The 60,948-nt window shown below is 44.8% G+C and overlaps 1 protein-coding gene across 1 annotated transcript; it reads right to left on the reverse strand.

The window, feature by feature from the left end:
* Positions 1 to 14,302: 14,302 nt before the first annotated feature.
* Positions 14,303 to 50,627, reverse strand: ITGB3 (integrin subunit beta 3). Its single transcript, XM_063080355.1, has 15 exons — positions 50,564 to 50,627; positions 48,991 to 49,076; positions 41,118 to 41,313; positions 38,361 to 38,613; positions 36,801 to 36,963; positions 36,014 to 36,175; positions 34,282 to 34,377; positions 33,768 to 33,857; positions 33,035 to 33,169; positions 29,001 to 29,430; positions 21,400 to 21,622; positions 20,362 to 20,462; positions 17,615 to 17,734; positions 15,328 to 15,494; positions 14,303 to 14,368 (listed from the first exon to the last, which is right to left on the reverse strand). The coding sequence occupies exons 1-15, from the start codon at positions 50,625 to 50,627 to the stop codon at positions 14,303 to 14,305; spliced, it is 2,352 nt and encodes a 783-aa protein (XP_062936425.1).
* Between the last annotated feature and the right edge of the window lie 10,321 nt (positions 50,628 to 60,948).

Raw genomic sequence — 60,948 nt, forward strand, 5'->3', positions numbered from 1 at the left:
TAGCAGTGAACAAAATAGAAAACAAAAAACAACCACCGTCCCCTCATTGAGCTTGCATTCTAATCAGGGAGAGAGATGATAAAGTAGAAAAATAAGTAAAATATATTTATGTTATTGATTATAAGTACTAAAAGAAAAAAAAGTAAAGCAGGGGAGGGAAATTTGAAGTGTGGTATAGGGAGAGAGATGCAGGGAACAGAAAGGATGGAGAAGGAAGGCCTTACTGAGAAGGAGATTTTTGCATACAGACCAGAAAGAACTGAAGGAGGAAGCCAATGAATGAATATCTTAGAGAGGAGCATTTCAACCAGAAACAAAAGCAAGTACAAAGGACCTGAGGCAAGAGACAGCCTGAATGTTCCCTCTTGGAACATCCCATAAGACTGAAGCATAGAGAGCAACGGGAAAGGAGGTAAGGAGATCGGTGAGGTTAAGGGAGGGAGCAGATCGTGCAGGGCCCCTAGATGACAGTATGAACTTTGGCTTGTACTCTGAAGGGGTGGGAAGCATCCAAGATTTGAGCAGAAGGTTTGCACGATCTGAAGTCCTTCCTGAAAGGATCTCTTCCTGAAAGAAGCAATCCTCTGTCTGCTGTGAGGAGGAAAATCAAGTGGGTCTGGGTTCCTGGATGCCAAGTGAAGTAAGCACTTCAAAAGAAGAGCGAGTTTCACCTGTGGCAGTTAGGTCAAGTAAGGTAAGTACTGAATGGCTCATTAGGTTTTGCAACACCCACAACCTTGACAGGAGCCACTTGGTGGTATGGGAAGGAGACATTGTCCTTGGAGTGAGTACAAGAGAGAATGGGGGGAAGAAATTGGAGGCAGCCAGTAGAGTAGACTCTTTCAAGAAGCCATGCTGTAAAGGGAAAGAGAAATACGGTGGTTAGCTGTGGGGCAAATGGGGTCATGAGGGTTTAAGATGAGAAAACTAAGGGCATCTTCACTGAAGGGTGACTCTGATATCCCTTCATTAAGTGCTTCTCTTTCCTCTCATACCACACTTCCCTCAGAAGCCGTCCCACTCACTCCCTTTTCCCCTCTCAAGTGCACTGCAAACGTCCCACAGCAACTGCACACTCAACTTCACTGCATCTGCTGCCATTCACGAACGTTCAAACGTTGACCATCCCCACTTATCATATTTGCTTAATAATTGTTGAGTGAACTCCCCCACATGCCAGGTCCTGTGCCCTGGAGGATTCGCACGGGCCCCGCCCTTATGAAGCGAACGACTTGTCTGGGAAGAAAGTCAGCAGATGTGGAAACGTACGTCGGTCAGGCGCAGGATGAAAGAAGTGCTCTATCAGGGGTCTGCGAAGGAGCAGGGACGCAGAACGACCGCCATCGCTGAGGGAGCGCCTCATCAGTCCCAGCCACCCCTCACTCTGCCCTTTCGACTGTCCCGCTCGGTCACCTCGCTGTTCTTTTCTGGAACCTTCCTTCACCCAGTTCCCTAACTGTTCTACTTTGTCCCTCACACCATGTTGAATTATCCTTCCTCAGCCTCTTCCCATCTCCTCAGCAAATCTCGCCTCCCCACTTCTGTCGCTTCAGAGTCCTGTCCCTTCTTCGGTCCTGGTCAGCCACGCTCTCGGCGTCGGCGGGACCTCCGCGTCCCCTCAGACCCCCGGCCCGCCCCGCGCTCCGTCCCGCCGCCTTCCCTCGCCCCGCCCCCGGCCCGCACCGCGCTCCGTCCCGCCGCCTTCCCTCGACCCCCCCCCCCTCCCCGGCCCGCACCGCGCTCCGTCCCGCCGCCTTCCCTCCGCGTCCCCTCGGGCCCCCGGCCGCACCGCGCTCCGTCCCGCCGCCTTCCCCCCGCGTCCCCTCAGGCCCCCGGCCCGCACCGCGCTCCGTCCCGCCGCCTTCCCTCCGCGTCCCCTCAGGCCCCCGGCCCGCACCGCGCTCTCGTCCCGCCCCTTCCCTCCGCGTCCCCTCAGGCCCCCGGCCCGCACCGCGCTCTCGTCCCGCCGCCTTCCCTCCGCGTCCCCTCAGGCCCCCGGCCCGCACCAGCCTCTCGTCCCGCCCCTTCCCTCCGCGTCCCCTCAGGCCCCCGGCCCGCACCGCGCTCTCGTCCCACCGCCTTCCCTCCGCGTCCCCTCGGGCCCCGACCCGCACCAGCCTCTCGTCCCGCCCCTTCCCTCCGCGTCCCCTCAGGCCCCCGGCCAGCACCAGCCTCTCGTCCCGCCGCCTTCCCGGGCTCCCGCGCATCGCGGCTCGGGCCCCGCGCTTACCTGGCCCAGCCGCTGCCGCCGCCACCCCCACCGCCCGGGGGCTCTCGGGTCGCGGAGAGCAGCTGAGCTCGCCGCCGCCTCCGCGACGACTGGAAAGCGCGGCCGTGCGGGTCCGCCTCGCCTCCTGAGGGCCTGTGACCTCGAGCGGCCCGGACACGGCGGGCCCTGGACGTCTGTGGTGAGTGCCTGTCCGCGCGCTCTCGTCCTCGCGGACCCGGCCTCGATTTCCCCCTCTGTCCCACCGCTCCCTGCTCTGCCTGCAGCTCGTCCGTTCTCCGGTGTGCCTGCCCACCACAGTCTGACCCCACTTCAGTTCTGCCTTCTGTTCATCCTTTGATAACCTGCGCCCTCCCTTTCTTCTAAAACACTCCTTCCTGCTTGGTTTCTACTGTTCAATGATGGACAGCAGCTCGAAGGCCGTTTTTCCCACTGCTTTTCTGAAATGAGTCCCCGGCTGCCTTGTGCATCCTACAGGTGAAATGACGTTGACAAAAGAAAAGACACAAAGCGATTTTTTCCTGGCTTTCCTTGGGTATTATGTCCCTAAAACGTATAAATCCAATTCGGTGAAATTGATCATTCTTTAGGGTTCGCCAAATATTATAATTGTCCTGTCAAGTAAAGAGCATTTTGAAAATACTTTACCCCAAAAGCCCACGGTTTAAAGTTTCTTTTCTTTACAAATATGTCGGTAAACTTGTTCACATGGATTAATCCAACCTGAGCTCTCCATTATTTACATTATAAGTGAACAGCATGGACTTTAGAGAATCGTGGATCCAATTCATATCCGAACTACTGTATCCAGTTGAGCAAATTACTTACGCTTTCTTAGTTTCAATTTTCTCATTCTTCCAGGGTTGTGAGAATTCAAAAATATATATAGTGCTAAATAAGTGTTGCAATATTTAATTCCTTCAGTGATGCTACTGTGCTCATTAGTATCTTAACCGTGCTTTGTAGGCATTCTTTAGTACTTTTATTTTTACATTTTTTAGATTATTTTTTTAATTGAGAAATCATAATTATATATGATTTGGGGGTACAATGTGGTGTTTTAATATATGTATACAATCTGGAGTGATTAAATCAAGCTAATTAACTTATCCATCACCTCACTTTTTGTGTGTGGTGAGACATTTGAAATTTATTTTGAAATTTTTGAAATGTACATTATTAGTAACTATACTCATCAGGCTGAGCAATAGATCTCCAGAACTTATTCCTCCTATCTAACTGAAACTTTGTATTCTTTGAACAATCTCCCCATCTCCTCTGCCCACCTCCCAGACTCTGGTAATCACCATTCTAGTCTCTACTTCTATGAATTTGACTTTTTTTAGATACCACATATAAGTGAAATTATTTGGTATTTGTCTTTCTGTGCCTGGCTTTATTACACTTAGAATAATGTCCTTCAGGTTCATCCGTATTGCCTCCATTAGCAGGATTTCATTCTTTTTCATGGCTGAATAGTATTCCATTAGGTATATATACCATATTTGCTTTGTCTACTCATCTGTTGGTGGACACTTAGGTTGATTCCATATCTTGGCTATTGTGAATAGTGTTGCAATAAACATGGAAGTGCAGATATCCCTTGGACATGCTGATTTCCTTTCCTTTGAAAGGACATATACCCCAGTAGTGGGATTGCAGGATCATATGACAGTTCTATTTTTAATTTTTTGAGAAACCTCCATACTGTTTTCTGTAATGGCTGTATTAACTTACGTTCACACCAACAATGTCCAAGGGTTCCCTTTTCTCTACATCCTCACCAACACTTGTTATCTTTCATCTTTTTATTAATAGCCATTCTAGGTTGTGAGGTGGTATCTCATTGTAGTTTTAATTTGTATTTCTCTAATGATTAGTGATGTTGAGCATTTTTTCATACACCTGTTGGCCATTTGTATGTCTTCTTTTGAGAATTGTCTGTTCAGGTCCTTTGCCTGTTTTTTAATTGGTTTATTTGTTTTCTTTTTATTCAGTCATCCAAGTTCCTTATTTATTTTGGATATTAGCCCTTTACCTCCCACTCTGTGGGTTGTCTGTTCAGTCTGTTGTTTCCTTTGCTGTGCAGAAGCTTTTCAGTTTGATATGATCCTATTCGTCTATTATTGCTTTTGTTGCCTGTGCTTTTGAGGTCTCATCCACAAAATATTTGCTCAGACCAGTGTTCCCTATGAAGCATTTTCCCTATGTTTTCTTATAGAAGTTTCATAGTTTGGGATCTTACATTTAAGTCTTTAATTCATTTTGAGTTGATTTTTGTATATGGTGACAGGTAGGGGTCTACTTTCATTCTTCTGCGTATGGATATCCAGTTTTCCCAGCACCATTTATTGAAGAGACAGTCTTTTCCCTGATGTATGCTCTTGGCACCTTTGTCAAAAGTCAGTTGGCTGTAAATTCATAGATTTTTTTCTGGGTTCTCTATCCTGTTCCATTGGGCTATGTGTCTGTTTTTATGCCGGTACCATGCTGTTCTGGTTACTATAGTGTTGTAGTACTTGTATATTTTGAAGTCAGGTAGTGTGGTACCTTCAGCTTTGTTCTTTTTGCTCAGAATTGCTTTGGCTATTAGGGGTCTTTTGTGACTGTTGCTTTGCCTCCCACGGATTTGTCACCTCTTTTCCCCTGGGTGACAAAGCCGCCAAAGATTACTCAAAGCCCATCTCTTCTGAGCAGTGAGAAGCCCCAAAAAGGGGTTAATATCACAGAACTTCCTCAAGCACGAAGTATTTCTTCCATTTGGGAAATTAACCCTGAATTGGGGTTCTCTTCCTGCATTTATTCTCCAGACCAAGAGGTTACAGGAAGAGACATAGGTGGGGTTTTGCTAAGTACAGTTTAACAAGTTTTACAATAGAAGCTAGTAACATTCAGTAAAAAGAAGTCAGATGACATTCTGTTAGGCAATTAAGTGATCCACTGACAAAGGCTTGATTTGGCAAACATTCCTTTTCCCTCCAGCAGCTTTTTAGTAATTTTACATATCAATTAGTAACTTGTCTGTCTTTGAGCCAGCAACCTCGTTGTGTTACAATTCTTATCTTGCAACAGAGACTCAACAGCCTGGGGAAGATTTCCTGTCCTTTGCAAGGTCAATATTTGAAACTGCAAGGCTTTGGAACACCAGGCCCTGTGAAGTACATTTGCTTTAAGAATCCTCTACAGTGGTCCCATACAAATTTCAGCAATTTTTTTTTTTTCTATTTCTGTGAAAAAATGACATTGGAATTTTGATAGGAATTGCATTGAACCTGTAGGTCATTTTGGGTAGTATGGAAATTTTAACAATGTTAATTCTTCCATTCCATGAGCACAGGATCTTTCCATCTATTTGTGTTTTCTTATATTTCTTTCATCAGTGTTTTATAGTTTTCAGTGTAGAGATTTTTCATCTACTTGGTTACATTTACACCTTAGTTTCTGTTTTTGTTCTTGTTCTTATTCTTGTCTTACTACTGTAAATGGGATTGTTTTAATTTCTTTTTGGGTAGATTGTTATTAGTGTATAGAAATGCAACTGATTTGAGGGTGTTAACTTTTTATCCAGCAGTTTTACTGAATTTGTTTATTCTAACAGTTTTTGGTAGAGTCTTTTGGGTTTTCTACATATAAGATCATGTCATCAGCAAACAGAGACAATTTCACTTCTTCCTATTAGGATGCCTTTCATTTCTTTCTCTTGCTTAATTGCTCTGGCTAGGACTTCCAGTACTATGTTGAATAGAAGTGGTGAGTGTGGGCATCCTCGTCTTTTTCCTAATCTTAAAGGAAAAGCCTTCAATTTTTCACCATTGAGTATGTTAGTTGTGGGCTTGTCATATATGGCCTTTTTTGTGTTGAAGTATCTTTCTTTTATACCTAATTTGTTGAGAGTTTTCATCATGAAAAGATGTTGAATTTTGTCAAATGCCTTTTCTCCATCTACTGAGATGGTCATATGGTTTTTCCCTTTATTCTGTTAATGTGGTATATCGCATTTATTGATTTTCATGTGTTGAACTATCGTTGCAGCCCAAGGATAAATCCCTCTTGATTGTGGTGATTCTTAAATCATTAAATCAGCACCTTAAAGATGCCATTGAATTCAGATTGCTAATATTTTATTGAGAATTTTTGCATCTATATTTATAAGGGATACTGGCCTGAAATTCTTTAGTACTTTTAAAATGTATATGATTTATCTCCCTAAAGAGTCTATCAGTAATCTGAGTGATGAGACCATATCTTTCACTTTTGTAAACACCCCAAACCACTCTTCATCCCCCACTTCCCTACTCCTTACCCCTGTTTACAGTCATCTCTATTAATGGAGTCATATACATTATAAATTGATGCTTTATGAATAAGAATTATGAATTCAGTCTGTGTGCTGATCAACAGATTGTGGATGCTTAACACATCTCGAACTGTAGTTTTGAGCACTAAATCTGTTCATGACTTAGTTATGTATTAGTTAGTCTCACAGACCCCCACCCCCAAGAACACCAAAGGTATAAGTTAGGATTATTTTACTAGTAACAGAAAATCCATAAATAATAATGGCCTAATATAGATAGAATTTTATTTCTCTCTCACATTCAAGAGCCTCAGAGATGTCACTCCAGGGCTGACATTGTGTGCTAAAATTGCAGGGACATAGGTTTCTTCTATTTTATTGCTCCACTGGCTTTCATCCCCATGGTGTTTAAGGGTGGTACCTCAGAGTACTGTTCAGTCAGACAAAAGGTCCTCTAATGATTTTAAGGGTATGCTTCACAGGTCTTCTCATTCAAACAATAAGGCTTCTAAGTAGCTTAAGGTTTTTGTCCTTCAGCAGAAGCCCAAGGTAAAAAAAGACATATCTCAAAGAGATTTGTGGGTATGGCTTTTATCTCATGAACCAAAACCCAATAAGATGCACAGGAGACTCACAAATTTTTAAGAGAATTTTATTGTCAGAAACACTGTCAGCTTGGGCTTAAAGAGAGAGAGTACAAAAAGGAAAGAGGCCTTTGGACCCCCATGTTTCCACAAGAAGAAAGCAGGCTGAGAAAACTATTTAGGTGCAAACACAATGCTACCTTTCATGAAAAAAGGATGACACTGAGGGTGAAACCAAGAACCCAGAGGGTGGAACCAAAACCCATAGAGAATTACTCCTAGGCTTTGAATGTGGAACTGCAAACCCCTATCCAAGTGAATTTCAGAATTGCTATGGACCAGTGACTTCTGTTTGCCTCCTTTTTTCTGACTGTTGGAACAGGAGTGTCTACAGCAGTTATACTCTATGTTTCACCACTTTACAGTTGTTGTTGTGAGAAAGACGCATGTAACTTTTTTTCAGTTCACAGAACTTCAGATTGAGGAATATGTACTTGAGTATCTATATATGAGGAGTTATACCCAAGAAGACTCATCTGCCCCTGGATCTATTTAGAGGATAAGATTCTGAACTTTAAGTTGATGCTATAATGAGATAAGACTTTGGGGCCTGGGGGGTGGTGAGTTTATTTTGTATGTGAGAGAACCATAAGTAATTTGTGGCTAGAGGGTGAACTGTGATGGTTTTAAAATATGCCTGCAAATACTTTGATATTTGTATTAATTTCCTATTGCTATTACAAATTACCACAAATTTGTGATTTAAACCATACAAAAGTACAGTCTTGCATTTCTGGAGATCAGAAGTCCAAAATGGGTCTTATAGGGCTAAAATCAAAGGCTACCTTTCTTCTGGAGGCTGTAGGGGAGGATCCATTACTCACCTTTTCCAGCTTCTACAAGCTGTTTGTCTTCCTTGACTCATGGCCATATCACCCTAACCTGCTTCCATCATCACATTTCCTATTCTGACTCTCACTCTCACTCTGACCCTCCTGTCTCCCTCTTATATGGACCCTTGTGATTACGTTGAGCCTATCCAGATAATCTTGGGCAATCTCATTTCAAGATCATTCATTACATCAACAAAGTCCTTTATTCCACATAAGGTAACATATTCACAGGTTCTGGGGATTAGGATGTGGAAATCTCTGGGGGGCAATGATTTTGCCCCCAGTGCTCCTCCCTTCATGAGGTGGCGTCTATTCCCCTCCCCTTGAATACTGGCTGGATTCAGTCAGCTACTTATAATGAATAGAGTATGGAAGAAGTAATGGCGTGACACTGACAAAACTAAGTCATAAAAAACATTGTGGATTCCCCCCTGCTCTCCCTTGAATTTCTCACTCTGGGAGAAACCAGCTGACATGTCATGCAGACACTCAAGCACTGCTATGGAGATGTCCAAGTGATGAGAAACTAAGGCCTATTGCCACTAGCCAGTGTGGAAATAATGCCTCCTACCAACAGCCATGTGAATAAACCATCATTAAAAAATATTCTCCAGACCCTTTGATCCTTCAACTGACTGCAGTCCTGGCCCACGTTTGACTACAACGTCATGAAACTCTGAACCAGAACCACCCAGCTAAGCCATTCCTGAACTCCTGATCACAGAAACTGGAAGATAATGGTTGTTGTTTTAAGCTACTAAATTGTGGGGTGATTTCTTATGCAGCAATAGATAACTAATACAATCCTCTAGGTCACATCTCGATTTGTAATGGCTGCTTAACTTTTAGATATTACCTCTACGTGGGTGGAGAAAAGCATGGTCCTTCCCTCAGATGGCATTTACTAGAAGTTCTTTACACATCTTTCATTTACATCTCTCTCATTGTCTGTGAGATGGATATGGCACATCTAAGCTGCAAGAGAGACTAGGAAACATGGTATTTATTCTGGGCAGCAATGTGCCCAACTAAAAATTGGGAGTTCTAATACTGTGTGAGAAGGAGAAAACATTCTGGGGCACAGTTCATCTCTGTCACAGTGGTGATTAGAAGGGTCAGGAAAAGCAAAGTCCAGCATCTACTCATCAACATTTTTCCTTTTTCTTAACTAAATATTTCCATTAGCTGCCAAAGCAATATTTACACACCCATCACTCTGACTTCTCCAAAGAATCGTGCCAATTGTATATGAGTCACTGGAAATTCCAACTAATATGTTAGTTAAAATGCAATCAATTGTGAAACTTTTTCCTTACAAAGTTCTTTTCAGGGACACTACTAAAGGATAATTTACAATGGATGTTTGCCTAAAGGCTCTTAAATTTTCTAAATGTTGCTTTCTGTGTACATTCTTTGGTGTACTGTCAGAAAATACACAGATGATGAAAAGTGTTTCCTCTGTACAAGGAATTGGAGGGACATCACTATGACATTAGCAGTTGCAAGGAAGGCAATCATGTTCCTGACCTCTTAGTTTTCCTTTCACATACAATTGGTTCTTAGGTAGCCACATTAAGTGATATAAAGTTGGCCCTCCATACCCATGGGTTTTGCATGCATGAATTCAACCAACTGCAAATGAAAATATTCGAGGAAAAAAACTGTACTGAATATATACAGACTTTTTCCTTGTCATTATTCCCTGAACACTATAGTTAACAACTATTTACATAGCATTTACATTGTTTCAGGTATTATAAGTAATCTAGAGATGATTTAAAGTATACAGGAGGATATCACAGGTGATATGCAAATACCATGCCATTTTACATCAGGGACTTGAACACCTGTGGATTTTGGTATTTGCCAAAGGTTCTAGAACTAATCCCCCACAGATACTGAGGAACAACTGTACTTAACCCTAATCATAAGCATCTGAGATTGCCTCCTTGCATGCTTCAGCCAAACTAAATTAGGAATATGTATTTCCAGAAATATATTGTATTACAAAACTAAATCAAAAATTATTTTTAAATGACTTATTTGCAAAGCATGTTGTCATTCCATTATACCAGTGTGCAAATTGAGTGCACTGTAAATCTCAGATATCTGTTTGTAATTGGGCCCAGTGGTCATGAGATGGCTCTGTTACAGAGGCCCAGAGCAAAAAAGTAGTTTGACATATAGCTTTTCATTTCACTTCCACATAATGTCCTTTGTTTTCACCTAGACATTTAGTCACCAGTTACCAAGATGTAAGTAAAACACAGTGAATCTCACAAGATTTTACCATGTAAGGACTCAGTCTATGTTCATGTAACATTTTTATGATGTCATACATTGTATTATGTTAAAAAAGACATATGTAAGAAATTTAAGACTCAAAGGCAAAGATTATGTTATGAATGTTCTGTAAAGTACTTCGACCCCACACTGTCAGTGCTAAATAAATTTTAGATAGCAAAAAGTGAGGTTATAAATTCTAAAGCCATATTCTGACATCCTATAGGATGATAATGTTAATAATTAAGATTTTGATGTCATCTCCTGTGAATAAATTCTTTAAGAGTATTTTCTTGCTTGCAGCTTGGTAAACACAAAGTTTTCTTTGGTGCCTGCCAAGTATCCTTCCTATTAGATGTTTTTTTCCCCCAGAATTCTGATTTATTACTTCTTTTAGTTTTTCATGGGAATTTACAGCTGTGAGTGCACTCAAGAAGCCCAATATCACTTAACTTGGAAAATGGATCAAAAGTAAAATTTCATTTTATGTGGGTGGATATTTGGTTTTCGGAATCTATCTGTATCAGCCAAGGTATATTCTTAGCTGTGTAGTAACTGAGCTGATTTTCTGTAAACTTCTTTCTAGGCCAGAAGGATACATTTATGATTCTTTAAGTCAGTTGTTGTCAAACTTGAGCAGGCATCAGAATCACCAGGAGCGTTTATTAAAAACACAGATTGCTGGGCCTCACCTCCAGATTTCCTGATTCAGTGGTTCTAGTGTAGGGCCTGTCAATTTTCATTTCTTTTTTTCTTTCCTATAGGAAACCCAGAATTTGCGGGGGGGGGGGGGGTCCCAGGTTTTCAGGTGACACTGATGTTGCTGGTACTGGAACCACACTTTGACACCTGCTCCCTTAAATAAAAAGTTGGGCATTTAAGTGGTCCTGTTAGTAATTTTCCACTAAGCCTCTATTTTACCCATTATGCTTCCTATAAACAAAACCTAGGCTACATTGACAGTTTGTTCTGTTGAGGTTGCACAAGTTCCTAAAAAATCTCCAATTAAAAAAAAAAAAAAAACTCTTAAAATAGTAATAACCTAGTCATTTGGAAAAGATTATTAAGCCTAAAGAAAAACTCTGGATTCTGAAGCTGGCTTCAGTTCCGGTGGTGGTCAACATTCTGTTACATTTGGAAATGTACTTGCTCTAAAATTATCATTTGTGAGGCAATGACACTTATTTTCACCCAAAAGAAACAGAAATAACACAGGAAGCACGGGGCAGCCTTAGGCCAACTCTTTTCGGAAAGCACATTTAATTCACTGTTGCACAACTCAAACGGAAGGTGGTAGGAAGTCAGGAAGGCACTTAAGTAATTTCAACCAGGAATACTTGACAAAATTACCTTGAAATCATGGCCAAGGAATATCTCAAAGGTAAAGAACTGACTCCTAACAGGGCAACTTGTCGGGAATGTTCAAAGTTTCCCATTATTGTCCACAGACCCTGAGACTGGACATAAATTATCTCCAAAAGAGCTGGGCACAATCCCTTTGTGCTGTGTTGACCGATGTCAGAATACTGTTTAGATGCTCATCCCCCATGACGCCAAAGCTGACCGATATCTGCTGTCTCATAAACACAGCCACATGTTGACAAACAGTGCTGCTCTTCAAGACCTGTGATCTTCATTCCAGAAGCTCAAGCAAGATCCCTACTGATTTTATTCATCCTTTAAATACAGTTTCTTCCCCTTCGATATAATTTCTTCATATAAACTATCTTATCTAAAGAAAATGTCCCACTATTACTCTCATGGACAGTAGCTGAAGGTAAGAGTTAGGTTCTAAAATTCTTGGATTCATGATCATCCCACCCCCTCCCCCATTTATCCCTCTACCATATTCCCATTCCCTACAGTAAGGGGTAATCCCTGGTGAGATGGCTCAATCACTGCCCCTTTCCTAATTCCAAGGCTTATTCTCAGTGTTAACACAAGGATACAGAATACACATTTCAGCTACTTATGGATTCCTCTTCCCTAATATGTGGATGCAAATGTATGCAAAGTGAAGTAAGAAATAATAAACTGAGCTTAAGTGCTACATCAGAAGATGTAACTATGAACAAAACTGGAGAGGGAGTCTGGAGAGAGGATGGAGTGAGATTCATTGAGAAAAGTGATATGGAATGACTTCTGCTCTTGCCAAAGCCAGGTCGCTTAGATCTTCCAACTAAAAAAAAAACAGTATCAATATCCCATGGAATCTTGACTGCATGTTTGTTGCCACATTAAGTCCAAATATCTTAGAATCTTGATACTGAAAGGAACCTTCAAGATTCGCTGATCAAAACCCATTTTTCAAACTAGAAAGTTGAGACCTGGGGAGAAGAAAATGATTTGCCTTAATTAAGGTTAAAGATTCCTTAGTTGCAACACTGAGGCCAGGACTCAGATTTTCTGGATCATCAGAACACTGTAAGTCTTTCCCTGTTCCCTGGGTGGTGGGGTGTGCTTCTTAATGTTAGATCAACATCAATGGAGCAACTGCTATTGCTGGGACAAAGGAGCAGTCCCTCCTCCTCTAGAAAGGCCTGTGTGTCCATGAGTCCGTCCCCACAGGCTTCCAGGATGAGAGCGCCCTTATAGACCCAGCAACTGGGCAGCAAGTTGCTATGAATGTTGCCAAGGGGGAGTGTATGTATCTCACCCAAGTCTGTGTGGTTTTTTATGTTTTCTTTCTTCATCGTCAAGTAACGTTCCAAATATAATGCAAGTACATTTTTATGCATGTTCCTTTAGATTAAGCAAACCTTATCATAGTTTCAGGTGCCCCAGTGAAAAAAATAAAATAAAATTGTACATGTGGCCTCTCAAATTAGAGACTGAGTTAAAATGAGGTTTCCAGCCCATAGAAGAACAGGCTACACATGCTGATACAACTGGCCCATCATTCCATCCTAGCACTTATACCCAGCAGACTCACGGGAATGATTCCTTCACAAGACACCCAAGAGGTAGATCAATGCATTCAGCCCCATGGATGGATGTGGCACACGGAAGTACAGAGTTGGGTGTGTGGAGGTGCCCTGGGCAAGGGATAGAAGGCCTAAAGGGTAGAACAAAACCTCTGGCTCTAAGCATGACACCAGCCCTTGGAGGAAAAATGTTTGGTCATGAGAGAAATCCCCAGTACACAGCAAATGTCTATAGCAGTAAGGGTGTGGAAGTAGGAGGTAAAGAGGCGGTGCTGGTCTAAGGGTGACACAACCTCTTCTAAACAAACCTCCAGGGTAGGGCTGCCTGTGAGGCACATCCAAAGGGTTGTGACTATGAAGTGGGGGGTGCTGGCACATCCCCCAGGCCATGCATGACCCCTGAGTGGTCCTGCCATCCACACTTCCAGCAGGTCAAAGAATTAGGTAGCAAGGATTCCCCTTATGAGGGAACCATAGCTGGACTGAGGTGACGGCAAAAGGCACAGGCAGTTCTGATGCCTAACTCTCCCTAACTCCTCTTTCAGCCTGAGGGAAAGGAACGTTGATAGAGGTACAGATGACACGACTGGGCGGCAAAGCCCAGCAGTTCCTACCATAGCTGCTGAATGTCAGGCTCAAGAACCATAAACTTATCAACTAAGGATAGAGCCAGGGCTTGGCACCTCTTCCTCTGAAACAAGAGGCCTCAGCTCTGCCCTTCTCTTCAGAGAGAATGGCCTGACAAGGAAAGCTGGCATCCCACTGAGGTAATGAAGAACACCTGCTCGGCTCCACAGGGCACCCTCAAGCTAAGCAGGAAGAATCCCTGCAGGGGGCATTCTGAGGACAAAGGCTGAGGAGTTCTACTTATAGGGACACATCACAAGTTTTAAATTACACATTCTCCACATGGAGCATACACAAGCGCGCATGCACACACACGCTCAGAGACCCACACTCCCATATACTGACATTCTCCCAACGCACCCCACTCCAAGCCCCAAATCCCGCCCCACAAGTACTGTAAACATGATGGCAGAGACTCCCACAATCCTGGAATAGTTTGATAATGATCTGAGGATAACTTCTCATCATTAAGTGCCCCGATAGGTGATATTGGTGAAGGTGGATGTGGCCTCTTTATACAGTGGATTGTTGGCCTGCAGAGAGAACAGAAAAGTGTCTTACAATGAATTCTCAGTCCTTCCCAGCCCTGAAGGATTAAATTTCATCTGAGAAGTCTGTCTGGCAGACCCTTCTCTGAAATATGCCATCAGTGAAATAGGTGTATGCCTATTATACTCACACTTTAGCTCTTAGATGTGATGAGCTAAAGGAGAATAGAGCGAAATTATGATATAGAAGGCTCCCAATAAATGCTTGTTTGATTGAATTAAATCAGGATAAACTGCAGAGAGCATAAGAGTAGAGTCTGATTTGGAAGCAATCATCCATCATTTGAGGAGAAAGAGAATGAGGTGGAATGACATCCTGCCACTACTCCTAAGAGGTTCACCCAAAAAGTAATTCCTTTAGTAACCTAATTCCCTCCCACAATCAGGCAAGCTACATAGCATCTCCATAAAATATTTATCTATAAAATGAGAATAATAATATTGCCCCTACATAGGGCTGTTATAGGGATGAAATAAGTTAATATGTAAAAAACATTTAGAACAGTTCCTAGTACATAGTAAATCCTCAATATATGTTAGGTGTTACATTTTTGCTATTTGTATTTAATGCTTTGGACTTCATTAGTATGTAATATACTATACTAGCACATTCTCAACATAAGTGTGTCTTGTCTCCTTCAATTGGAGACAAGTTTGCTCTGCTTCCCTCAATTGGAGAGTAAGTTTCTTCACTTCTGCAGTGTCAGAGCAGAGCTAGGCCCTATCTGTACTCAGTCAGTACTCACTGATATGGTGCGTGGTCACTGTGCGGTAGAGAAAGAATCAGGTGGTTTTCAGGAAGTCAGACCATCTCCCAATTTCCAGAACAGAGGACACCTGTAAAACTCTGGTGCTGACTGACCCTGGCCACCTGAAGCACCAGCTGCTTCCACTTCAGTTTCTCAAACCCATGACTTAAGGAAATGCCCAGCCCAGCCTCTTACTGTGTCCCATTTTGCTCTGGCTCGTTCTTCCTCAAATTTCGCAAACTCTTTCCGGTCGTGGATGGTGATGAGGAGCTTCCAGATGAGCAGGGTGGCAAGGCCGATGAGCAGAATGGCCCCCATCACTGAAAGCAGGACCACCAAGATGTCAGGGCCCTTGGGACACTCTATCAGGAAAAAGCACAGAGCAGAGTGGTTGTGAGTGAAGCACCAGTCACTTGAATTGGCTGTGAATAAGGTCTTCTGGACAAAGTGAGAAAGGTCTCTGAAGGAAAAAGGACAGTCTTAAAAAATAATTAAAAAAAAAAAAAAAAAAAAAAAAGGAACAGTCTTTACGACAGTAATCATCTGCCCTGAGTGGTTTAAATCCAGTGTCAGGCTAGTTACCCCTGGACAGAATCCAGCCCACTTGGTGTGGCCACTCAACTATTTATTTTAAAAACTGATTTTTGTTGTCTAATTGAATAATCAAGAGATTTTCCCCCTAAAATTTCAGATTATTAATCTTCTCTTAAAAAAAAAAAATCAAAAGATCCAGAAATGCTGGAACATACATTCCTACAGGACAGCAACTGGCTAGAGCTGAGGAGCAGCTGCACCTTTTAGTTGGGACGCATGTTTTCTAGTTTGCCAAAGTCCTCACCACCTTCCCTTTTCTCCACTAAATGGAGATAAAGTATGACTTGTCACTGTGTCTGTGCTACTGTGGATGTCAGAGTCACATTGCCTGGGTTTGAGTCCTAGTTTACCACTACTTTGCTACATGACCTTTGGTAAATTATTTAACCTTTCTGGTGTCTGTTTTCTGTTTCTCCATCTTTAAATGGTGAAAGTAATAGCACTGACTTAAAAAACTTGTTATGAGTAATAATTTTTTTTAATTGAAAGATAATTTGTTATACATACTTGTGGGGTACAAGTTGACCATCAGCAGTTGTATATAAAGTGTGATGGCCAGATCAGGATAGTTAGCTTATTCATCATCACAATATGCAATCATTCTTTGTGTTCATGAATCAATTTCCCATTAACCCTCACTCCTCCCCCTCCCTCCCCTTTCCACCTCTAGTAACCACAATTCTGTTCTCTCCTTCTAAAGATTCAATGTATTATTGTGATTGTTGTTTCTTTCTTTCTCTCTCTCTCTCTCTGAGGAATAATTCAGTTAAAAATAAATATTTAAGATCTCAGAGCACTGCCTAGCACAGAATACTAAGTGTTCAATAAATATCAGCTATTACTGTTACTGGTGTTCTTATAGCCAGCTGTTTTCACTAATTGATTTTACTTAGCCCCTGTAGGCATTTGTGTCTTATTATCCTGGCTCAGGTATTTACATTCCTGAGGGCTGTGAACCTAATGACCTTCTTGACATCCTTAGAGACTAGGAGGCCTGCCAGCCAAGACAATATTTTGGGTTCTTTCCCAAAATATTTAGTCATCTAAAATCATAACCCTATTGAAAGCTGACTTCCTGTTCAACCCCAGTCAACAACCAACAGAGGAACGTCACCCCTCTGAGGGTGAAGCTGAGTATACTCTGCAGAGCTCTGCTTCCCATAAACCTCAGATGTCTGACTAGTGACCTCACTCCAGTAACCTCAATTGTTATGAAACTAGGTGTTCGTATATATGGATACTGATGAGTCTGGAGAGGAAGTCACACCCACTTTCCACACTGTCTCCTGCCTTCCTCTCTAAACATACACCGTATGCTCACCACACACTACACAAAAACAGCCACCACCACAAATCCAAGCTGGCTATTTCCCAAACCACTAAATTACAACCTGTCTATAACTAAAGGAGTGCCTGGAGAGAGGCTGTGAGATTCCAGTGTCCAAGTTCCCAGACATTCTGGGAAAAGCAATTGTGAATTCTCTGGAAGACTGGGGTAGGGCTGACCCTCAAACCACAAAGTGAAGTCTGTTCAATTCTGCATGTCTGTATGGGCAGGATAGGTAGAGTGCCAGGATGTCTTCAGGGAGAAACAATCTTACCCAGCTGTCCTGAAAGGGGCGAGTGGCTTCATGGAAGCAGAAGTCAAGATCAGCCCTGCCTGCCACAGCAGTGGACCCATGGTAAGTGACCCAAGGTCAGGGAAGTCTGGGTTGGGTTGGCAGATTTAGCAACAAAAGTATAGGAAGCCCAGAAAGATATGAATTTCAGATAAACAAAAAAATTACTTTTTAGTGTAAGTATATATAAAATATTGCATACCAAATTCCTGCCTAACACGGTTCTCCCTCTCCCTGGTGAGGAGAGGGGAGCCTTGGAGTTTACTCACCTGGCTCTTCTACCACATACAGGATGGATTTTCCACTGGAGTCTTCATAGTACTGGAATCTGACGACACAGTCATCCTCATTCTTGTAGGTACAATTCACTGCATCCTTGCCAGTGTCCTCTGGGGGAAAGCAGGAGGTGGAGGAAAGAAAAATGGGTCAATTCCTTGGAAGATGAGGCCACCCCAAATGCCTCTCACAGTGTTGGGAAAGTATTTTATAAGAAATTTGTGCCTGACATTAGGCAAGATGCCTAGATTCAATGTGGCTGTCATGCCTGGCAGTTGTCACCCACTGACCCTCACTGATGTATTTTATCCCTCACTGGCCCTTTTTGGTTCTTATTCCTTCCTCTGGAAGGGACATGATATAACAATATTATACAATCTAATTCAAAGCCTGGCTCCACCACCTACCAGCTATGTGATCTTGGGTAAATTACTTCACCTCATCAAGTTTCTCTTGAAAACTATAAAAGGAAAACAATATCCCCACCTCACAGAATTGGTGGAAATTTAAACAGCATAAAGTAAACAGTATCTAACATACCGCATGTGTTCCCTTCCTTCTCTTTCCTTTCTCTACTTGCTCAATGATTTTCAGTAGGTTATTTGCGCAGCTTATGTATTTCTTCTATTTCTATTTCTGATCTGGTGTGCCTCCCAGAGCCATCCTCTCCTACCTGACTCCCACATGTTTTAGGCTTTATCCTTTCTAATTCTAAAGCCCATTATTCTGCCAATGACACTACGGGTTACCCTCTACCAGCTGCACTGTGCCCTACACTGATAAAACCAGATGGGTAAAACTGACACACGATGAGATTAAGCAAACGTAATAAAATCAAACAGCAAATAAGTGAGGGAGCAGGACTAGAACAGGAGTCTCAAACACATCCTACAGACATGAGGATCCAACAAACCTTCAGTAAACCAGTGGTATTACAGCACAGGAAAAAGAAGGGATTTCAGGATTAGGTTCTCATCTTAACTCACCACTCCTGCCTTGGGCCAGTTATTTAACTTTCCTGGGACTCAATTCCCTCACCCACAAAATGAAGATAACTATAGTACTATAGTTCCACTTCCGTACTTTGTTGGGAGAAGAATAAGATAATATATACAAAAGATATTTTTATAACTTTCATAAATTATAACATTCCATACAAATAAGCATTTATTTTTATAACTATTATGGTAGTAAAGGGGGGGGTAGAAAAATATTTATCAATTAACCTGTAATACCCACCTGGTCTAGATGATAAAAATATCACAACATCTCAGTATCCTCTCCCCTCTGAGCTAATCATAGCAAGCCTAGTGCTACGGTTTAAATGTGTCTAAAAAGTTCATGTATTGGAAATCCCCTTTGTTAAGAGTGTTAAGAGGATGGGAAATCCTATTACAGTAAGACCCCCATTGTTAAAGTGTTAAGAGAGTAGGAAATCCTATTATGGTGTTTGAAAGGTGGAGCCTTTAAGAGGTGATTAGAAGAGAGGATTATGCACTTGTGAATGGATTGGTTCTGATGGCTTTAAACCTCTCTCTTGACCAGCCCATTCTCACCTTGTGATACCCTGCATTGTTGTAGAGAACCACCACCAAGAAAAAGGCCCTCACCAGATGTGTTCCCTGGACTTTGCACTTCCCACCCTCCAAACTCTAAGAAATAAATTTTGATTCTCTATAAATTGCCTGGTTTCACGTATTCTGTTAACAAGCAACAGAAACAGACTAACACCTCGTCTCCTCCAGAAGAAAATATTGCGTCTTCAAACTCAATCCCCAAATCACCAACCTCACCCCAGACCAACTTCCAATATTAGCCAAAAGGTCCAGAAATCTGACTCTTTTACATTACACCCTCACCCAGAAGCTGACTGACTGGTTGTGTCTTACTGTGGATCTCACTGAAAATGTGTTTCCTGCTGTCACGGGAGATTGCTATCTTCAGAGAGACTGCCATCTTTTTGGCACCATCCAGTGCCTCACTGGCACAGATAACCATAGCAGGTGTGCCAACAGCAACAAAGATTATTTCCTTTAAAGTCAAGATGAAGTACAGACCAGAATAATTACAGGCAAGAGTTCTGCTCCCCACTGTTTGTATTTCTATCTGTCATATTTCAGGAGGGGCTCCAGAGAGCCAGAAGGGCATCAGTATAAAGATTTTGGTTCCAAATCCATAAGGGTGAAGGTTTCCCTCCAAACCAGCAAAGCTTTAAGCAAAAGCTTGGGCACTGCTTAACACTCTTACGTAAGGAAACTTGGCAAATGTTTACTAGCCTACCAAGCTAAGATATGACTACCATGGGCAACCACTTCCCAGCTCTATGCCTCACAGTTTCTTTATGCGTAAAACGGGGTATGTTACCTTCCTTTTCTTGGGGAGGTAAAGTTAGGTTTGCCTAATTTATACACCCTTTAAAAATTATTTTCAAGGCCAAAGGTTTGAATCCCTATACTGGCCAGCTGCTAAACAAACCAAAAAGTTACTTGCAGGCTCTTGCTGAGTCTGTGGGCTCTGGGAAGGAGAAGGGGAAAGGACTGCTGAACACATTAGTAGAGGTGCAGGAGGACTCTTGGGTACCAGCTTTCATCTAGTGCCTGTCATGCATCAGGCCCGCACAACATTCCTTGAGGTAGAAATTACTCTTCTATTTTACAGATGGGAGGTGGACAGGCTCTGGAACTGAATCAGAGACATTTGTAACCCTGATGTGTGGGACTCTAAGGCATGTTGAACTTACTAAGCTCATTCACTGACTCAATCTCATCCCGGCAGTAACGGCTGCAGGTGTTTTCCTCGTGTAGGACTCCCCGGTCAAACTTCTTACACTCCACACATTCCCTAAAGGAGACAGGACACAGCAATTAAGGCAGGGGAAGAATGAGCCTAAGTGTGTCCCAGTCTAAGTGTGTCCCAGTCCAGCTCCGACCTCCACGCACCCAGAAAGCAGCTCCACCTTAGTTAAAAAAAAAAAAAAAAATCTGTAAGACAGTCCTGGGGAGGCACCTAGATAAGTGTGGAGTTCAGGGGCAGGAGTGCCATCTTCACCCACAGGCAGGACCTGGCAGCCAGACACCCCCAGTTCTTTCATTAAATTTCTTCATATCCCACCCAGGGCTGTGACAGGAGGGTGAACCCTACACCACGTATGGAACCGTTAAAGTCAGAACTGGTCACATAATTTGGGGACCCAGTGCAAAATGAAAATATCAGGTCCCTTGTTCAAACCTTGCTAAGAATTTCAAGACAGTGACATTAAACCAAGCATGAGGCCCTTCTAATCACTGGGCCCTGCACAGCTGCACAGGTTGCACACCTGTGAGTCCGGCCCTGCTTAGACTTGGGCTAACTGGGGCTTCCTCTGACCCCTGAATGGGTGAGGTTTGTAAGGGCAAAATGCCCAGTTTCACACAGTGTCCTCTATAACTCTAGCCCCCACATCTTCCCCAGAATCAGAACATCAGCGCTGGAATGTTCTCCAGAAGTTATCTGGTTTAGCCTTTATCCCAGCTCAGAAGGATTCTGGATGCCACCCTAGGAGAAGGGTTTCTAAAACTGGAGTCCAGCTGGTACTACTCTGGCCCCTTCACAGTTGCCTCTACCTCCAACATCCCCAAAGCTTTCATTGGACAGAGCAGGGCTAGCCATTTGGCTGGAGCAGACTCGTCTCCCAAAGCTTTGTTGAGTAAGAGGCAGAACCTGGAGAATTGGGGATTGTAGTCTACGAAACCCTCTTCCACCCCCCAGCCTCCCAACTCTCTCCAAACTGCCCACTCACTTCTTAAAGGTGCAGGCATCCGGGCAAGTGGGACACTTCTCACAGGTGTCCCCATAGGAACCCGGCTGGATGCAGATACAGCTGCCACATTCACACTTGCCCCGGCCACTGCACAGCAGCCCGTTGCTGGACATGCAGGTGTCAGTGCGCGTGGTACAATTGCAGTAGTAGCCAGTCCAGTCGGAGTCACACAGGCAGTCCCCACAGCTGCACTGGCCGTGGCCTGAAAGCACAAAGCCCAAGAGTGTGGACCAGCTGGTGAGGGTCCCTACCCCCACAACAACAGGCTACAAATAGTCACCCTGCTCCTCCCACCAGACAGAAAATGATCCCCCAAGTTAGAAGGGAACTGGCTCACTACCGGGGGAGCCGTACCCAGTAGGATAAACTCAGTTCTCTAGGTGTCACAAGTTAGGGCAGAACTTGGTCTGAGTCACTGCAGAGCAATGGAGTCTCAGGAGCTAAGTCTCCCAGGCCTCCCACCCTTCCGTTTGCCCTACTTTGGAGCCCTCTGCCTTCTCTGCCAGCTTCTAGTCTGAAGACTACAAGCAAGCTCTTGAGTCCTGAGGGCTCACATAGCACTAAGCCACAGCCCCAAGCCCATACAGGGCACTCAGTGGCCTTCATATTATGACCTGATGATGGCAAAAGGCCCCTCAGGCCCCAAAACTCCCTATGACCTGACACAGGGCTGCTCTCCTCTCCTACTTGACCTGAGAGGCCCACCATTACTGACATTGTCATTACCCACCCAGTTATGTTAGCCAACAACATAGGCTCCAGTTTGGACAAGCTGGCCCCCTTCTACTAACAAACCAGCCACCACTGTCCGTTATTCCACTTCTCAGATCAGGTAGGTATCACCTCGCAAGGTGAGCAGCAGGGCTCTGAGGGAGTGGACACAGGACAGGAAAACTGCAGTGCCAGGAGAACAGAGGAAAGACGAGATCCAGAGCACAGGATTATGCCAAATGCCTGAGAAGAGAAGGTGCACACAGGGTACCCTGAGTGCATGGGCAGATGGGGTGGGGCCTCCAAGGGGCAGGGAGGGCACTGAGAGCCCATGGAGTTGGTCAGTGAAGCCAAGTAAGCACGGAGAACAAACGCAGCCTACCTCACAGTTTGCCGGGGACCAGTGCTGTTCAATTAACCCCATAAATGTCATAGAGAAAAGAAGTCAGAAAATAAGAGAAGCAGGGCTGGCTGGGTAGCTCAGTTGGTTAGAGCGTAGTGTTACAACACCCAGGTCAAGGGTTCAGATCCCTGTACTGCCAAAAAAATAAATAGAAGCAAAATGAAAAAAAGAAGAGAGATTTTCCTAAGGCGAACAGCAGTAGAGATAGTCGCTAGCAATCCCCTCACGTAGCCCAGCAGCCTCCCCTGAGTCTCTGTTGGTTCATGCTTGTTCCTGCCTCTGCACTCAAAAGCTACAGAGACATTTACCACAATTAAACATTTAAAAATAAATTAATTTTTATTTTTTTAAGTTGCAGACACAGTTCAACTGTCTCCGGCTTCACCAACACAACCTGTCTTTTTTGTCCTAGTTCTCTTCTCAATCTGACCTCATGACATCATATGTAGCCCTGGGAGTGTAGTGAAGCAGGCTTGGAAAGCTTTTAGGGAAGAGAACTGTATCTATTTTCCAAACCAACCAAGGAGGTAAATAAACATTCCCAGTGGAAGGAGGTGCCAACAATAACCACAACAATGATAATGGCCACAAACATTTGAGCATTTAATATGTGCCAAGTTCTTTAGTATGTGATCCTATTCATCTTGTTTTTGTTTTGTTTTGTTTTGTGACCAGTAAGGGGATTGCAACCCTTGGCTTGGTGTCATCCGCACCGCGCTCAGCCAGTGAGCGAACTGGCCACCCCTATATAGGATCCGAACCCACAGCCTCAGCGCTCCCAGCGCCGCACTCTCCCAAGTGAGCCACAGGGTGGGCCCCTATTCATTTCTTAAAACAACCCTGTGCGGTCAGAGAAGTGAAGTAACCTGCCCAAGGCCACACAGCTTATAAATGGCAGGGTTGGAGGTCAAACTGAAGTCACTCTGACTTCAGATCCCAATTGCTTAGCCTCTATGCAGTATTGTAAGCAATGCTTTTCCCTATTTATACTATTATGGTCTTTCCAGAAGACTCCTGTAACTCACAGAAAAAATGGCCAGTAGGTGATTCTATCACCAGTATAAGATGGAGCCAGTTTTAATGAAATATTCTTCAATTTGACCAATGGAGGAAGAAGAGAGCTAAAGTAGGAAGGAGGGAATCATGAAAAGTCCAGTAATTAGGCTTGATCCCAGTGAAAATGTTCGAGGAGAGAACATTTTAGGAATTCAAATGTACTGAACTACTGTATTCAAGCAGATGGGACAGAAAGTGAGTTTCTGACTGCTGAGTTTCTGGGCCTCAATGCAGATGTTTCTACCCCCTGCCCCAACCCTGGTCCTGTCTTCAGACAATTAGGTCATCTCCCCTTCTCCAGGATATCCTCTATTTGGTCCACCCTTCCTCGCTGGCCAGGATTCTCTTTCTAAAGCATGATTTCTCAAACTTGGTACTTTTTGATATTTTAAGCCAGATAGTTCTTTGTTGTGAGGGGCTGTCCTGTACATTGTGGAATGTTCAGCAGCCTCCTTGGACTCTACCCACTTGATACCTACCCACCTTTCCAGTTGTGACAATTAGAAATTTCACCAGACACTGCCAAATGTCCCCTGGGAGACAAAATAGCTCCTTCCTCCCAGTTGACTCCATACTGCGTAAAGGATCAAGTCCAAAGTCTTTAGCAAACATTCAACGATGGGCTCAGCCTGCTTCCAGCTTCACATCTTGTCACCCAGCTCACATCACCACACATTATCCACCACACTGATAATCTTCTGCGCTATCCTTGTATGCTCATGTTTCTGTTCATGCTGTTCCCTTTCGTCCTGTGATCACTACCGAACTCCTACTTACTCCTTAAGGCCCAATTCAAATGTTCCATCTTCTCTGTAACTTTTTCTGACCTCCCCTGGCAGAATCAACTGTCTGTTCATGTGTTCTCCTAGCACTTTATATCTACCTCTGTTTCTACCCTTGTTTTATGGCCGTTTGTTTGCCTGTTTTCCCTTTCTAGATTGTGAGCTCCATGATGGCAGAGAACATGTTAAACTAATTCTCCCATTAATAGTGATTAGCATGAAATCTGTTACAAAGTAGGCATACAATTAATGTTTGTTCACTTATCCCTTCATTCAACAAATATTTTTTGAGCTCATACCAAATGCTAGGCAATGGGGATTTGACAATGAACAAGACAGACAAGGTCCCTACTATCATGGAGCTGCAACCCTGTTAACTTCCTGGTAAACACAAGCACATTCACAACATGTGCCTTGGGTTGTATTACTGTAGTGTTGCAAAGAGCCATAAGGTCTAGCGGGAAAGCCTATTCACATTACCACATGAGTGCAGAAGTGGGTTGGAGACTGGGTGGGGGTCAGACTGCTTAAAGGCTGGCATTAACTCGCAATACCGTATCCCGCTAATATTCATTTTAAAAGGTTTTAAAAGTTGGTTCATAAACCCTACAGAAAGGTGACTCACTCCCCAGGACTCTCAATCAGGAAGAAGTGGATGAACAATAAAAATCTGATTGTTAATTAGAGGAAAAACAGGGCAAAAAGGCAGTAACGTGAGTGGGACTGGAAACCATGTCACTGTGTGAGCAGATGGACCCTAAGTAGGTAGGAGAGAGAGTGGTACATGGCCAGGCTCAAATAGCAACCAGCTGGCACCTCCTGCTGCCTAGTGTCCCCAGTGGGTCTGACCAGTGTCTCTCTTGGCCACTAAAGGACCCTCTGCTGGTGGCCTCAGCACCATACTCTAGTAAGTAACCACACTGGCATTCAAGACTCAGACACACCTTTGCCACCTTGGGAAATGCTTGTTTCCTGAGAAGGATTGAGGAACATAACCCCACCTGTCCCAGCTACCAAGTATATCTGGAGAGTAGGGATGTTGGGCTGGCAGAAGGGTGGGGAAGGCAGAAAGACTTTGTGTCTTGTGGTTGGATTTTCTAGAAGTACAGCTTGTGGGGAGGATTCTTCTTCAAATGACTTACTGGGGAAGTGGAGGGGAGAGAGGGAAACAGCATAGCACAGGAGTCAAGAGCCGGCAGGAATGTGGTCTCGGACAGACACTGCCTTCATCCTGATCCCAGGGTGGGTTTCAGAGCATGAATGGCACCACATCTCCAGGCAAAGAGACTGGCCTTGTGTAACCCCTTGTCCATCAGTCTTCGGCCAACATCTGGGGGCAATGCTCCAGAGAAGGGGCAGCTGTGAGCTATTACCAGCCTGCTCTCACAGGAGGTGGGGGCTGGGCTTGCCAGCCAGAAGAGCAGGGCCCCACAGTGTCCACTGTGCCTTGCTTTTTGGTTATGGCTCCTGGATCGGGAAAGACTGACACCACAGAGACCTGGCAGCACCCAGAGGCCTCCACTTCCTCAAAAACTCTGTCCCATAGTGTTTCCTTTGTGAGGCTAAACAAAGTGATCTTTGACAAGATGGTCTGCCGGGCCAGCCGGGGAATGAGGTTGGGAGTAGAAGTGGTAGGCCAGAGCCAACAGGCTGACCCCAAGCCCTGGCAGGGTCAGCCCTTAAAAGGAAGCCACAGTGTGGTAATGTCACAGGACCGGTGCCCCTTCAGCAAAAGGGAGGCTGAGCATGGGTTCATAGGGAAGTGAGGGGAAGGGGGCGAGAAATGAAGAGGAAAAAAGGAGGAAGGGTAGGAGAGAGAGGAGGAGGAGGGGAGGAGGAAGGGAGAGGAACAGGTGTTTCAGGTCAGAGGGACTGTGATCATTCCCCCTATATACTTAGACCTTTGGGGCTGATGCATCACTCCAATTCTCTCCTTTATCAGACATCCCACCTCCTCTATGAAGCTGCGCAAGCATCCCCTGTGCACAAAGGGCCTCTCTCCGGTGTACTCCTATAACACTCCCCAAGGACACCTCATTTCTGGGATCTGGCAGACTCTGCCTCATGTTGTTAATGAAGGGCAAAACTGATGCCTCTCTATCCTATTCCACTACAGCACAGAACAAGATAACTGAGAGTGCCTGATTGATCTGTGTTCGTGGATATAGCAGGTGGAAAATTCCTTTGAGGACAAGTATGCCCTCCCTGATGTTTAAGGCAGGGGTGCTGATAATGGGCAACCATGAAAACCATGCCTCCAGTAGGGGGAGGACAGGGGGATGGCCAGGGAACCAGCTGCCATGCTTCAAGGCCAGGAGGTAGGGCAATGGCCAGGTCACAGCACTCCTGCCTCATGAGGCCCTGCTGGTGGCAAAGAAGAGACCACAGGGCCAGCAGCTCTGGGAGAGACAATGAGGAGCTGGGCTATAAGCTCTGAGAGGTCAGGGATCACATGTGACCCCTTGTTCACCCAGATGGACTGAATGCTGGTACAGAGAATGTGTGCCCTTGAGTACCTGTTACTGGAAAATGTGGTGATGGCACTACAGGGTCCAGACCTGAGGCCGTTGGGCACCAACCCCCTGGCAAGAAGTGGTGAAGGGAGCTGCAGCGGCTGCCTAGGGCTCCCTCATGGGCTAGACTGGAGCACACTGAGGATGAGCTGTTCTTGCACCGGTGGAGGCAGGAACTGGGGTTGCTGACCCAGGCAGCTTTGTTCTGTGGCTTCAGTGGGGCTGGCAGCCAGAGGAAACACACTCTGGCTGGGATCCCTCCCCACAGTGCTCACCCCACAACAACCAGGCCAGGGAGGAGTCGTGGGGGTACGCTGGCAGGCCATCTGTGGGCCTCTCCTAGGTCAACCCTCTCCCCTTCAGTCCCAACCTTCTCCCCATCAGTCTCCCGCTTCAAACTTACCCATTTTCTTTGGTACTTTGAATATGATGTAAACATTATTAAACATTAAAATGAACTGAAATTCCTGCCTCCCTAACTCAAACTGCTATTGTTTGCATGTGTTCATCTGTGTGTACTGGATCTCTCTCTCCCCTAATCCCTCTATTGCTTTCTTTCAAACTCTCCCTCAATTTTGTTGGCATGAGTAAAGGAAACAATTTTTTTTAAAAGTCATTTTTATGTTACATGGGTATGCTTTAGAATGACATAGTTTTGCCTTTCTAATCAAGCTTTTTTAAAGGCTGATGTTAGTGTTAAAGTGAACATCTGTGGATGAGCTCAGCTGGTTGGAACCCCAATGCAATGAAGCCAGTCTGGGACATGGGATCACCACAGAAAACAATTATAATCTCTTTGTTCAACTGGCCACACAATACACTCATAACCCAGTCCCAACCAACTTGCAAATTCTGCAGTTTGTCTGTGATTATGGCCTAGCAAAAACCTATCCACAGTCACCAGGAACTTAGACTTTCTACTTAACCTCTGAGAGTGATGTTAGCATGTTTGCAGATAAAGACTACGTTAACATTAGTTCAACAACTTCTCGCTGGGGAAGTACCCCAGAAGTGGAGAAACCAGTTTGAGATTATCAGTGGGCCTCAGGATTTTACTGAATTTCATAATGAGAATAGCAGCTCAGCATCCTGCAGGCAGATGGACTCAAAATCGTAACTCCAGTCTATAGTCAGTGACTCCCTGGCACTGCTACCCAAAAGAACTTTCTGCCATGTTAAAATGTTCTAAATCTGTGCGGTCCAATATGGTAGCCATTAGCCACATGTGGCTACTAATTGACTAAGGAAGTACAGTTTAAATTTTATTTTAATAATTTAAGTAGCGACATGTGGCTAGTGGCATATGGAACAGCACAGATCTAAAATCCAAAAAGTAATAGTAGTACCAATGATAATAAGGATAATAAAATGGTGCTAACATTTAACAAGAGCATGTCATTTTCCAGACATTGTTCTAAGTCTATTAGCCCATTAAATGTTCTAATGTCTTAGGGCTGGCCTGTGGCTCACTTGGGAGAGCGTGGTGTTGACAACACCAAGTCAAGGATTAAGATCCCCTTACCAGTCATCTTTTTTTTTTTTTTTTTAAAGTTCTAATATCTTGCATGCATACTACATCCAAATCTCTTGTGATAAAAAGATAAGTTCATGTAAAATTACTAACGTTACTACATATTCTGAATTATGTGTTTTATAAGTCTACAAATACTAAAAATTTAATTATCATCAGTGGGTGATTTTTTTTTTTTTAACCTGAAAAAGGGATTGGTCCTCATACTCAAAAAGATTAGGAACCACTGACTTAAGACATTAGCAGAAAGAAAGAAAGAAAATATATATATATAAGCCGAGTGGACAGATAAAAGAATAAAAAAACTATCTTGATCTGGAAGTTTCCCCACTCATTCCCACCCTGTTCTAAGAGGGAGAGAAGCCTCTGGAAGCAGAGGCTCATTTTAGCTTCCTTGTACCCCATGAGCAAGGAACTGAATGAAATTAAGGAGAACTTCGTTTCCGTTTTTCTGCCACTAGAGTGGAACACCATCTACTCAGCTCTGCCCACCTCTGCCCACCTCAAGCCCTCTCCTATGTTTCCAGGGCTACAGGTGTGTACATGTGGGTACCAGGATGGGAGAGGCATTTAGTTCTACTCACCTGAGCACATCTCCCCCTTGTAGCGGACACAGGAGAAGTCATCACACTCACAGTACTTGCCCGTGATCTTGCCAAAGTCACTGCTGTGGCAGACACACTGGCCACAGAGGCATTCACCCCGCTGGCTGCAGATGGGCTGGCCCTCCCGGGGGCTGCACTCGTCCTGCTGGGAGGGGCGGTAGTCCTCCTCTGAGCACTCGCACTGGGACCCCAGCCAGCCAGGCCCACAGCGACACACCCCACACTCGAAGGTCCCATTGCCATTGTTGCAGCGGTGGCTGTGAGGCTCAGCCTGGGCCTGGCAGGCACAGTCGCAGTCAAAGGTGACCTGGACAGTGAGGCTGTCCTTGAAGCCCACAGGCTTGATGGTGAAGGACTTTTCCTTCTCCTGGGGACAGCCACGCACCTTGGCCTCGATACTGAAGCTCACCTGGATGGAAAGCAGGATGCATTCAGACACAGGTGGCCCCAGTTAACACTCCAGCCCTGGAGGAAAAGAAGGTGTTCCCTGCCTGCCAAGGAATACCCAGTTGGGTGTTTTGTCCTCCCAGAATCTGGAGTTCCCCTGTCTTCCCATTTATCAAGGTCTGCAAAGCAAAAACAAGAGGATGGTTGTGCCACTGTGATATATCTAGCTGGAAGCAGAGACATCATTTACAGTCAAGAAATAGAAAGCTGTTTTTATTCCATAGGTGAGATAAACCAGCTCAAGCAGAACAGAACCTGTGAACTTGGGAACACTGCTCTGGCCACCTAAGCTAGCTGGACTGATTATACAATATCAGTAAGAGAGGAGATCAAATGTGCACATCATAAGGAAACGATTAAGTTTTGCAAAGATGAATAGGCTAATTTCCCTGAATAGATCAACATATGTAGTATACATGTATTGAAATATAACTGTGTACCCCACAAATATGTACAATCAATATATTTCATTAAAAAAATTTTTGTCAAATTCCAGATGGACAAAAAAATAATATCAGTAAGACACACAAAGCACTATTTTGCACCACATAATGCCACATGGTGGTCAATGATAAACTCGGTATTCACTGTTCAATTTCTACATAACATTTCATCACAGGCCAATATTTCTTTCATGGGGTGTGTGCACATGTGCCTAGAAGATGGGCAGATCAATAGATTGATAGATAAATCAATAGAAAGACTGATGGATCAAAAGATCTATTTCCCTCCTTTCCTTCCTCCATCTCCACCAACCCCTCTCCCCTTAGGCAGAAGCACAGGAGAACCAACTAATAAGGAAAGCCACAGAGGACTGGAGGGGCAAAATGAACATTTGCATTCTTAAATTCCATGAGGTAAGGTATTTTTGCCTGTTCCATTTGCTGTTGAATCTTCAGCAGCTACCTCAATGCCCAGCACATAGTCAGTGCTCTATAGGTATTTATAGATGATGCTGCCATTTTACATTGTGGAGAAAAGAAAAGCATTATCTTGGGGAGGCTGGAGATTGGTTAGGGGCTGAAGGCAAGAAATATTTTCATTTGCAAATCAACTGTGTATACACAAACAGAGATAACCAAAATGCAAGTTCTAAAAAACATCCCGATAGGTAGTCTAGAGCCTCACCAGCCACAAACAAGATGGTGTCCTCCTACCTCTGAGTCTGGGCTCAGCTCATTTTGACACTGTGTTTGGGAGGCTTCAAAGGGAGTCCCCACTTCAAACCTCCCAGCAGGTTCGACTCATTTGACTCCAAAGAAGGTCTACTCACAACAGCCCTGCAATCACAGGAGGAGCCAGCCACATTCGTGTTGGGGAGACAGATAGAGAGACAGAGAGAGAGAAAGTTGACCAGCAAAGCCTTGAGGGAAATGTAGTCCAAGGCCAGAAAGGGGATATTACTGGTAATAGAAGGACTATCTCTAAAGTAGATTGCTACGCAGTGGAACTGCCCAGTGGGGCTGCTCCCTTGTGCATCCTTGGAGACTGCACCTGCCTCATCCTTCAGAAGGCCCGGAGGCCCCAGGCTCAGCCTGAGTTCTAGGATGGCACTTTAGCCCCAGCATCCACATTGCAGTACTGTGTCATTTCCCCAGTAGCAGGTTGTTAAGTGACCAGACTTTACGTGATTCTCCATTGAAGCAAGATGGTAGTGAAAGAAGTGGGAAAGGAAGTCTGTCCAGAAGAAGACTGAGAATATGATGAGCAGACAGAGAGTCAGCAAGACTTGGGAGGCAAGTTGCATCCATCTCCAATAAAGCACAGACTAAGGAAAAAAGCAGTAAGTATAAGAAAACTGGAAGTACACTTCTTCTGATCTCAGACCTTATATGTTTTTAAGGCAACACCCTTTTGAAGTTTTGAGTTTGAAACACAATTTTCTGTTTTGTTTTTTGGAGGCTGGCCAGTTCAGAGATCTGAATCCATGACCTTGGTGTTATAAGGCTGCCCTCTAAACATCTGAGCTAACTGGCCAGCCTGAAACACAATTTTGACTGACTTACCAGAGAACTCACAGAGAATTTACACCTCATAGCACATCAGAAATTATCATTCTGTAGCGAAGACCACAAATAAAGTCAACGTTAACAAATGCTTTTAAAAAGTTGGGATATCAAAGAATTCATACTAAAGAAAAAGACATTTGTATGATAAAAAGATCGTGCCCAAGAAAAGAACAGAAGCAAACGGCAAAGCTGAAACTGTAGATACATTTCCACTAAAACTGGGAACAGAAAACAGATGCTCATTCTCGTTGCTATCAGCACAGATCTGGAGATCTTCACATTGTAATAAGAAAAATAAGTGGTAAGTATTGGAAAGAAAGAGACAAAAATTGATGATATGATCATCTCCAAATAATATAAAACTCTTGTGGGATTGACTCAGCAGAGCAGAAGAGATTCCAGAAAGAGACTTATACATTTATTGGAATTTGGAATATGATAGTAGCAGCAGCAGGAGAAAATAATAGACCATGGGGGAAAAAAATAGACCGTGAACTATACACAAAAGAAAGATCCACGGGGATTAGAAACAGGAATATGAAGAAGCCATATAAAATGGTTATGACTTTGGGAGTAGGAAAACATTCCTTGCAACAAATTGAAAAATACGCAACAATTCTATGCTAGGGAAATATGTACCAGGATATTTAGTACAGTTTGATTTGTAGTAGCCAACAATCAGAAACAACATAAACACCCATCAGAAACAAAATGGAAACGTCTTATGAGAGAATGCTATATATCTGTAAAATACAACAAGTGAGATCCACATGTGTTAACAGAAAGATCTGAGAAACCATGTTGAAGGGGAAAAATCAAGTCTCAAAAGCACACATATAGTACAATATCTTTTTGTAAACTTGAACTAAAACTTTGCTCATGAAATTTAGTACTATATGTGGGCAATGAATATATGTATGTGTGTAAATGTTTTTGAAAAGAATCAGAGGGATACAGGCCAAACTTGATAGCGGTCACCTAGGAAGAAAGGAAAGGGAAGGGAGTGGCTGGGGGGGGGTGGGGGTCAAAGATTTCTCTTAAATAGAAAAGACTGTAAGTACATATAGGAAGATACTGATTAATTCTGAATTGCGGTATATGGATATCTTGTCTTATTTTTGTACTTTTCTGTATTTTTAACATTTCTCAAAACTGAATGGAGGTGAGGATGGGAAGGCTGTACCTGTAGAAATCATGTTATAATCGATTCATTCCCAATCAAATACTGAACTTTTTATAGAAAATATTTCTAGAATTTTATCAACATGTGGATGGACTTGTTCTCTGTGTAATCTGAAATTTTCTATTTTATTAAAATTTTAAATTACAGCATAAACAAAAATAAAATAAAATTTTAGAATCCTGATAATGATGTCCACGTAGAGAAGGCTTAGGCAACGGAAGCCTCGGAGGAAAAGGCTGGCGCTCCATCACATCTAACTTGTGATGGCGTCAGGAAGAAGGCACAGGGGAGGGCAGGGCCGGGGTGCCCACCAACGCCCTGGAGCACAGGCCAGGGTCAGAGCTGCAGCTTCAGCCCCCACCCCGCCCCCTTACCGTGTCTCCAATCTTCAGTCCCACACAAGACTTGAGGCCTGGGATGACCTCATTGTTAAGGCAGGTGGCATTGAAGGATAGAGACACCTCCTCAGGGAGGTCACGTACTTCCAGCTCTACTTTAGAGCGGATTTTCTGAGCAGAAAAGGGCAAAAGAGAATAAGGAAATGAGCTGAAAGGAAATGGGCAAGAGCCAATTCCATCCCAAGCAAAATCTACCAGGTGGCTCTGGACTCACCCTGGCAGTGCCAAATGCTGAGGTTTGCCTGAAGCTGCTGGAGCACCTCTAGGAGCCTGTTTCCTGCCCAGGAACCTGCTCCCTGTTTCTGTCCCCACAGTGTGTAGGTGAGCCTGGGTAAAACCTAAACCAGCTACACCCTCCTGCAGGCCTCAACAATGTGCAAAAGGAGAGTGCCAATACTGGTTACCCTGGGTAGGAGCACTTTCTATCTAATATTTAGTCAACCTCGGCATGGCTCAGCTCCTTTCTCCTCTGTTGATGGAGCCCAGCTCTCCCTCACTCTGCCTCCCACAACTTCAGGTTCCTGCTCATCTCCATCTAATCACTGTCCCCACCCCCACCCTCAGGCTGGCCATTGCCTGGCATCTTGGAGAACAAGAGGAAGCCAGTATGGCTGCATGGTGGACTGGCAGCCAGGACGCCCAGACTTGATGTGCATAAGCTAAGTGAGGTGGACTCTCAGCAGGCACATTCCTAGCGCAAGACACTTACCCCATAAGCATCAACAATGAGCTGGAGCACATTGCTGGAATCAGTGGACAGAACCCCCACTGTGGTCCCTGGGATGAGTTCACTGTAGTTCTAGAAAGGAAGACAAAGATGACTAGAGCTTATCAAAGGGAAGTGGTAGTCTCCAAAAGCCTTCCCTACATCAGATTTAGGGTCTTAAAATGAAGATTAGGGGAAGGCATGGGATAGTTTACTTGCCACCGCCAGGAATACATCTAGCAGTTTTTCAGCCCCGAGCAAAACTATAGGAAACCTCTTACACTCCTTCCCCCACTGAATTACCTTCCCTCCACTACTGCAAACATCAACACACCCCTCCTGGTAGGTTCAGGTTGGAGGAGAAAGGCTAGAGAGGAATCTTTAGCTCCTGGGGAGTAGGTTGAAGGAGGGTCTTTCCTGGTTGGGGACCATGGGCAATGCTAGCCCTGGGCTGGCTCCTTGGGCCAGGTCCACCCATCACAGGGCCCACTCCCGGAAGCCCCAAAGGCATAGTTACCTGGTAGAGACTGACTACATTTTCAGTCACTGCAAATATCAAATTGATATTTTTCTGGGATAGCTTCTCAGTCATCAGTCCCAGAGAGGGATAATCCTGGAAAAGGGGAAGATGCGGAAGTGAATGAAGTCTCACATATGTCCCTGGATTCTCAGCCTTTGAAGGCAGGTGGCTGACTTGGTCTGTGGCCCAGACAGTGATGGTGCTTAAACTTTTTTACCCATGGACAAAGTGAGGCAAGAAGGGTAAGAAGCTGCACAAATCTAGTTGTGAACTTAAGGGAAAGTGAAGAGGTGCCAGCCAGTGGTGTCAAAACTAAGCACCTCTTTCCTCCTACTCAGTTTGAATGCACGAATACCACGTGCAGCTTCCATGGGCCAGGCACTGGGCTAGTCCTCGTCGTTTTAGAGATACTGAAAAATGCCTTGGCCTGGCCCTCATGAGACTCCACTACATAGTCTCAGCTTTTCTTTCCAAACATCACTCACTTCTCTCCCTCTTGCACTCAGTACTGATCCGGCCCACTCTTCCTCTCACCTGGAGTGGCCTTCTTTTTGGTAATGTTCCTCCTTCCTCAGGACCCAGCTCAAGTCCCACCTCCTCCAGGAGGCCCTCCTTGACCACCCCAGCACAAGATGGGCTTTCCTGTTTGAATACCTGCAGCCCTTATTGACTGCACTGCCCAGTTAGCACTAATCATGCATCTAGTGTTATTAGTAAACGCATATATCCTTTCTCCTCAAGTAAGCCAAAAACTTAAGTTGATCTTACAAACACAAAAGGACCTTACATAGTCTCCTTTATCTCCCTCAGCCCCTGGACCAGTTCCTTGCATAGATTAGGTGTCAAAGGTTGCTGTCTTGCCCATTGCCTGATAGTGATCAACTTGGATATGACTGACACCAAGGGACTCAAGTGACACTGGGGGAGGTGGTGAATTGTGAACATGTTATGGGAGCCTAGACCTTGCAGTGAGCTCATGAGTTCATCCAGCTTAGTCTCCCACCTTTACACAGGTGTATCTTTAAGCCACCTATTCCAGGGAGTTCCTATATCATCTTTAGAGATGAAGAGCTCACACCTCCTTCCAGATACCTAGAGTATCAGCAATCTGAGCGTCAACACACTTCCTTTATGGCTTACAGCAACGGCTCCTGTTTCAATTTAAATTCCTTTCCTCTTGTTTAACCTTCTACAGCCATGTAAAACAACTTATAAGAAGTCTTCTCATATACCAGCTAAATCATCCTTTAGCCTTCTTTCCTTCAAGCTAAATGATTCTGAGCCCTTTAACCTTTCCTCATAGGACCTGCTATCCATGCTTTTGATGATCTTTGTCTCTTTCTCCTCTATCTTCTTCCAACAACCACAAGTGAGCATGGTATTCCAAGAAGGGGCTAATCAGTGCAGAGTAGAAGGGAAGGGCTGCTTTCCAGCTAGACCTGTGAAAGTCCTCTCTGACCATTATTGATGCTATGCTGCTGCTGCTGCTGCTGCTGCTGCTGGTGACAGTGGGCATGTCATAACACCGACCAGTCAGGGCCATCTCTAATGTTGTACAGGCGGTATCCTGGATGAGGGTGTCTAGTTGGCAGGGGGCAGGGGAAGGCTGAAACCAAGCCCTGCCCCCTGCCCAGAAGATGGGCTGCCATTTTCATATTCACATAAGGACTCTATCTCAGCAGCCCTGGCCATAGGGAATGGGGAATCTACGTGGTACCAGAGATCTCACCATGGAAGTGGAAGCAGAGTAATAGTTGTCACTGCCAACATGACACTGCCCATCATTGGGCTGGACAATGCCTGCCAGCCTTCCATCCAGTGCTATATGAGTCTTGGCATCAGTGGTAAACACCAACAGGTGGGATGCATCATTCCTCCAGCCAATCTTTTCCTGTTTTTTTTTTTTTTTAAAAAAAGATAAAACAACTTTAGCCATGTCCTTGGTAGAGAACAAAGACCTCTCTGGCTGAAGGGCTGAACAAGTTGTCTTGGAAAAGGGCCTCAGTCCCAGCCCTGGGAACCCAAGCTAGAGCTTTCCAACTCAGGGGTATTTGTTTTTTTAGGAAAATAGTCTCATAGCTGATTAGTTCAAGAGGCTGAATGATACCTTCTTCAACTCCAAACCTAAATCTCCCAGTGACAGTCACATTGCCCATCTAGAAACCCACATGCATCTGCACAGCTGGGCTGGGCTAGAAGAAATATCCGAACACCTGACTACTTTGCTGAGGTTAAGTTAACCCAGCCTTGACTCTGCAATAATTCCAGAGAAGGTGGGAACATGCTCCCCCCAGGGAACATCTGGGACCACTGAGGTTCAAGAAAATGTCAGCCCTGGCCAGAGTGTGGATATAGGCAGAGGCTGCATATCAGAAGCAATAATGACTCATAATGCACAAGGCTCTGCTTAGTTCTCATCTCTTACGTCACACCAGAAATCCCCAGGGTTGAGCCACTTCCTTCCCTGCTTTGATCTATGCCAACCACACCTGGCACTCCCTGCCCTCCAAACTCACATCACAGACTGTAGCCTGCATGATGGCATCAAAGCCACCCTCTGGAGCATCTCGGTTCCGTGACACACTCTGCTTCTTCACCTCCTCATTGAAGCGGGTCACCTGGTCAGTCAGTGTCAGCACATGTTTATAGCCAAACATGGGCAAACAGGTGGTCTTCATACTGGGGAGGGACAGAGATAATTTAAGTAGAAACCGTGATGGAAAAGGCAGCATAGGGATTGGGAGGGAAAGGGAAAGGGACGAGGACAGATATGGACAGTGGTATGCCCAGGCCAGTTCCATAAACCCACAACAACCCAGACAGTTCAGACTCCTAACTCCTCAAATTACCTGAGATGTCACATCAACCTCACCATCAGCTAGCCTAGAAGATAAGAGACTGAGCTGTGAAACCAGACTGCCTGGGTTCAAATCCCAGCTCCCCATTTACTATCATGGGACCTTTGGCAAGCCTCTCTAAACCTAATCTGAAAATGGGAACATCATAGCACAGGTCTGCTAAGAGTTGTGAGTCTTAAGTGAGTTAGTACATGCAAAGCACTTAGAGCAGAGCAAGGCTCAAGTTGTTGTTGCTATCAGCTTATACGTAACACTACTCCAAGGTAACAATAAAGCAAAAGTCCATCAATAAGCTAAGGTTCCTGAACCATCAATAAACTGATAGATCAGGCCAGACGGGAGCATTTCTGTCCCCAGCCTAATAGTCTGTTTAATTGATAGCTGATGTCTTTACAAGAAAACCTTACAACCCAGACAGAAGGTTAAAAGCCACATCATCTAACTTTGAAAACTAAAAAGTGAATTCACACCTTGTCAGGCTCAGTAACCATATTTTAAATTATTATAATACATGGGTTTGCATAGTCTCCACCAGTTAAATAAATAAGCCTTTCAGTTTATAAGCCAAAACGTCAGAGACACAATACATAAAGAGTTAAATAAATGCCACCTCCACTCTTTTATATTCCTCTAGGAGTTCATTTTTTTTTTTTTTTTTTTTGTCCTTTTTTGTGACCGTGCTCAGCCAGTGAGCGAACCGGCCATCCGTATATAGGATCCGAACCCGCGGCGGGAGCGCCACTGCGCTCCCAGAGCCGCACTCTCCCGAGTGAGCCACGGGGTCGGCCCTAGGAGTTAATTTTTTATGTTTTAACCCTGCAGGATGCATGCCCTTGATGAGGAAGGCAATAATGACAACTATGGAATCCATCCTTCTGAAATCATGACTCTTTTGTTCGCTTCTCTGTAAATTTCTCTCTACTTTTGACCTCATTTCCTCCCATTCTCTCTTACCTCCTATGTATTTGTGACCAAGACTAAGAAGCTGATGAATTTTCTTTCTGGGTCTCCAAACAACCTTGTGCTCAACAGACACGTGCTCCAGATCAACAGGCTAAGCCCATTTGCCAGACAGGAAGACCAAAGCAGACAGGAGCTATGGTTTGCCCAGAAGGCAGCCAACAAAGCCATGCAAGAGCTAGAACTAGGAACCAGGAATTTGACCTGCCAGGGGCAAAGGAAAGGGGTGTTTCCTGGGCTTCTGGAAGAGGGACTTACTCAAAGCAAGGGTTTTTGAGGGCTTCTGGTGGAGAGATGTACATGTATGGTGACACAGGCTTATCCACAAAGGCCCCGAAGCCAATCCACAGGTTACTGGTGAGCTTGCGCATCTGGGAGGCCAGCTTGGTGCCCAGGTTCTGGATGCTCCACAGATCATCTTTCATAGAGTAAGACAGGTCCATCAAGTAGTAGATGTCCACAGGGTAATCCTCCACCTGTCGCACTTGGATGGAGAAATTCTTCGAATCATCTGGAATGGAGAGGATATTATAGTTTTTCTCCTCTTCTCCCTCTTAAGACTGAATAAGCAGATTTGGACACAGTTGAGACTAAGTAAACTGCTTGATCAAACCAAACTTGAAAGCCCTGGTGCTGTCTCTCCCCTCGCAATTCTATTCCTCTTCCAATCTCTTGACCCTCCTATTTTTCTTTTCTCAAGATGGCACTTTATTTAATCATCTCCTTACATCAAATTGTGTCTAGAAAACATATTACCATGTGGTGTGTCAACATCACAGGTCCCTGGGTCAGTCTGGCATGCAGCATACCCTCTAACATGGCACGGGCTTCCCGAGCATGGCACGCTGTCACAGGACAAGGGGCCACAGGTCTCCCAACCCCTGCAGACAGGTCCCATGAGACAGGAGGCGGGACCAGGGCTTGGGTCCTCGGAGGGTGATGCAGCACCTGAGGGGCTCCTCAGGGAAGGCAAAGCTCCAGGAATCCAGCCCCACAGTTGAGTGCCAGATGGGAGGAGCTCACCCAACACCTGCCTGCAACCCACACTGCTGTCACAAAAGCACTTAGACAACTTCCATTTTGATTTCTTATGTGTCAAATGGTCCAGAAATATTACTTTGAGCTGTTATAGAAACAAGGACTTCATGGTCTTGATAGATAAAAATACTATTTCTACCAAAAAAAAAAAGGTATTTACATATGAACCGGACTGGGGCTCTCGGGTGAAGCTGGCCCTGGAACCTGCTGTGGGAACCAGTGCCAGGAGGTTATTTTCAAGTATTACACAGTGCCCTTCATCTTTAAAAAGACATTGTGATATTCCAAAATGACTCTGGAAGCCACCTGCCAATTTCCTGAATCCCTACGTAAGAAGTGGGCGTTTAGGTGGATTGCAGGAGGAAACACTGAATTCCCCTGTTGAGAATTCCAGTTTCATTTTCAACAGGTGTAGACATCCCAGCTCCTGAAAAGGAGCCCCACGAAGGTGGAGATCTCAGGCTGTGGGCAGTTATAAAAACGTGCGCAGCTGAAACACCTCCACCTTTTTAAAAACCTTATCACACAAAACTATTTCTGGATCCACCATTTCTTACACCTGCAGGTGGACGCTAATTTTAGCTGCCATAAATAAAGTTCAGTACAGTAAAAACAAACACGTGATGAGGGGGAGAAAGCCTGTACCAGACTGTGGCAGACATTAAAACCGAAACAGGCACCTGCCAGAGTCCCGCAGCTCCCAGGGGCAGGCCGGATCTCCAGGCGATGCTTGACCCTCCTATTTTTAACTCCTTCTTTTCTATTCTAAAATTTTCCACCTTCTCTAAATCCCCATCTATCTAATCCTCTGGGTCCCAAGTGTCTTCCACCCTGAGTGACAGAGGTTTGGGCAGTTGTTATACTTCAGTCTCTGTAAAAGACAGGATCTGTGTCCTATCTTTCTCTCAATTCCATTAGCACCCATTAGCACATGCCTTACACATAGTAGGTCTCAAATTCTTCCTGATTTAATTGGAAAGTCAAAAATCAATGCTTCAAAACGTCTGTCACTGAGCCTAATCCTTCCTCCCTCTGAAGGCCTTCTTTCCCTATTTTGCCAGCCGCCAAGCCCCTGCCCCAATCCACCATGGAAAAGGGACTGACAAATCGCTTTCTCATCCTCTATCTCATTTGCACCTCAACGCAAAGCTATAAGCTAGGTGAAACAGCCACTAGGGGAAAGAAGAAACAAACACTTTCTTTTTTTTTTTTTAATTTTATTTTGTCGATATACATTGTGGCTGATTATTGCTCCCCATCACCAAAACCTCCCTAGACTCTGAACGATAAATGCTGGCGAGGTTGCGGAGAAAAAGGAACTCTCATCCATTGTTGGTGGGACTGCAAAATGGTGCAGCCTCTATGGAAAATGGTATGGAGGTTCCTCAAACAATTGCAGATAGATCTACCATACGACCCAGCTATCCCACTGCTGGGAATATACCCAGAGGAATGGAAATCATCAAGTCGAAGGTATACCTGTTTCCCAATGTTTATCGCAGCACTCTTTACAATAGCCAAGAGTTGGAACCAGCCCAAATGCCCATCATCAGATGAGTGGATACGGAAAATGTGGTACATCTACACAATGGAATACTACTCAGCTATAAAAACGAATGAAATACTGCCATTTGCAACAACATGGATGGACCTTGAGAGAATTATATTAAGTGAAACAAGTCAGGCAAAGAAACAAACACTTTCTGAGCACCTACTATATCAGAAGGGTTACGTAACTTGCCCAAGGTCAAACAGCTAATACATGGTGGAGTTAAGATCCAAATTCAGCTCTTCTGACTCAAGTCGCAACACCTTCCATTTTCTTCCACTGTCCTGGCCACACCTCCCCCCAGATCCTTCCCTTCCCACCCCATCTCCATTCTGAGCTAATGCCCCAAGATTTCTAGCTCAGACTTTCATCTTGTACCCTATGCCCACCTGTCCCAGGTCTTTCCCTTCGATGAGTCCCATCCCTACCTGGCCGTAGCCGGAGTGCAATCCTCTGGGGACTGACTTGAGTCACCTGGGAGCTGTCTCCAGAGCCCTTGTCGCTGAGGGGCCTGGCTTCCAGTACTTGGGCCTCACTGATCGGGAACTCGATGGACTCCGGAGCACAGTTATCCTTCAGCAGGTTCTCCTTCAGGTTACAGCGGGGCGAGCCCAGAGGCAGGGACTGTAAGATAGGACCCCAAGGGGAAGCCCTGCAATCAGAGCTAGGGTGGCTCTCTGCCTCCTGCAGGCCCTGCCACCTCCCAATGCCTTATAGCTTACCCAGCACTCAGAGCTAAACCAGGATAAATGAACTGGTGTGGTCCTTCCTAGGACAATCCCTAGGACCACTGTACAGAAACAGGAAACTGAGGTATCAGAAAGGATGAGTGAGTGCCTGTCCATGGATTGATAGCTAGGAAAGGGGCCTGTATAGCAAGATGCCTGTTAGACCAGCATTTTTCAGACTGTGAAATACAATTCATTTGTGGGTCAATTTAGTGGGTTTTAACCATCATTTTATTAAATAAAATGCAATAGGACAGAATAAAAGATATTCAAGTGTATTAATAGTAAAAATAAGTGTGGTTTGTGAAATTTATGTATTGGAGAGTGGGGGTATAATATGCATAACAAGTAATGATATACAACATGTTTCTGTAGGTCAGGGTCAAAACAGTTTGGAAGCCACTATGTTAGACACTGGCTAGGCTGTGAGATCCAGGAAGACAGGGACTGTGTATGGCTGATTCCCTCTCTATTCCAAGCACCCAACCCAGGACTTACACAAAGATGACAGATGGAAGGCAGCATGGGAGGTGGTAAAGTGTAAGGGCTAAGAGCCCAGGAGTAGAAAGGCCAAGACTAAATCTCAGCATTGCCACTTCTAACTGGTTACTGGGGTGAGTCACTTAAATTCTCCAAGCCTAGTTTTCTCAACAGTAACATGAGGATAATAAAAATCCCTCCCTTGGTACTTAGAGTAGTTAAAATCAGAGACAGAAAGTAGAATGGTGGTTACAAGGAGTTGGGGAGAGGGAGAAATGGGGAATTGTTGTTTAATGGTGTATTAGTCCATTTCTGTTGCTTATAACAAAATACCTGGAACTGGGTAATTTATATGAAAATGAAATTTATTGCTTACAGTTTCTGAGGCTGGGAAGTCCAAAGTCCATCTGGTGGTGGTAACAGTGACCCAGGGGTCTCACATTGCAAGATGGTGGAAGCAGAGAGACAGACAGACTCTCCTCTCTTCTTCTGGAGCTCTCAGAACCACACCTGACCACCATTTTTAATCCATCCCCTACTGCATGGTCCTACAGTCCAATCACCTCTTCGAGGTCCCATCTTTCAATTACCATAACGGGATTTCCCACCTTCATAATAGTCACAGTGGGGGCTAAGTTTCTTTTCTTTTTTTTTTCCAAAGATGACCGGTAAGGGGATCCTAACTCTTGACTTGGTGTTGTCAGCACCGCGCTCTCCCAAGTGAGCCACGGGCTGGCCCCTGCTAAGTTTCTAATACATAAAACTTGGGGGACACAACTCAAGCGACAGTGAGTTTTGGGGGGACATAATTCAATCCAGTACAAATGGGTTCAGAGTTTCAGTTGTACAAGATGAAAAGAGTTCTGGAGGTGGATGTTGATGATGGTTTCACAACATTATGAATGTATCTAATACCACTGAACTGTACAATGAAAAACAGTTAAGATGATAAACTCTGTGTAATAAACATCATTGTATCCCATATGGATCTTCCTGCTTCCTTCTTCCGTCACAAAGTACCTTCTCAGTTCAGAGGGTGTTATACTCTAACTCCCTCCCTACACAGTGCTCAATAAGTGTTAGTGCTTACTATAAGATGCTTGATAAACAGCTCCTAGACAAATTGATCATGAATGAATTCCACAAGCTTAGAAAAGTGCCATAATGGCAGGCACCTGACCAAAGCCTATCCTACCCCTTCTGCTTCCTCCTTCACCCTGGACAAAGAACAAACTGAGCACCCTTCCAGAAACCCTGGCATGTATCCCACAGCCCTCTGAAGTTCTGTGTGAGCTTACACCTGAGCCTTGAATGGGAGACATGTCGTACTGGAAAGAACACGGGAAATCAAGAAACAGGATCAATCCTATGTCTGCCACTAACTAGCCATGTAACCTCAGATAAGTCACTTTAAGTCACGGTTTCCCCACCTGTTTGATAAGAAGATTAGATGACATGGTATTTTAGCCCCTTCCTGCTCTGACATTCAGCAAATTTAGCCAGCACTGTGTGGACGCATGTCCATAATGGCTCCTTGCCGGGCTGAGGGGACTGGCCAGAAAGCTGGAAAACCCCTCTCTGGATCCATTTCATAATGTCTAGGACTTCAGGCTCTCCCCTCACCCGCACCTTTACCCACACCCCTTACAATCACTTCCAAAAGTCAGCTGGATAATCTATACCAATATCCCAGAACAACCAAAGTTAACAATTACTGAGCACTTAATGCATGTCAGGCACTGTGATGAGCACTTTCCATGGATTAATGCAATCCTCACTACAGTTCTGTGATGCTGGAACTATGATTATTTTACAAGTGAAGAACCTAAGGCTTAGAAGATTGCAAATGAAAGACCCAGTCTTACAGGTAAGGAATCTGAGGCTTGGAGAAGTTAAGTAACTTGCCCAAAGTTGCAGGGCTAGGAAGTGGCGGAATTGAGATGCCAACTAAATAGTCTGAATGTTATTATCCTCATAAAATAAGTTTTCTTGCATTCTGTATGAGTGAGAGTCAAGGCAGAGAAGCAGGAGTATGGAAGGGACAGCCTCTAGGAAGAGCCACACCAGAGAATGCCCCGGGTAGGGAACAAGATGCAGGATGAAGATGTGAAAGGTGTGTGGAAGGATGGATAAGTCCTGCTCCTCAGTCCCCTCATGTCACCTAGGAGCCATACTGCCAGGAGAGAGACTGGACCACCAGGAGCCATCCATCCTCAAAAACTCTGTAACCCAAAACCCTTCCCCATGCTTGAAGTGTCTCCCTTTCTCGCCAGTCCAGTCCCCCTCCGATAGGCTGAAGAGCTCCCCCATGTGGAAGGGAACATGAACAACACCAGCAGCATGAGGACCACCCTGGCCCAAGCAACAAGGGAAAAGAGCTTCCTTCTTCCTCTTTCAGCAGGTCTGAGGGTAGAGAAATGGCCTCAGCAATGGGAACATGTGGATAAGACTCAACCTTCCTGGCCACAAATATTCCAACAGGGACATTGCAGACCCTCCACGACACTGAGGGAGATGACAATCTCCTCCCCCACACCCGGCTCTGGCTGAGGACAGAATGGCAGCAGGGAGAACTCATGGGCACTCCGGGGTTTGTGCCCAGACTCCTCCTGTGGTCGCTGCCCATCTCTCCCACCCCTCAGGAAGCAATCTCTTTCTTGCTCAAAAAACCCCTAACCTCATCTCTGATTCCAGCTGCCTACAAAGCCCCATGGAGAAAACCTTCCAAAAAAGGCAATGATTGGATAAAACGAGATGCAGTGAGGAGCTGATCCTTTCCAGGACAAGACAGATGCTGAAGGAGAGAGCAGAAAGGGGAGACCAGAAAACCGAATGTCAGCAGCAAGACCATCAGGTGTCTTCAGGCTGCATCAGTGAAGGGACAGAATGTTTTGGAGGGGCTTTCCTGACTCCCATTTTCTAATGTGACAGTCCTAATTAGAAGAGGGTTTGAAGTGCTAAGACACACTGACAGTCCTTACAGTTTGTTATGAATTTCCTCAGAAAAATTAAACACTGAAAAACAAAAGCAGCTCCTTCCCTCCCTCTGTGGTCACTGACATCAGAGGTCAGGAACACAATGGCCAAGCTCTCCCTGAGAGCTTCCTGTCCCAGAAGATACCAAGGCAGTGACCTCAACACCCCTGGGCAACACTCCCTTTCTCAGTAACCCGGATTGAGAAGGTGAAAGCAGGGTCTCCAGGATCCTCAGAGAGAAAGCTAGAAGGAGGGTAGATAGGAAAGTTCTAGCTCCCTGTGAAACTGGACATTACACAAAAAGGGCAAAATTAGCCAAGGCCCACAGGAAGCTTCCAAGCACAGTGGCGGGAGGCTCCAGCCACGTTCCGAGCCAGCTTGCTGAATTACCTCTTTCCTGGGAGAGTGACGTGTGCTGTGAGTACCATTCTCCATTAATCCATTTTGGAAATTGGGAAAGTACAGCATGAATAATTGTCATTATCCTGCCTGTCTCACAGGGTTGGGCAGAGGATAAAACACAACTGAGAGTGTGAAGCGCTTTCAAAATATAAAAATCTCAAGATACATTAAATATACTCAAATCCTGTTACATATGGCATAGACAAATAAATGCAAACATAAGGTCACTCTTTTCAACAGTTACCACTAAAACCCCTACTGTTACTCTTTTCTTGGAGGGCAGGAGTCCATATGCCCTGGGACTCTTTTTTTAACCCCAGAGAGCCACCAAAACATCTCCAATACAAATAAATTAACACTGTTGTCTTTATTTACTCATCCAGTGAGGACAAAAAATTGCCTGGACACTCAGAGAGAGACGTACAGAAAGGACAGAACGAAGGAGGAGAGGAAAAGGAAAGTTTGTATAGTTGCTGGTGTACACACCTCACTGTTTACAAGAGGAACACTCAAATCATACTTTTTTTTTTCATAATATCAAACTGGAGCAAAACTCTCAAGGTAGACATTTGTCCTCCAGATTAAAAATAAGCAGAAAGAACAAGCAGCAGAGAATTGAGAACAAAATTATGTTAGTGACTAAAAGGAAACATCAATAGTGGCCTAAACCTTTCCATCGCAGAGAAGGAAAGAGGAAGGAAGTCCTATTGGAGCCTTCCTCTACTTTGTTAGACCCAAACCCACCCTTTCTTCTTTCATCCCTGGATATCAGACTAAGTATGAGCTGGTCTACCTTCCATTGCGCACTCAGGCCTATCAAAGACTGCCTAGTATTTCCCTCCAACTTATGGTTGCCAAATTTAGCAAATATTTGGGACATACTTATACTAAAAATTATTTTTTGTTTAATTCAAATTTAAGTGGTGTTCTGCATTTATCTAGCAACCTTAACTCCACCTCCACCCACCTCGACCCTTCCATCAGCAGTGTTTATCAAACATTCTGATGCAATAGGTCCAGGGTCCGTTCTGGGAACCTTCATCTTTAACAAGCACCACAGGTGATACCCACCACCAAATGAGTCTGGAAAGTTCCAGTCTCCAAAGTGGTGCCACCGAGGCTGAGACCGCAACTTGAATCTCTGTGAGAAGCTGGCCTCTTTGCTAGACATACAGACCAGAACAGCATGCCACTCCAACCCGTGTCGGTATCCAACTCTCCAAGAACACACCCTATGCAGATGGGCCCCAAACTCCATGCTCATCTACGTTGGCTGTGTTTTCCTATTACCCAGCCAAGCGCTCACTACACACACCCAGAGCTGCTGTCCTCTAGGACCAAGGGAAAGCTGAGCCCAACCAGTTGTTTTTCCAGGCACTGAAACAGCCAAGACAGGGGAGGCAGAAGCACAGAGGGCTCTCCAGAGTTGATAATTCAGCAAATCACGTACAAAATGGACCAGATGGTTTGCCTTTAGTTTTTTAAGCCAATGGCCAAGGCACTTGCAGCAGTTAAACTTGGTCTGTGCAGAGGAAGCCCTGCTCCCTCAGGAAAAAAATAGCAGTCATGTTCAGGTAACAGCTGGGGATTCCCACCCCACACCCCCTGGTAGAAACATCTGCCCCACACTGGGCTCCTCCTTCCTCTCTCCTCTCCCCACCTCCCTCTTGCTTAATGATAGTTGTGGTCATTCACTAAACCCCTGGCCTCCCCTACTTTCCTGTTTATGTTCCATTCTCCTGGGGAATATCTCACTGGACTTTCTACCTCCCCTCACTCATTGTCTTTGGTCCTAGCTGTGCCCTTTTCTTCAACGAACTCAACCCCCCCCATTCCTAGGCTGGTCCTACATCATGCTGTGATCCTACCCTGCACTCTCCCCCCACCCTCCCACAGACTGCCCCAGCGGACAAGATGCACCTGCAACGCAGTCACCCATAAATATTCTACATTTGCATCTCAGAAATCACGTGACCTAAAAGCTTTGATCAGACCTCAGCCCACCTCAACTACAAGATCAAGAGAGTTTTAAAATGATGGGGGGAGGGGGTGGGAAGAGGGCAGGACAGACCCCTTCCAAGACTCAATTTTCTTTTTCCCCAGAATTTTTGGGCCAGAGTTGCCTGCATTTTCTCTTGCTTGGGTTGAAAAGGAAGGAAGGAGGAGGGGAAGTGTCTTTTGAGAGATGTTAAGTCTTCTGCCCTTGCTCCACCTCTGCTCCAGCAGGGCTCAGGTCATGCAACCCAGATGAGACGCCCTCCCTCCCCTCCAGCTCTCCCTTCTTCCAGGATTCAATTGCAGAAGTCTTGTGAAAGAAGCTTAATAATATCATGAGGGTAACCAAAGAAAGGAGGACATGGCAAATGAGAAGGGAGGAGGCTACACCACACTTGAGCAGCCAGCTCAGCCCAGAGGGGAAGAGAACCTGCGGGGGTGGAGAAGAAGGACTCACCCATCTCCCCCCTCTTACCCCCACCCCCACTCCCAGCCCCTGGGAATGTTTCATTTGCTAAATGAAGTCAGTGTGGCCCAGATGTTGGGCAGCTGCCTCTGGAAGCAGTTCCCGTGCTGAACAGCATGGAGGAAGACTATACTTTCAGGGATCATTTCTATAGTTTGAACAGCATGGAGGCCATAGCAGCATGTTGAGGGGGCCTCCGCTGTTCTGGCAGCCCACTGTCCAAGGATAAACACAGCCTCCCAGCTCCCGCTCCTCCCCCTAGCCTGCCAGGAAGGTTGCCTTTTTAGGAAACCCAGCGAATCAGCAAGAGAAGCAGACAGAGAAAATGAGGGGCCGGGTTGGAGCAGTCAGAAAACCGTAGAGATCAGGGACTTGCTATGTGACAGAGAAGACACCTCAAGTAGTTGAACAACAGCCAGGCCAGGAGCTCAGGTAACCACCTGCCAGGGGCCAGAACAGGCCAGTGACTCAGGCTCAGATGCTGTAATCACTGGGAATCTCTCCAGCCACAGTCACCGCTCCCCCCACCCCCCCACCAGCTCTTGCCAGCTCCAAATTTCCACCCCTGCCACAAGCACAGCCATTCCCTCAGACATACTCATTCCCCAGGGCCCCAGACAAAACAAACCTTGCCTAGACACAGCTAACCCTTTCCTGTCACCTTCCCATCCTCACCAAATGGGCCCAGCTCCTTCCCTCATTGACACCTAGGAGAGGGAAGGAAGGAAGGAAGGAAAGAAGAGAAAAGAAAGAGGAAAAGGTAAAGCCATGGGGCCCGATCGTCAGCGAGAAAGGAAGAGAAAAGATTCTCTGACTAAACATCCCACACACAAGTGCCAGATGCCTCCTCTATTTGCCATTTTGAAATTCTGGAAAAAGAAGTAAGCCAGGACCCCTCCGTACCTAAAACCCTCCCTGCCTCTCCTTTTGAGGCCTGAGGACCACCTCCCTGGGATGTTCCAGCTCAACAAAAAGCAAGCAAAGTGTAGTGAAGGGTGGCACTGGTTATGGTGAGACCAGGAGGCCCATCCAAACCGGCCAGTGCCAGGGGCTACGCGCAGACTCTGGATGGCATCCCAGCCACCCCATCACAACTCTTCCACCATCCACCAGCGGGAGGGATTCGCCCGAGTTTTGCCCAGAACAGACAACAGGTTTGTGTGTTTAGGGCAGAGGAGATAACCCCAAGGATCTGTTCTTACACAAAAGCAGCTAAGTCTGGGGAAGAATCAAGGCCAGGTGTCTGCTCCTTACCTCATCTGAGCACCAGGCACACACGGGACTCACAGCCAGACACTGCTGGCAGGAGCTCACGCCTCGGGTGGTGCAGATGTTGGGCCCTGCAACAGACAGACAAAGGCATGAGCACCTGATTTGGCTCAGTGAAGGAACCAGCCTGCCCCATCCTTCCCAATTTTCCCACATGCCCAGGTTTTCAGCTGTCAGCTGCACACAAACACACCCTAGCCACACACGTTTACCATACACAGGCTGTTGGTAAGATCGGGAGAAACTCATCAAGCCCTCAGTCAAGAGGCCACAGTGATGGCAAGTGACCGGGCCAGGCTGAGCCATGGACCCCAGTGCCAGATCATAACTGATGGAAAGGCTTTAATTAACAACTGGTTTGACACCTACATTGTGCAAATGAAAACATGAGGCCCAGAGAAATGGCAATGTGTCCTCTCTTCAGTTATTCTAGTGATATTCACGGCCACTACACAGGGGATCCAAGGCCCGATCTGCTAACATTAACACAAAGCCTAAATATGGTGGGAACAGGAGGAAGGAGAGGTGACTTCGGTCGCAGTGTCCCACCAGTCTGCTAGGGGAAAGCAAATCTGAAATCTTCTCAAGCTTCCCAATACATACAGTCATCCCTCAGTATCCATGAGGGATTGGTTCAGGACCTCCCTCAGATACCAAAATCTACTGATGCTTAAGTCCCTAATAGAAAATGGCATAGTATTTGCATAACCTATGCACATCTTCCCTTATACTTTAAGTCAACTTTAGATTACTTATAATACCTAATACCATGTAAATAGTTGTTATACTGTATAGTCTGGGAAACAACGATAAGACAAAAAAGTTTGTACACGTTCAATACAGCCAAAATTTTTTTAAAAATATTTTTGATCTGAGGTTGGTTAATTCCATGGATTGTGGAACCCACTGATAGGGGGGCCAACTGTATATCTTAGAATCCAAGCATAAAATGCTCCAGTGAGAACTGCAAAAATGTTAGAAAAGGTTGACTGATATAAATTGGAAGAACAAAGGGCCGGCCCGTGGCTCACTTGGGAGAGCATGGTGCTGACACCACCAAGTCAAGGGTTAAGATCCCCTTACCGGTCATCTTTAAAAATAAAAATAAAAATAAAATAAATAAATTGGAAGAACGTGGAATTTTGGAGCTGGAAGGACTGTGTTTGAATTCTGAGGAAACCTGGGGCTTCCAGGAGATGCTTCAAAGATTCCACATATAATCTAGTATTTGGGGGAGAACAATGGAAGTTTAAATTGTCTAACTTCAAAGGCCTTTCCCAACTCTAAAATTCTACAAGTGAGATGTAAGCCCACGAGTAACCTCCAGGGCTCCACCCTCTGACTTGACTACCCGGGCATGTGAGTGCGAGGACTGCGGAGTGGGAATTACAGCTTTGTTTCCAGGCCTAACGCTAAAGCATCAAGGTCACCTCTGAGGTGGGGCAGCCCTCAACCATGCAATATCCAAAATGGAAGAAAAGTAGCCGGTCTTCCAAGAGCTGCCAGATTCAAAATACCTGAATGTTCCGAACCAACAATGCAGCCCAAGGCTTCTCACTGCAAGGGCTGTCTGGCCGTCTCTCTGCCTTCCAGTTGCTCTTTCCCCAGGCAGACGTGGTCATGGCCCCTCTTTACTGATCTGTCAGGAGAGCTCTGAGAGGAGCACAGCCTGAACTATTTTAGGTATCTCCCTTCCTTTTGGGCGTTTCCATAGGAATTGGCATCCTGGGGTTAATTCTGGACATAGATGCTATCAATTTTCACTGGGGGAGGAGAAGCAAAATGAGACCATGGGAAGAGTTAGAAAAGAGGACTGTGGGAGGTGTGGATGCTGTCAAATTATTTTTGAAAATTTTTCCCAGTTTATCCATTTATCCATCTATTCATTCTCAATTTAACATTCCTGAAAAGAGTCATTTTATTCATCTATTCATTCTCCATTTATCCATCTATTTATTACCAAATTAGCATTTCCCCATGAGTCCTTGGCTTGTAGCCACCATAGAAAGCTTTGCCAGATGCTAAATAACAGCAGGCCCCTCCCAGTGAACAGGTGGTCCCTGAGCCCAGAGGATGAGGATTTGTTCTTTAGGAAGTCATGCCTGGAGAGTCACAGTCACCCAGTTCCCTTCATCCCCTCTTTTTAATGAATCACAGGTTGATTTCGTGAGAACCAGTGATCCCCCTCATAATACCCCCCAACCAAGTCCTGCCACTAGGCAGGTTCCCTGGTATGCAGTGGTTGAAAGTGACTGACTCATCAGTCTCTGTGCTGGGTCCATGCTGATTCAATGAGCTGCACTCCAAGGCCACACTTCCCTGCTGAACATGTGGAAGGAGTTTAGGCCTGTGTTCCGAGTCATCCATAAGGCCTGCATTCCTGCTCAGCCTCTGAGGCCCAGACTCAGCCCTGCTGGAGAAGTGGGGATCTTCACCATAATGTCATTGAAAAGAATGAACAACTCCTACTGCCCCTTTCCATTGACAGATCAGCCAGACCAGGGAAACAAGGTGGATTGGCCCTTGTCCTCACAGGGTGGTTGTTAAGGATGAAGTGAACCGATCCCTGTAAAGCTCTGAGCACAAGAGCTGGCACACAGAAAGTACTCAGTAAATGGTGCTGCTGCTGCTGCTGCTACTACAGTTGCTATTGTTTTCATGGTTGCTGTTTTTACGCTGAGTCTCAAGCTGTTTAAGGCAGGTGAATGTTTTACTTTTTTTTTTTTTTTTTTTCACCAAAGACACCAGTCGACAGGGCACTGAACAAGAAGTGGTGGGAGCGTGGAGCCAGAAAGTATCAGGCTAGGGTAAAATGATCAATTGTCAGCTCCGGCTTCTAAATGGAGTTAGGAACATCAGTGTCCAAAAATCCAATCTAGGAGGACGGCCAAGAAGAGAAGGCCAACTAGAAAAGAAAGACAGAGGCAGCCAAGAAGTTTGCCTGGAAAGTAGAAGTAGAAGGCTGTGGCTTGGCACATCATCCTGATTCACAGAACCAGAAGAGAGACTAACGGTGGGGAATGGAGAGAAAAAGGAAACAAGGAAGAGAGCTGGATCCAGTGGGAGTCACAATGCGTCAGTGGGGGCTATTTCGAGGACACGTTGTCCAATGAAACAAGATGTTAGAATTCAGGAATGGGCCACTCTAACGAGGTCAGGGGACTTGAGGAGAGACCTACATCATAGTGAGAGGTGTTTAGCAAGGGAGGACGATCTGTACCACAAGCACTATAGACACCTCTCTACTGTCTGCCAGAGAGGAATTCAGACCTGGGTGCACAGCCCTGCCACTGTGACCTTTGACTGGCCACTTTCCAAGTAGGTCCATGGGGACACCCATGGCTCAGGTGTGCCTGATCTTCTATTACAGTCACCTGGCTGAGTGTGTCATCAAAGAAGAAAACATCTCATGCTAACTGCCCTATGGATGTGCAAGTGGTTTCTCTATAGCAAATTGCTAAGAAAGCTTATTTTATTTTTCTTCCTTCATTAGATGTAGCAGCAGCTCAGTAACCCAAGGAAGGGGAAGTTCAAGGTAATACACATTTCTGTGGTCTGAGCAAAAAGCTCCAATAAGCAGTAGAGAATCCAAACTACCCTATTTCATCAACTCTAAGACTATGGATGTAGGATTTATCCTGATTTCAGAGATTTTAAAATGTTTTTTAAAAACTGTATCAGAGCCAAATAAATATGGTATTTAACACTGGAAGGCATTTGTGTTTAATTTGCCTCCACCAATATTAAAATGTGTTATGGGTTGAACTGTGTCCCTCAAGAGGATATTGTGAACTCCTAACTCCCAGTACCTGTGATTGTAACCCTTATATGGAAACAGGTTCTTTGCAGATGTAATCAAGATGAGGTCATTCGGGTGGCCCTAATCCAATATAACTGATGTCCTTATAAGAAGAGGAAAACACCACGTAAAGAAAGAGACACGCAAGGAGAACCTCATGTTATGACAGACACAGAGATTGCAGTGATGCCGCTGGAAGCCAAAGAACACCAAGGACTGCTGGCCATCACCAGAAGCTAGGGAGAAGCAGGGAAGGCTTCTTCCCAAAGCCTCACAGGGAGTGTGGCCCTGCTGATGCCCTGACTTCAGATTTCTAGCCTCCAGAGAAAATAAATTTCTGTTGTTTCAAGCCACTTAAGTTTTTGGTACTTCGTTACAGCAGTCTGAAGAAACTAACAAAATGGACTTGCATTTCCATGGCATATATGACATGATTTGGAGGAACACTGCCCTGAAACACTTTGCATAATCGAAAAAAACCCCAACATAACAGAAAGAGAAATACCTCATGTCCTCACTCATAAGTGGGAGGGAGAGAAAAGGAAGGAAGGAAAGAAAGAGAAAGAGAAAAATAGAAAGAAAGAAAAGAAAGACAGATAGAAAGAAGGAAAGAAGGAAGGAAGAAAGAATGAATCACAATAATACAGTGAACTTTCAAAAAAAGAGAGAACAGAACTGTGATTATTAGAGGTGGGAACGTGGGAGGGGCAGCTAGCAAGAAATTAGCTAAGGGTTACAGACTGATTAAGTCTTGTACACAAAACTTAATGAGTACACTAATTATCCTGATTTGATCACCACATGTGTATACATGCATTGATATTCAAATCTGTTGCTTACAAATATATATAATCAATTATGTTTCAATAAAAATAAATAAAATTTATGTAAAAGTCAAAAGAAAAAAAAAAGCCAGCCTAGAATGAAAACTTTGCTGTGTTTACTCCACATATGGATACGGTTGGAAAAGTGGTTACTTGAGCTTTACACTTTCCCACCAACATACATCGACAGCGTCAGCATTCCCACGCATTCATTTCCTCAGCAAGTACTCACTGAGCACGTTCCTGTGCCAGGCACTCTCCTAGGCACTGGAGACACACTGATGAATTAAACAAAGCTCCTGCTCTTGTGAAGCTTAAATTTTAGTGAGGAAGATGATAAAAACACACACAGTAAAAAATTGCAATTTTAAACAGTGGCAAAAGCTTTTAAAAAATAAAGCAGGAAAAAGAAATAGCAAGCCATGAGAGGAGGGGAGTCTCCTCTAGAGAAAGTGGTCAGGAAAGGTATGAGGAGTTGCTGTTTCAAAGTGATGCTAAGGAGTAAGTCATGGGACAATCTAGGGGATGAGCATTCCAGAAAGAGCCTGAGACGAGAGCTAGATGGACTTCAGCCTGTTAAAGCAATAGCAGGCAGGGAGGAGGCTGGAGAAGCAGTCAGGGGCCAGAACACTAGGAAGCCACAGGCCATGTTAGGAGTGTGGTTTTCATTCTCCACATGGTGGGAAGCCACCGGAGGAAACTGAGCAGAGGTGAACCAAAAAGATCACCCTGGCCTCCCAATGGAGGAGAGACTACAGTGGAGAAGCAAGAAGGGAAAGAGACCAAGTAGGAAGCTATTAAAGTAATCCATGCAACAGATGGCGGTGGTTTGGATTTGGATGGTAGTGGTGCCAACTGTGTCGTCAGACTCTAGGAGGATTCCGAGGGCTTGCTGATGGATGGCATGTGAGGCATGAGGGCAGGACGGGAAAGATTTTGGCCTGAACAAGTGAATCCCCTTTGGACAAAATTCAAATGTTTTGACCACTGGCCATACCCTTTCACTGACCTTTCAGCCGGCCGGCCCTGCCCTTATAAGTGAAGCCAGATCGTGCCTAGTTATCATCTCCAACTGGGTGAGTTAGGTAGCCGTGTGCTGAAGCCTGCATAAAGCCCATCCTCGGACAGAGTCCCATCTCGCATAGGGATGTGGTCTAAAATCAACAACCAGCCCCTGGGAAACTTGGCGAGGTAGGGGCAGTCAAACAGTAGACAATGTAGATATGGTAGGCACAGCACGCAGACCAGCAGAGAGCTCAGGTCTAAAGCCACCTCTGCCATTCCACTGGCCGTATGACCACACCCCTTCATCTCTCTGGTGCTCTCCCTAAAGCCCAGTGGCTCTTTGACTCTATGTCACATCCCTATTTAAGAATTCAACTGCTTCCTAGTACTAACAGGTCTGGTAACCCAGCCACCTCAGCCAAGCACTGGTGACCCCAAAGGGCTGTTTCCTTTCCCCCATGCTCCCAAAGACCATATGGGCATAATACTTACCTTGTGAGTTGTTAGGATTAAATGAGGTAGCATATGTGAAAGAACCATCTATAGCATATGCTCAGAAAGTGTTCGTTCCTTCCTCCTTCCCTTCACTCCAGGCACTTCCTGCACCAGGAATGCTCATCCCTCTCCCCTCAACCTCAGGGTGAGAAGGCCCTTTGTCTCTGACAGGATATAGTGAAGAAATCACTCGGTCAGGAGACAGCAGCCTCCAGGACTAGACCCCACCAATGCCACTAAACTAGTTTTGTGATCTTGGGCAAGTCACTTCACCTCTCAGGAATCCCCTTTTTACTCTTCCATAAAAGCAAATGGTGCTGGATTAGAAGATCTTCAAGGTGCTGCCAGACCTGGAAGTAGGCGCAGTCATGTGTCACTTAATGTCAGGGATACGTTCTGAGATACGATCACTAGGTGATTTCATCAATGTGCAGACATCATAGAGTGTATTGACAGAAATCTAGACTTGATATAGCCATTATACTTTGTTGTTTTGGGGTTTTTTTGGCAGCTGTCCAGTATGGGGATCCAAACCCTTGACCTTGGTGTTATCAACACCATGCTCTAAGCAACTGAGCTAATAGGCCAGCCCCATTAAAACCTTATGAGACCACCATTGTATATGTGGTCCTTCATTGACCAGAACATCGTTATATGGCACATGACTGTACTCTTCCAGCCAGAAAGTATCAACAGGGCGACTAATACTCTAAGAGGCCTAGCATCCCAGGGCCCAAGACCCTTCAAACAATGCACAAGTGGCCTTTTCTTCCTAATAGCCTAACCGATATTTTATTCAAACACTGTATCTCGGAGTTCTGGAAAACTTTGTTAGCACCAGCTCCACCTCCCATCTGACTCATTCAGTGTACAGAAGAGGCAGGCCTGTACCAAGCACTGTTTAAGGCCTAGCCCCGCGTGCCCCGTAGGTGACCTCCCTGACATCCAGCTTTCCAGTTCTGCTGCCTTCCTCCCCCAGCTCACATCTTGTGGGTGTGGACAGCAGGCAGCAGTGCTGTCACCAGTCCTTACTGCCAGCACATAGGAAGGCAAATTGGTTCAATCATTTTGGAGGACAATTTGGCAACACCTATTAAAATTTAAAATATTCATGTCCTTTGACTCAGCAACTTTAGTTCAAGAAATTTAGCCTGTAGACACACTTGGACAAAGGTACATAATAAATGAATAAGGATACCCCTGTAGCTTTATTTGTAGCAGCAGATAATTGGGAATGACCCCAATGTCTGCAAACAGGGAACTGATTAAATAAATTCTGGCTCATCCGTGTAACAGTATGTCTTCTGCCTAGAATCATAGCTGTTGGGATAAATAATAGAAAGTCATAAATCAACATAAAAAGATGCACAGGGTTTATTATTAAGTGGCAGTGATCCCATTGTGGATGATTCTATTTGAGAAATAACAATAATGATAAATAATTATATATGTTGACAAATATATAAGGGAAGAAAACTCTGGAGTAATAGTCAATGTGGTTATCTTTAAGGAGCTTGTACTTTCTACATTATTCTATTTCTGTACTACCTGATTTTTTTTTTTTTTACAAGTTGAATTACTTTTTTAAGCTAAAGGAAAATTAAAGCTAATTTTAAATGCCCTCTGTTCTGCCTCCCTTTCTACATTTGCATTCATTTAAATGTAGGCTCCCCAGAGCTGCTAGCCTTTCTACAAACTGCACCTTCAGCATCAAAACCCCATAGCCTCTTGGAATCCCAAAGCTCAGCAGGAACACAAGAATAAATTGGGGGGAATGGGGTGAATGGGAGATATTGGTGAAAGAATACAAAATTTCAGTTAGACAAGATGAATAAGTACAACATGGTGACTACGGTTAATCACAATGTGTCATCCACCTGAAAATTGCTGAGAGTAATTTTAAGTGTTCTCACTACAAATAAATATGTGAGGTAGTGTATATGTTATTAGTTTGACTTAGCCATTCCACAGTGTATGTATTTCAAAACATCCTGTTGTACACCACAAATATATGCAACTTTTATTTGTCAATTAAAAAATAAATAATGATGATAATAAAAGAGAACGGAAAAAAAATAAACTTTGCCTGTCCCACTCCCATGGCCTTTAGGAACTGCCCAAGGCAGAGTCTAGTCTGTTCTAAACTTGTGGAAGTCCCAGGAACAAGACACCACATTCCCTCCACCTTCCGGGACTTGGTCAAACAAGCAACTCCCAGGCAACTCTAGCAAAGGTTTAATCTAGAGGAGTTTATCATATATAATGGCTAAAGTAAGGGTTTGGAACCATCGGTGGATCTCACAGACCCAGGTTTTCCCTATCTAAGAATTCCATTAAAGATCTAGGGTACAGGGACTTTTAAAGTGGCTACTGAATGTGCCTTTTGCCAAACTTCTGGAGCTCTCTTCTAGTGCAAAGTTTTTTAAGCTTGACTTTAAAAGCAGAATCTCCCTTCTCCCCTCAAAGAGATCCTTACGTGGAACTCCAAGTTATAAGTCAGTTAAGGGAGAAACGTCTCCAGCTGAAGGTGGGAATGGGCAGGAGCAAACATCTCTCCCTTCATCTCCTTCACCTGCTTTGCAGCCCCCGTGACACCAATAGACTGAGGCCCAGACGTAAGATGATTGGTTCAAAGCTACCCACAAAGTAGGTGAAAAAGCCCACAGATAGGATATAGGTTTTAATTTCAGAACCATAGTTCTTTTCACACTGATCTTTTGCACTGATCTTCCTTTCATATGAAAGGAAGTAGCATGTCACATAAGTTTAGTAAAGGGATAGACACACACACCTGAGAACTACATACACATGGGGAAAATGTCTCCGTTGGACACGCCACCTGATTAACAGTAGACATTATCAGGGAGTATAGAAGGGAACCAGCAATTTTACTCTCAATATTTGACTTTCTAATGATGAGCATGTATCACCTCATTATTTCTTTCCTTGAATGTTTGAACATCTTCACTAACTCAACAAAGAAATTGAACTAACTTAATTAAAAAACAGGGTCACAGGCAGTAGTCTTTTTGTGAGGATATCACAGAAAACCAAAAAGGAAGACCTCTAGTGGGTTGTTTTTCAAGAGATGCTATCAGAAATAAAAGAACGGAAGGGCCGGCCCGTGGCTCACTCAGGAGAGTGTGGTGCTGATAACACCAAGGCCACAAGTTCGGATCCTATATAGGGATGGCCAGTTAGTTCACTGGCTGAGCGTGGTGTGGACTACACCAAGCCAAGGGTTAAGATCCCCTTACCAGTCATTTTTTTAAAAAATAAATAAATAAGATAAAATAAAAGAACGGAGCTGGCCAGTTAGCTCGCGTGATTATAGTACAGTGTTATAACACCAGGGTCAGAGGTTCGGATCCCCGTACTGGCTAGCTGCCAAAACAAAAACAAAAACAAAAACAAAAGAAAATAGAATATCCCCAAGTTAGTTAATAGCTTCTGGCTCCAAGAATTGTGACATATTTTGCCACAAAATATCCACTGCTCTTAGAACCAAGAATAATAGAAGTGTTGGCTGCTGCAAAATCCTCTCCAATAAGTCTTTAGCTACTTAGCACTTGAGAAATCTAACGGCTTAGACATGGCCTAAATGCATCGATTCAATTAGAAAATTTAGAACTTGAAAGCTGAATGGCACCTCCAGGGTTTAATAAATCTAGCTCCGCTGCTTCCAGGGTTACAGTCTCAACACAAAGAAGATGGAATAGCCTCGGGTACAATCTTAGAGTTACTGATACATGCAACTTGAGTGAATCACAAATGCATTACACTAAGTGAAAGAAGCCAGGCTTGAAAGGCTATACACGGTATGATTTCACTTATATAACATTCTGTAAAACACAGAACTAGAGGGACTAGAAGCAGACCAGTCCTTGCCAGGGACTAGGTTTGGAGGGTGGTGAATTGATTACAAACGAGCTCAAGGGAACTTTTTGAGGTGATGGAAATATTCTGTACCTTGAGTAGGGTGATGGTTACTTGACTGTACACATTTGTCAGAATTCATAGAACTGTATACCTAAAAAAGATTAATTCTACTGTACATATTTCACCTCAATAAACCTAATTTTTTAAAAAAGGAGTATCTCTGGTGACAATGTGTACATGGAGAGGAAGGCAGATTTTATCATTTTTTTTGCTAGAGTCTCACATTTCAATAAATGCCAGCAGTTTACACAGAGGGAATAGGCAGTTCCCCTCAATGGTGCCATTTCCCTGCTGCCACCTTCATTTCCACTAGTGACCTGAGCACCATCGGGCACAGTGATCTTCCCATTCAGGAACGGCCAAGGTTCAGGAAAAGGGAGAAGCAGCGATGGGGTGACACAGCAGGCCAGCTCTGTGGGCAGCAGAGACGCCTAGTTTAAGCCAAGTGGTTTATCTCTGAAGCTGCTTAGTCACTCCCCCAGTTAATTATCTGTCTGCCGACTCATGACCTGTGGTTCCTGTGGGCATGCTTCCTGGCAATTCCTGCCAACAAGGGCAGAAGGATTCTTGGGGCTGGCAGGGGATGATAATCAGAGATCCCAAGTGCGGTGGGGAGTTGCGGAGGAGGAATTTCTATTAGGAAATTCCAGAGTCATGTCCAGCCTCCCCCTCCCCCCCCGTTGCCTCCTTGTCCCATCTTATGCTGTCCCCAGGAGACCTCTGCCACTCCTTACCTTTGCCCTTGCACCCACAAGTTTGAGGGGGGTAAAGGAGAATGTTTGTCCTCCTGGTGGCTCCTCCTGGGAGGGGGAAAAAGGCAGACACTTCACAGAGGGTACCCTAAGTTTCCAGCATCCTTGATCAAAGGTCCAAATGCCCCAAAACTCATGGTATCAGCTGTATTTCAATACCTTCCAGAATGTCCAGATGGAGCACCTGAGGATCTTTCATGAATGAATGCAAATACTCAAATATCTGGGTTTCTTAAAGTGAATCACATCACCTCTAGATGCCTTTTCATAGCATTGCATAGTTATTTGTCTTGCTGCCTTTGTGCCAGGCACTAGGCATTGAGTAATGAACAAAACAGACACGTCCCTCTCCTCATGGAACTTGAAATCTTGTGGATGCCTTTTACCTTCCTCTGAGGTTCTCTTGTGGATAAAGGAAATGTATCAGCCTCTCTCCCCTGTGGCCTCTTCCGTAGATTCTCACTGGGTCAGAATGGCTGAGATATGCCACGCCACCACGGAGGAATGGGATGAAATAAGAGAGCCCCCCTCACATAGGGGTGGAAAAAGGGGGGCCATCCATCTCATTCTGGGAGCCTGGATGGAGCTCATGCATGAAACAGTAGCAGCTCTTGTCTCTAATATATAGTAGATACCACAGATCAGGAGAAGAATGACAGCAGCAGTTGCCATCCACTGACTACTTACTTATGCCTTTATCTCATTCAATCAGCACAGAGCATTGTTTCCTGCACTCTAAAGAGGAAAAACTGAGGACCCGAGAGAAGAGGTCATTTACCTCAGGTCACCCAGCCAGTAAGCGGTAAAGTCAAGAATCAAATGTGTATCTGACTGGCTTTAAACCATTGCTGTCCCTTTCCCCAGCCAACAAGCCTTTCTCTCATGTCTCTCCAGGCCCTGAGGATTCCTGCAGGGGACTTCAGTTACAGAATTTCCAGGATATAAACTTCAGAAGAGAAATAAGCACCTCAGTTCAGAACCAATCAGGTTAGAATAAAAACCTTAATATCAGGAAGCCATAAAACCCATTGCTTCTTGGGTAAAGCTAAACAGATCACCTTTGTACATAAAATCCAAAATTCGATGCTATCTTCAAACAACCTTTCTTCTCTCCATACCAGACTCTATG

This window comes from Cynocephalus volans, chromosome 16, assembly GCF_027409185.1.
Source record: "Cynocephalus volans isolate mCynVol1 chromosome 16, mCynVol1.pri, whole genome shotgun sequence".
Classification (NCBI taxonomy): domain Eukaryota; kingdom Metazoa; phylum Chordata; class Mammalia; order Dermoptera; family Cynocephalidae; genus Cynocephalus; species Cynocephalus volans.

Excerpts from the sequence above, each read along its gene's own strand:
- ITGB3 (XM_063080355.1), bottom strand. The coding sequence starts at position 50,627 with ATGACCACGTCTGCCTGGGGAAAGAGCAACTGGAAGGCAGAGAGACGG. Across the intron at positions 36,964-38,360 it reads CTCAAAAACCCTTGCTTTGA|TATGAAGACCACCTGTTTGC; the intron begins GTAAGTCCCTCT and ends GTCCCTCCCCAG. Across the intron at positions 17,735-20,361 it reads TGAGTCAGTGAATGAGCTTA|AGGACACTGGCAAGGATGCA; the intron begins GTAAGTTCAACA and ends GCTTTCCCCCAG.